This window comes from Drosophila yakuba, chromosome 2R, assembly GCF_016746365.2.
Source record: "Drosophila yakuba strain Tai18E2 chromosome 2R, Prin_Dyak_Tai18E2_2.1, whole genome shotgun sequence".
NCBI classification, from domain to species: domain Eukaryota; kingdom Metazoa; phylum Arthropoda; class Insecta; order Diptera; family Drosophilidae; genus Drosophila; species Drosophila yakuba.
Window position 1 is genome coordinate 434,437 of NC_052528.2, and position 72,089 is coordinate 506,525.

A 72,089-nucleotide genomic window follows, 5' to 3' on the forward strand; every position below is an offset into this window, starting at 1 on the left:
TTCGATATTGTTTTAAATTAAAAAAAAAATTACTTTTCAGCGGCGAGTATCCGCCTTGTTTTTGTTATGCACATTACACATGGCACTAGGCAATAATTAACTATTCAAAAAAATTATGTTAATTTTTAAACTACAACAAAAAGAGGAGGTAAACATTTCCAAAATGGGTGCTGAAGCGAGAAGCGGAGTAGCCCAAAAACGATGACATAACGTTTGACGGACACCCTTGACAACAGGGGATCGTATTGCGCGGTTTTTAAATAGGACCCATTGCGGCCTACAATACAAATAACTTTAAATCCAGAAAAGAATATTAACCAGAGTTGCATGCTTAACAAAGTCATTATAAATAACATCTGTTTAAAAATCATTATTATATTATCTTATTATTATTGTAAAATCCCAAATAAGAAGACTTTACTCGTTGAGTTTTTGTAAGAAACTGATTTTATTTGGAAATATCTTCGGTTTAAATAGGTGACATGAGAATCGCATCTTAAAGTAAATGGCCTACGCAGAGGCCTAAGTAAATAGTCCCCGCCTTATCGAGGTCCCACGCTTCGGCACATCTGCCTATCTTGAGCGGCGAGGACCTTATCTGTGGTCTCCCACTAAGGGACTATTTTAGGAGGCGGGGAACGATCTCAAGTGACTGACTCATGTAGTGTGCACTTAAATTACATGTTTTTGAGCACTGCACCCATGTCGCCTTAGATAACCAAATCCTAAATATAATTTATCGCTCTCGATTCATTTACATAGGATATGAACGGAGCCCAAAATTGTAAGTCTTTAAATATATTCGTGTTCATGTGTGAACAATTATAATTATTATTAAATATAAAAAGTCCTCTTTAACAAATAAGTAAGCTTTAAAAGGTTAGTTGTTGATCTGCTTTTACATCTCTGTCCGCATTTTAAGTTTTCGTCTTTGAGCTAGATATGTATATGTATATGTTAGCGGCTTGCAAACAAGGTAAGTACTATTCCAAAGTTTAAGACGTATATGTATTTATTGCAGTCACCCCGCGCTTCCAAAAATGGAATTTTCTTAAAACTGCTGTTATATTATTTGTTTTAATTGTGCCCACCACTTGCACACTCCGAGTGAAATATAGAAGAATGTTATAGTCGAGTTCATCGACTATCAGATACCCGTTATTCTAAATAGAAACTTACAAAAAAAATAATAATATTAAAATATTCTTTTAAGAGCTTAGGCGTTGTAGTGCTGTTCCGCTTGTGGTCGTTAGAGTGGTCAACTTTATAGAACAAACTTCTTTGAAAAGTGGATGTTAAATCCTAACATTCTAGCTTTTATAGTTCTCGAGATCTCGGCGCTCATACTGATGAACAGTCGGACATGGCTCGGCTAGTAATCGTATAAGGAGTATACGAGGACTGCTAGATATATTTCTGGCCTAATAATAAAAATACGAATATTTATCAACGAAAATGGTTTTATTGTTTTTCAAAATATTCTCCATCAAAATTTATACACTTTTGCATGCGCTCAAAGCAATTTTCGAAGCACCTTTACAACTTCGATTGAGACACCTTCAAAGCATGGTTTTTGAATGCTTCAAAAGCATCTTCTGGCGACGAAAATCGTTGACCACGCAATATTTTCTTGTTTTTTTTTTTTTACTTATTTTTCATGATTCGTCACCTGTAACGACCTTATAAACGTCTTTTGAAGCACCGCGATCGTATTTTTTCAGCACTTCTTTACACCAATCCACACAAGCCTTTTTTTGAGCGATTGTCAAATTGTGCGGGATCCAACGAGAACAAACCTTTTTTACGGTCAGGTGTTTATGCAAAATCGAATGTGTGCTGGTGGGAGTAATGCATAGGCATGCCTCTATCTGAAGATATGTTACATGACGGTCTAGCATTATCAGTTCACATATGGCATCGATGTTTTCTGGCACAACGGCTGTTTTTGAACGACCTTAACGGAATTCGCGAGCGATGCACTCTTGTCGTGATAACGTCGAGCTATATTTTTTAATTTACAGTAAATAAAACAATTCACGATTAAATGACAAAACGTTCTGAGTGATGTTATGCTAAAAAATGTCAAACAGAAATATATGTATATAGCAGCCCTCGTATATACTCTATTGAATCGGAAATCTTCCACTTTTTGCATAACGTTTAACGAATCTAGTATACCGAAATACTTAACAAGTATCGGTTATAATTAACCAGCAAACGGGCCTCATAAACATCCAAACTTTGCTTAACATCTTCCCAACATCACAATAGCCGATCTATTTGCCAAGTTTTTTCAAACCACATATTCTACGTTACCTCATTCCGAACGACCTTACTCTTACGCGGTATCAAAGTCAAATTTAATATTCTGTCCCACTTTAAACGAAAGCTCACTGCTTTATGATCTTCTGCGAGTTAAGCCTGTCTATTCGCCAGGTCCCGACGGAATTCCTGGCTGTGTGCTTAGATTCTGTGCGGAAGCCTTGTGCAAACCTCTACTAAAACTGTTTAACTTATCTCTAGAATCTACACAGTTTCCCCAAATATGGAAGGAGTCCTTTGTAATCCCTCTCCATAAAAAAGGTAGCAAATCGGATGCAAGCAATTACAGAGGAATCTCCAAATTGTCTGCTATCCCTAAGCTTTTTGAAAACGTTATCACTCCTCACTTGCAGCACCTTTGTAGGTCAATTATTTCACCATGTCAGCATGGTTTCATGAAACGCAGATCAACAACTACTAACCTTCTGGAGCTAACCTCCTTCGTAGTACAGGGTTTCAAAAATAATCTTCAAACAGATGTCATTTATACGGATTTTAGTAAAGCATTCGACTCTGTTAATCATTCACTTTTAATAAAAAAACTTGATTTATTAGGTTTCCCTGTTGATCTCCTAAATTGGATTCTAAGTTATCTGAATGGCAGGACGTAACGGGTCCTCTTTAAAAATTCTCTTTCTTGTATTCTCCGAGTCACATCCGGCGTCCCACAAGGGAGCCACCTAGGTCCGCTCCTTTTTACCTTATTTATTAACGACCTTCCCTTAATAATAAATCATTCGCGTGTACTAATGTACGCTGATGATGTAAAATTATGCTTGCAATATAAGGAAATTTCTCGCCATTTGGACTTACAATCCGATCTAGATTGCTTTCAAACATGGTGCCGTGATAACGTATTAAACTTAAATGGCTCTAAGTGTAAAGTTATGACCTTTTGTCGTGCCAACTCAATGCACGCAACTTACACTTTAAGTGGGTGCTCTTTGGACAGAATAACACATGTTGATGATCTTGTTGTGGACCCTGGACCCTAAACTTAAATTTTCAGACCATATTTCGTCTATTGTCAATAAGGCCAGGGGTGTGCTTGGTTTTATAAAACGGTGGTCAAAGGAATTTGATGATCCTTACATGACCAAAACCTTATTTATTTCTCTAGTCCGTCCGATCCTCGAGTATGGATCACCTGTTTGGAGTCCACAATATGAAGTTTACTCGGACCGCATTGAATCGGTTCAAAAGAACTTCTTACTTTTTGCTTTACGGCGCCTTAATTGGGATGCAAACCGTAGATTACCTCCTTATTCGAGTAGATTAATGTTAATTAACTTACCCTCCTTAGCTAACCGTAGAACGATGCTGAACAGATGAACAGTCTTTATTTTTAATCTTATTCGTGGTGAAGTAGATAGTCCCGACTTGGTTAGTCGGCTAAACTTCACTGTTCCAAGCAGATTTACTAGAAATTACGTACCTTTAATTTTAAATCAGTGTATCTAACTATGAGTTGCATGATCCCTACAGAGTATTATGTTCTGACTATAATAGATTCTATCCTATTATCTCTAATTCTGACTCTCTGCCGTTTTTAAAGCGATCAATACTAACATACTTAACGAATTCTTAGATATTACTACTAGCATACATATATTTCCTCGTCCTTTACTGTCTTCTATATCGCGTCTATCTTCCCGCGATTCGAGCCGTACGATACACGGCAGCGCCCCTCGGTCGGTTGGGCGGGAGGTGTGGCCGTGGGACACGCGCGGAAAAAAAAAAAAAAAAAAAAAAAAAATGGTTACCAATGCTTGCTCTCCCGTACGGCATCCCGAAAAAACAATATTGGGCAGCGCACAAAAATAACACGGCTAGCCGCGGCTCTTTATTAATAGAAATAGTAATTGTTTTTCCGGTACTTAAAGATAGAATGTATATTTGAAAACCCTGTTGCTGCTTCTTGTGTGTTTTTTAGAATCGACCATCGCTGTCATGTGTGTATGCCCAGAGAAGGTGGCGTTATATCAATAAAAAAAGGACAAAGACAAAACGAGCGTGTTTCTTTGCAATTGGAAAAAAACTAAAGCAACGGTTTCTACATTAGAATTGGTCTCTGAGAAAACTTCTGGGACTTTGGGACCCTCTACTCTAAGTCCTGCATCACAATGGTTGATGCAGTTGAAAGCTATTCAATAAAATGATCATGCTGGTTTGCTCCCAAGGTGCGGAACCTTCCGTCCAATCGGCGGAGAGTTGCTACCGCGTGTTTCACTCGACCATTAACTTCACCACAAATAAAACAGCTTTAAGATCGTTCTACGGTTGGCTAGGGACGGTAAATTAATTAATATTAGTCTACTCGAACAAAGAGGTAATATAGGTTGTGCATCCGAATGTAGGCAAACAGTAAAAAGTTTTTATTTTGAGTGCGATCGAAATGATCTCCATATTGCAGACTCCATACAGGTGTTCCATACTCAGGAATCGGATGGACAAGCGAAACGTAAAAGGAATATTACGAAATTCTTTGACCACCTTTTTATGAATCCAAGCATTTATTGACTATGAAGGAAATATTTTTTTTTCAAGCTTATGGCGTTATTTATTTTATCTTTTTTTATTGTGAGGCTAACAATAATTCTAATCTAATTCTCTAAGTTAGATTAATGACAATTTGAAGTAATTGTATTAGTTAGATACGGTCCTATGATTTCTTTGCTGGTCTGGAGAATCATTGCGCTACGCGAGACGAGTTTCGTATGCGGCGAGCTTTCACTCTTTCTCATCTGGATTTCCTCGCTGAGTAGATTTATGTGGAGGTCTCAATGGATGCTTTCACTGCGTAGGTATCATGGTGCCCCAGTGATAGTTCGTAGAATCGTTGACTGAGCTCCCTGTATTATTTCAATGTTGTTTTTTGAAGTGTTTCCCCATGGTTCAAAGCCGTATGTCACGATGGGTTTTTATCCATAAGGAGCTCGGGATTCCATGGGTGGTAGACGAGATCTATCGTCACAGCAAAGATACGCAAGAAGACTGGACAACCATCCCAACCACCTGACCCACAACCACCAACAGCCATTTCCGTAGACGTCTGCTGAGAACGCACCCACTTGTCCTCACCCAACATTAAAATATACATTTAACCTCTACACAAGTACATCTTGAGTACTCCCTTATTTTAATGTCCCCCTCAACACATTTAATTATTATTTCTTATTATTATTTATTTATTATTATATATTTCAGACTAAGGAAGAGTTGCAATTAATAAGCTAGTGAAGCTTCATACGAGTTCTTTTAGGTTCTATATGTCGACGCCAGGGGATGCGTTTATCTAGGTGAACGCCAAGATATGTTACTACGTCTGATTTTCGAATAAATGTATGGTTTATGGTACAGGCACGTTTGTCTATTCAGTGTGAATGTTATATGTCTGGTTTTGATCTCGCTTATCTTAATGCGCCAGTCCGCAAACCATCTTTCCATTGTTTTAAGATCACACGCAAGTTTTCTGTTGCTTTTGCTATGAATCAGGATCGACTGAGTATGGCGGTATCCTCGGTAAACCTAGAGATTGTAAGCTCATAGTTTGTAAACATGTCTGCTGTGTATAGGGTGTAAAGCATGGGGCCCACCACACTGCCATATTGATACCGCGGTCGAGGAAGTCGAACTGTTAGACCTGATGGAGAACACTCTTTTAAAGAGATAAGATTTGAACACCTTGTTTGTATTCTGGGAAAACAGTTTTGTTACCGTGTACATTAGTCGTTCCAGACAGACTCGGTCAAATGCTTGTGCGACATCTAGGAATATAGCTGAGCAGTATTCCCGGTGCTCAAAAGCAGTACGAAATTCGTTTCTGATGCTATTGACCTGTTCGATCAATTCATGATTTTTGCGAAAGCCAAATTGATGTCTTCTTAGGTAGGGAACTAGGGGTTTTAAAAATGCATTTTCAAACAGCTTCGAGAGACACGTTAGGAGACTGATTGGTCTGTAGGATGAAGGTTGCTTTTTTATCTGGCTTGGGAATCATCACTATGACCGCCTTTTTCCACCTTTGGGGTTAATATCCAAGTTTCATAATAGCGTGGAAGAGATGGCATGAGTTCTGAATCGCACTCGGTGGGAGTTCTTTTATAATTTTTGCCGTCCCCAATTCATGTCCAGGTCCTTTTTTGGGTCTAAGATCTTTTTGCTTCGTTTGGTCGTTCAAAGTAGTTATTTTCTGTTCTTCTCACATAGTAGTCAACTTTTGTGTTATCGGATTCACAAATTTAGTTCCCGATTTTAAAGCACCAGCGCGGAATGTGTACATCGTACCAGTCCTAGTGTTTCCTCGCTAGTGCCTTAAAATCCGGAACTACAGAGGGGGTACCATGTAAAACAGGCCCGGTTGGCCTTAGCGCGTGTTGATTCTCCACGTTTGTTAAGGTAGCTCTTTAGTTCTTGTATACAACACAGCCACGCCAACTCTAACACCCACAAACTGCCCAAAGCAATCGCGCCTTCACTTTTGAAAAAGGTTCCGATATTTTTCATTTTTTATACCCGTTACTCGTAGAGTAAAAGGGTATACTAGATTCGTTGAAAAGTATGTAACAGGCAGAAGGAAGGGTTTCCGACCATATAAAGTATATATATTCTTGATCAGGACCAATAGCCGAGTCGATATGACCATGTCTGTCTGTCGGTCTGTCTGTCCGTCCGTATGAACGCTGTGATCTTTGCCACGCCCACTCTAACGCCCACAAACCGCCCAAAGCAGCTACGCTCCGAGTCGATATGGCCATGTCCGTCTGTCCGTCCGTCTGTCTGTCCGTCTGTCCGTCTGTCCGTATGAACGTCGAGAACTCAGGAACTACTAAAGCTAGAAAGTTGAGATTAAGTATATAAACTCCAGGGACATAGACGCAGCTTTGGGCGGTTTGTGGGCGTTAGAGTGGGCGTGGCCAAAAGTTTTTTGGCAAATCGATAAAAATTTACAAGACCAATACAAAAATGAAAAAATATGAAAACATTTTTCAAAAGTGTGGGCGTGGCAGCTTTGGGCGGTTTGTGGGCGTTAGAGTGGGCGTGGCAAAGATCACAGCGTTCATACAGACGGACAGACAGACCGAGTTAGAGTGGGCGTGGCAAAAAGTTTTTTTTGCAAATCGATAGATATTTACAAGACCAATGCAAAAATGAAAAAATATTAAAACATTTTTCAAAAATATGGGCGTGGCAGTTTTGGGCGGTTTGTGGGCGTTAGAGTGGGCGTGGCAACATGAATCGACAAACTTGCGCTGCGTCTATGTCCCTGGAGTCTGTATACTTAATCTCAACTTTCTAGCTTTTGTAGTTCCTGAGATCTCGACGTTCATACGGACGGACAGACGGACAGACGGACGGACAGACGGATATGGCCAGATCGACTCGGCTACTGATCCTGATCAAGAATATATATACTTTATATGGTCGGAAACGCTTCCTTCTGCCTGTTACATACTTTTCAACGAATCTAGTATACCCTTTTACTCTACGAGTAACGGGTATAATGATTTGATACTTTTTCATATTTTTGTTAGTCTTGTAAGTTTCTCTCGATTTGGCAAAAAACTTTTCCCACGCCACTCTAACGCCCACAAACCGCCAAAAACTGTCAGTATGTAGGTCTCTCCTTCGCACTTCCAATAGCTGAGTAACGGGTATCAGATAGTGAAACTCGACTATAGCGTTAACTCTTATTTTTGACTTGTTTTCTATTTATTAATTTTTGTTATTTTGAGGGCTATTGCCACGCCCACCCTAACGCCCACAAATCGCCCAAATTTTTTTTGGCAAATTAATAGAAATTTACAAAACCAAAACAAAAATGAAAAAACATCAAAACATTTTTTAAAAGTGTGGGCGTGGCAGCTTTGGGCGGTTTGTGGGCGTTAGAGTAGGCGTGGCAAAAAGTTTTTGGCAAATCGATAGAAATTTACAAGACCAATACAAAAATGGAAAAATATCAAAACATTTTTCAAAAGTGTGGGCGTGGCGATTTGTGGGCGTTAGAGTGGGCGTGGCAACAAGAAACTAGCGCTGCTTCTATGTCTCTGGAGTCTGTATGCTTAATCTCAACTTTATAGTTTTTGTAGTTCCTGAGATCTCGACGTTCATACGGACGGACAGACGGACATGGCCAGATCGACTCGGCTATAGATCCTGATCAAGAATATATATACTTTATATGGTCGGAAACGCTTCCTTCTGCCTGTTACATACTTTTCAACGAATCTAGTATACCCTTTTACTCTACGAGTAACGAGTATAATAAAGAGAGAGAATAAGTAACCAATCAAATATTAAACGAATGTATGAATCTTAATATAAATATTAGCAACGCAATCTCAAAATTAGATCCACCAATTTTTAAACATATAGATATCCCTATAATGTTAGATCATAATTCTTAAATTGCGGATTGCACCGCCAATGTAATAAATACAGTCGTGGTATCACAGCCCGAACTAAAAACTATTACAATTATCCTAATAATAATAATAGTATTATTACGTGCAGGTCTTTTAACAAAACTTTATAAGTTGCACAATAGGTGCCTGAAGAAAAAACACTTGAGTAGGGCAAATTATTTATAGAAGATCTAAATCTATTTACTTAAAGCTAAGCAAACGCAAAAAGGGATAAGATCAATAAAGGCACCATAAACTATGGAAAATTTCCTTTTTGAAAAAACATAAGATAAAAGCAAGAAAGAAACTAAGTTCGACTCGCGTCGGGGTAAGACGTATTTTCATCGAGCTCTGTATAAAATAAATTTATTTAAATGAAGTGAATAAATAAAACAAAATAAATTACAAATATCAGCGAAAAGACGCTATTAGCAATGTTAAATTGCAAATTTATAATATTTGTTGTGTGTGGAAACATTAAATTAAAACAAAAGCTAATTTAAATAGACAACAAACAAATCGACAGTTCCAAAATGAGCCAACGCGATTTGCGCGCTCAGCGGCAAAAAGAGCAAGACGAGCGCCGGCTCTCTCTCTAACGAAACAATGCATACTTCACCGTCGTGTCTGACGCCCGCGAGTGCCAAACAATCCATCGGGCCAATGACCTAGCACCTGCAGAAAGCAAACGAACGCGGTCTTGCTCACCAATGCTTATGACTGCACGATGTGAAGAGCGTCTCTCTCGCGCTCTCCTCATTGCAAACGGTGTCAAGCACAGTAACTTCGATATCTACTGCAACTGCACCTATAGCAACAACAACAACAACAACAACACTATGCTCAGTACCGAGAGCTGTGTACATTTCTGCTGAATCAACAACAACCAAAGCAAGTGCACTCTCTCCGACTCTAGAAAACAAAAGCGGACAAGAACCAAAACAAAACAAAAAACTGTTTCAAACAGGGCTGGATTGCTACATTCAAATAAAGCGAAAGCTAAGCCCACAACACAAACAGGCTGGCAATCAGCCGAAAATAAATCGCACCAACGTTGACAACTCAACTTCAAATAGGTTTGCACTACTGGATGACTGCAAAGTGCATCCAATCAAAGAACAGGAGCAGAAGAAGCTTAATCTTCTTCTCCACTGCCACCAATATTTATACGAGGGAAAACCTCAAGTGCACTGGTTAACAAACTAGCTACGATCATCGGAGAAAACAAGTTCCACGTTATACCTCTTACCAAGGGAAACATACATGAAACGAAAGTGCAGACTCCGGATGAGTCTAGTGATCCAATTACCTGGATGAAGCTGGAAAAAGTTACTATACCTACCAGCTTAAAAGTGCCAAAGGATTGCAGGTTGTCATTAAAGGAATTGAATCATCAGTGACCCCATCCGAAATTATCGAGGCACTAAAGGAGAAAAACTTTAAGGCAAAAACGGTGATCAACATTTCACATTTTTGCTCGTCTTGTAAAATTAACTCTATTTGCCAAAAATCTTTTTGCTGCGCGCACTCTAACACCACCAAAAACTGTTAGTGTTAAAGAGTAACGGCTATCAGATAGTCGGGGAACTCGACTATAGCGTTCTCTATTGTTTTTTTTTTATTACGATAAACGATTGTCACCATAAAGGTAGGATGTTCAGGTTGAGTTAGAGGTGCTAATCTATGCAGAAACACAATTTCAGCGCTTATTACCAAATATAGGTCCAGTAATCAAGCAAACGACTTTTTTATATGGTTAACATGCGATTATGATATATCGAGCAAGCTGACAGTAAAGTCATGTTTTGCTATAGGGAGACAGATATTTGATTTTTTTTCTGTGGGCCACGTAGTACGATGTAATTTAAAATCTGGGAAAATATATAATATAAATTAATTAAATGTATAAGTGCAGCAGGAGAAAGTCCCTCGCTGCAGTCGCGTGGTTTGAGGCCAGCTGGCCGGGGCGGGTGTCACCGAATAACGGCCGGTTGACCGTCGCTTGTGGTAACGAAAGATATAGTCGAGTTCCCCGACTATCTGATACCCGTTACTCAGCTAGTGGAAGTGCGAAGGAGAGTCTTCAACAGTTATTGGCTATTTGTGCGCGTTAGAGTGGGCGTGGCAAATTTTTTTTGGCAAATTAATAGAAATTTACAAAACCAAAACAAAAATGAAAAAACATCAAAACATTTTTTAAAAGTGTGGGCGTGGCAGCTTTGGGCGGTTTGTGGGCGTTAGAGTAGGCGTGGCAAAAAGTTTTTGGCAAATCGATAGAAATTTACAAGACCAATACAAAAATGGAAAAATATCAAAACATTTTTCAAAAGTGTGGGCGTGGCGATTTGTGGGCGTTAGAGTGGGCGTGGCAACAAGAAACTAGCGCTGCTTCTATGTCTCTGGAGTCTGTATGCTTAATCTCAACTTTATAGTTTTTGTAGTTCCTGAGATCTCGACGTTCATACGGACGGACAGACGGACATGGCCAGATCGACTCGGCTATAGATCCTGATCAAGAATATATATACTTTATATGGTCGGAAACGCTTCCTTCTGCCTGTTACATATTTTTCAACGAATCTAGTATACCCTTTTATTCTACGAGTAACGAGTATAATAAAGAGAGAGAATAAGTAACCAATCAAATATTAAACGAATGTATGAATCTTAATATAAATATTAGCAACGCAATCTCAAAATTAGATCCACCAATTTTTAAACATATAGATATCCCTATAATGTTAGATCATAATTCTTAAATTGCGGATTGCACCGCCAATGTAATAAATACAGTCGTGGTATCACAGCCCGAACTAAAAACTATTACAATTATCCTAGTAATAATAATAGTATTATTACGTGCAGGTCTTTTAACAAAACTTTATAAGTTGCACAATAGGTGCCTGAAGAAAAAACACTTGAGTAGGGCAAATGATTTATAGAAGATCTAAATCTATTTACTTAAAGCTAAGCAAACGCAAAAAGGGATAAGATCAATAAAGGCACCATAAACTATGGAAAATTTCCTTTTTGAAAAAACATAAGATAAAAGCAAGAGCTCTTTCATCGAGCTCTGTATAAAATAAATTTATTTAAATGAAGTGAATAAATAAAACAAAATAAATTACAAATATCAGCGAAAAGACGCTATTAGCAATGTTAAATTGCAAATCTATAATATTTGTTGTGTGTGGAAACATTAAATTAAAACAAAAGCTATTTTAAATAGACAACAAACAAATCGACAGTTCCAAAATGAGCCAACGCGATTTGCGCGCTCAGCGGCAAAAAGAGCAAGACGAGCGCCGGCTCTCTCTCTAACGAAACAATGCATACTTCACCGTCGTGTCTGACGTCCGCGAGTGCCAAACAATCCATCGGGCCAATGACCTAGCACCTGCAGAAAGCAAACGAACGCGGTCTTGCTCACCAATGCTTATGACTGCACGATGTGAAGAGCGTCTCTCTCGCGCTCTCCTCATTGCAAACGGTGTCAAGCACAGTAACTTCGATATCTACTGCAACTGCACCTATAGCAACAACAACAACAACAACAACACTATGCTCAGTACCGAGAGCTGTGTACATTTCTGCTGAATCAACAACAACCAAAGCAAGTGCACTCTCTCCGACTCTAGAAAACAAAAGCGGACAAGAACCAAAACAAAACACAAAACTGTTTCAAACAGGGCTGGATTGCTACATTCAAATAAAGCGAAAGCTAAGCCCACAACACAAACAGGCTGGCAATCAGCCGAAAATAAATCGCACCAACGTTGACAACTCAACTTCAAATAGGTTTGCACTACTGGATGACTGCAAAGTGCATCCAATCAAAGAACAGGAGCAGAAGAAGCTTAATCTTCTTCTCCACCGCCACCAATATTTATACGAGGGAAAACCTCAAGTCCACTGGTTAACAAACTAGCTATGATCATCGGAGAAAACAAGTTCCACGTTATACCTCTTACCAAGGGAAACATACATGAAACGAAAGTGCAGACTCCGGATGAGTCTAGTGACCAAGTACCTGGATGAAGCTGGAAAAAGTTACTATACCTACCAGCTTAAAAGTGCCAAAGGATTGCAGGTTGTCATTGAAGGAATTGAATCATCAGTGACCCCATCCGAAATTATCGAGGCACTAAAGGAGAAAAACTTTAAGGCAAAAACGGTGATCAACATTTCACATTTTTGCTCGTCTTGTAAAATTAACTCTATTTGCCAAAAATCTTTTTGCTGCGCGCACTCTAACACCACCAAAAACTGTTAGTGTTAAAGAGTAACGGCTATCAGATAGTCGGGGAACTCGACTATAGCGTTCTCTATTGTTTTTTTTTTATTACGATAAACGATTGTCACCATAAAGGTAGGATGTTCAGGTTGAGTTAGAGGTGCTAATCTATGCAGAAACACAATTTCAGCGCTTATTACCAAATATAGGTCCAGTAATCAAGCAAACGACTTTTTTATATGGTTAACATGCGATTATGATATATCGAGCAAGCTGACAGTAAAGTCATGTTTTGCTATAGGGAGACAGATATTTGATTTTTTTTCTGTGGGCCACGTAGTACGATGTAATTTAAAATCTGGGAAAATATATAATATAAATTAATTAAATGTATAAGTGCAGCAGGAGAAAGTCCCTCGCTGCAGTCGCGTGGTTTGAGGCCAGCTGGCCGGGGCGGGTGTCACCGAATAACGGCCGGTTGGCCGTCGCTTGTGGTTACGAAAGATATAGTCGAGTTCCCCGACTATCTGATACCCGTTACTCAGCTAGTGGAAGTGCGAAGGAGAGTCTTCAACAGTTATTGGCTATTTGTGCGCGTTAGAGTGGGCGTGGCAAATTTTTTTTGGCAAATTAATAGAAATTTACAAAACCAAAACAAAAATGAAAAAACATCAAAACATTTTTTAAAAGTGTGGGCGTGGCAGCTTTGGGCGGTTTGTGGGCGTTAGAGTAGGCGTGGCAAAAAGTTTTTGGCAAATCGATAGAAATTTACAAGACCAATACAAAGTGTGGGCGTGGCGATTTGTGGGCGTTAGAGTGGGCGTGGCAACAAGAAACAAGCGCTGCTTCTATGTCTCTGGAGTCTGTATGCTTAATCTCAACTTTATAGTTTTTGTAGTTCCTGAGATCTCGACGTTCATACGGACGGACAGACGGACATGGCCAGATCGACTCGGCTATAGATCCTGATCAAGAATATATATACTTTATATGGTCGGAAACGCTTCCTTCTGCCTGTTACATACTTTTCAACGAATCTAGTATACCCTTTTATTCTACGAGTAACGAGTATAATAAAGAGAGAGAATAAGTAACCAATCAAATATTAAACGAATGTATGAATCTTAATATAAATATTAGCAACGCAATCTCAAAATTAGATCCACCAATTTTTAAACATATAGATATCCCTATAATGTTAGATCATAATTCTTAAATTGCGGATTGCACCGCCAATGTAATAAATACAGTCGTGGTATCACAGCCCGAACTAAAAACTATTACAATTATCCTAGTAATAATAATAGTATTATTACGTGCAGGTCTTTTAACAAAACTTTATAAGTTGCACAATAGGTGCCTGAAGAAAAAACACTTGAGTAGGGCAAATGATTTATAGAAGATCTAAATCTATTTACTTAAAGCTAAGCAAACGCAAAAAGGGATAAGATCAATAAAGGCACCATAAACTATGGAAAATTTCCTTTTTGAAAAAACATAAGATAAAAGCAAGAGCTCTTTCATCGAGCTCTGTATAAAATAAATTTATTTAAATGAAGTGAATAAATAAAACAAAATAAATTACAAATATCAGCGAAAAGACGCTATTAGCAATGTTAAATTGCAAATCTATAATATTTGTTGTGTGTGGAAACATTAAATTAAAACAAAAGCTATTTTAAATAGACAACAAACAAATCGACAGTTCCAAAATGAGCCAACGCGATTTGCGCGCTCAGCGGCAAAAAGAGCAAGACGAGCGCCGGCTCTCTCTCTAACGAAACAATGCATACTTCACCGTCGTGTCTGACGCCCGCGAGTGCCAAACAATCCATCGGGCCAATGACCTAGCACCTGCAGAAAGCAAACGAACGCGGTCTTGCTCACCAATGCTTATGACTGCACGATGTGAAGAGCGTCTCTCTCGCGCTCTCCTCATTGCAAACGGTGTCAAGCACAGTAACTTCGATATCTACTGCAACTGCACCTATAGCAACAACACTATGCTCAGTACCGAGAGCTGTGTACATTTCTGCTGAATCAACAACAACCAAAGCAAGTGCACTCTCACCGACTCTAGAAAACAAAAGCGGACAAGAACCAAAACAAAACACAAAACTGTTTCAAACAGGGCTGGAATGCTACATTCAAATAAAGCGAAAGCTAAGCCCACAACACAAACAGGCTGGCAATCAGCCGAAAATAAATCGCACCAACGTTGACAACTCAACTTCAAACAGGTTTGCACTACTGGATGACTGCAAAGTGCATCCTATCAAAGAACAGGAGCAGAAGAAGCTTAATCTTCTTCTCCACCGCCACCAATATTTATACGAGGGAAAACCTCAAGTGCACTGGTTAACAAACTAGCTACGATCATCGGAGAAAACAAGTTCCACGTTATACCTCTTACCAAGGGAAACATACATGAAACGAAAGTGCAGACTCCGGATGAGTCTAGTGACCAAGTACCTGGATGAAGCTGGAAAAAGTTACTATACCTACCAGCTTAAAAGTGCCAAAGGATTGCAGGTTGTCATTAAAGGAATTGAATCATCAGTGACCCCATCCGAAATTATCGAGGCACTAAAGGAGAAAAACTTTAAGGCAAAAACGGTGATCAACATTCTTAACAGGATGAAAGAGCCGCAGCCACTCTTCAAAGTCGAACAGAGCCATCGAGTCAAAAAATCTGCAAAAATGAAGTACATCCTATTTATAAACTACACCGGAGAATACCGTCGAAGAGCCACACAAGCGCAAGCAGCCTTTGCAGTGCACTAACTGCCAAGAATATGGCCACACCAAAGCGTACTGCACCCTAAAATCTATCTGCGTCGTTTGCAGCGATGCTCACAGTACCGCAAACTGTCCTAAGAACAAGGACGACAGCTCAATTAAATTATGCAGCAACTGTGGCGAAAACCACACAGCCAACTGGCGAGGATGCATTGTTTAAAAGGAACTTAAGAGTCGCCTAAACAAATGAGTGACTTCAGTTCGTGATCGTACCACACCAACAATTCACAAAGCAATGGAACCGGGTACAACTAACATCCCTTTGTCTACCAGCTACCGAATAGCGCCAAATATTTCCTTTGCAAGTGCACTAAAATCAGGGATCCAAACACCAGCAGCGGACACCCCCATTCATCAAACAAACACTCACGATAACATGCAACAGCAGCCAATTGGCGTTGAAGCGATTATGCTTTCGATGCAGCAAAGCATGAAAGACTTTATGGCCTTCATGCAAAGAACTATGCAAGAGCTTATGTGGAACCAAAACATCCTTATTCAAATGCTCGTTTCTTCTAAAACAGTATAATGACTTCCCTAATAATAGCAACCTGGAACGCTAATGGCGTTTCGCGGCACAAGCTAGAACTTGGTCAGTTCTTAGCCGACAGAAACATTGATGTTATGCTACTCTCAGAGACTCACCTTACTGAAAAGTACAATTTTCAAATACCAGGATACAAATTTTACTTTACGAATCACCCGGATGGCAAGACCCATGGAGGCACTGGCATACTAATACGATCGCGAATTAAACACCACTTTGTTAGTAATTGGCAAGAAGACTGCCTACAATCTACCTCTATAAGCCTCCAATGCTATAACGGTGCTCTCACTCTGGCTGCTGTCTATTGCCCACCTCGCTTCACAATATCAGAGTGTCCTCTGACAAGAGTGTTCACAACACTCTTCGACTAGCTCGGTGAAAGGTTTGTTGCAGCTGGTGATTGGAATGCCAAGCACATGTACTGGGGATCTCGGATGGCGACCCCTAAAGGAGAACAGCTATACAACGCAATTATTAAACCGCAAAACAAGCTTAATTATGTTTCTCCGGGTACGCCTACTGGCCAGCAGATCCTAAAAAGCTTCCAGACTTGATTGACTTTGCCATCACCAAAAGGATATCCCAATCAATGATTACAGCTGAGGCACTTTCAGAACTTTCATCTGATCACTGCCCGGTGCTCTTTAATCTTTTGTTCCAACTGCAACACATCGAGCGGCCGTATAGACTCACAAGCAACAGGACCAACTGGGAGAGGTACAGAAAATATGTTTGTTTACATTGTGGGAGTCGAGCCAAAATGCCAACCTTATATGTGCTATCGCACTAATTTGGTAACGAACCATTATGGCCAAGTTCAAATCCTGGCAAAATTGAATACTGCCCTATAAAATACCACAAAAAGCCCGAGTAGGATTGTGGCAAGCTACGGTCACACTTGATTTTCATACTTCCGTTCTCTTTCCTGGAAGGCGTGATCGAAGGCAGTTTAACTTTGTGCAAAGTCCCTGATTATAAATCCACGAGCATCGTGTAGACCGGTTAATTGTTTATTTTTCAAGACAAATACTGCCAAGTGATAGTGACAATTCGTGAGCTAATTTGAACTGGTAAGATTTCGAGTGCGTTCGATCTAAAAATTTATTTCTCTCCACATTTGACTCCACATTTGGAGTCAGAAGTCTTATTGGCCGCGTCGCCAAGGCGGCTTGCATTGTTTTTCGCCCTCAACTTTTGACCACGTGTGAAATTTACTGTGGCTTCACCGATCGCAGAAATATTCACAACTGCTTGCATCATGAGCACCCGCCGCGTGCAGCGGAAAGTTGGGCTTGTCCCTTTCTGCTGCCGATCAAGTGCAGATCGCAAGACACCCCGAGTTGGCGTTCTTTTTCTACTCTTCATCGCCGCAAGCGAGGAGCAGATCGCCGTGCACCCATTTTATGCACACATCGGCTTGGTGTGCATCTTTTCTTCGTTTTCATCGCACACATTGAATTGCGGTGCCGTCCTTGTCGCACACATCGGATCAGCGTCACTTCTTCTTCATCCGTGCGCATTCCGAGAATTTGCGCACAACACGAGCCCCAGGCTGCTGGTTTTGCCGCTGCGTATGCTGCGAACCTGAAGCACCCACGACACGAATGATCGTGTCCAATCTTGAGTATCTTTAGAATAGTTTTTCATATATGTGTTAATTTTGCCTAAAAATATTTACTTATAAACCTCTACGATTCTAATTTAGCTTAACTTGTGGGAGATCTGACAAATATATATATATGTGATTTTCCCAATTTATATTAATACATACAGCAAATCATCAACAGTCATCAGGCCTGCTGACATCGATGGAAAGTGCGTAAGTACGGCATAGCCGTGAACAAACAAAAATAATAAAAACACACATGCATATATAAAGCCAGATATTCCTAAATAATGTGCTAAAAATACCTTGCCTTAATCGTATATCTAGATCACTTAATTTAAAGAAGTTTAAAGTTTAAATATCAATTAATTATACATAATTCTAATGTGAAGAAAGCCAAAGAAACAAAAGTATTAATGTAAACTTAAATACCAATATTTGCATTCCTATCTTAATTATTTTTACTTTCTTTTCTCGAAAATAAGCAAAATTACTCAATAAGAGATTTCATTAACGTAAATAACGTAATTTTTAGTTTAAGGATTAGTTTAGGAAAATGTATCGAAATATTATCTTTATCTTCAATTATATGGGGTCGAAAATGAACTAATCTGATGTCTTGTTGGGCACCAAAGGGTATGTAAAGCAGCGGTTGTAAAAGGGTGGAGTCCGAATGGATTTCACAGGTAGGGTGGGTATAGAATGAGGCCAATAACATCTGGGCCTCATCTTCAATAGGTACACTTTCTTGTCTGGTTCTTAACCGTTTGGTTATCGTTTTGCATCTATCGTATCTCTGTCTACAGTATTATAGCTGTGACACTCTTGTTCATCTTAACACAAAACCCACGCCCATTTTCCCTGAGCATGCCGGTAAAAATAGTAGACAGATTGTGTTGAGGTGGACAACGCTTTATGAGTGTGTTCGTTACAGTTATAATTGGCGCCCAACGTAAGGGCCAGCCCGATGCCTGATTAGGCACTTGTCGTTTGACAGCCGAGCTTCCCGTCAATAAACAATCCATCCACTTTTAGTTTCAGTTAGGTATTTCAGATTCCGTCCTGGAATTTTTGGTCTCTGGAGAGTTTCGGAGCCATACCGAAGGAAATGTTATGCTTCTATATGTTTTTTTTCTATCAGTTCGGTAATAATCGAACATTATAGTTAAAAAACAACATTCTAATTTGAGTAATTGATTCTTAGGAATTATAGTTCTGATTTAAAGTCAGTTCTATACCAGGATTTCACTATTCAAAAATTACTTTCTTATCATTTAGGATCGAGATTTTTCTAGCTGGATAGATTCGGCTAGTTACTCTTCTAATTGGTAAGAGTTCATAAATAAATGAATGACATCTATTTTACAACTCTGTATTCACACCCCGTTAGCTTTCCGTACCTATTGAATTATACAACCTACTGCTTTACTACTCAGGGTAAGACCTGCATTTACCTTTTTTTTGGTCGCTTAACTTTTATCTTTTTGTCGCTTAGCGTTGATCGTTGGATCTTAGCGCTTACTCATTATCTTTTTTCGCTTACCTTTGATTGTTAGATCTTGCCGTTTTTGCCTACTATTGATCGTTTGATCTTAACGCCTATCTTTCTTGTTCTAACGAGAGGAATTGTTAGACTTTATATATTCACCAGTTTGTATTCTAAAAAGCTTCGGAAATGATGATGCGAAGTAATGAAAATTTAGTTGACTTAGAGACTGATGCTTCGGTGACATGCACCATCTGCAACGGGCCAGTACGTAATCTGGATTTGGTTGAAACCCGTTGTAAACATTCTTTTCACAAACATTGCCTTGACAATTACCTTAAGAACCATGACAAATGCCCCATATGTGGCCAGCCATGTTCTCAATCCGAGTTAGGATCTCATATGCCTCTGTCAACTAAATCTCAAGGGAACAAGATGATGACCCGTTCAGGTTCTCGGAATACAGCCAAACAGAATGAGAAGTCTGATCCAAATTCCCAACAGGAAATTTGTAGCGGGGATAGCTCAGATTCCAGAGTTGTGACAGAAGACCGTGTTGAGCAAATAGTTCAAAGTTCAATGCAGGCCTTTCAAGCAAGAATGCTACAATCAGTGACAGAACAAATCACTATGGCGTTCACTCAACTGAATAGATCCACATTGGTAAATAATGGACAGAGTGAGCGGCAGCAAGACATACAAAATAAATTCGGTCGAGACGTTCCCGAAATAAACTCAGAAAGAAATAACAATTCACATGTTAGGACTTCACCAGACTTTCGTAGTGATCGAAGTGATCTTTCTTTGGATAGACCTGATAGGACTTCCAACATTATATCAAATTGGCGTATTAAATTCAGCGGTTCAGGCAACGACATTGCCATTGAGGATTTTATTTACCGCGTAAATTATCTCACTTCGCAAAGCCTGAACGGAAACTCGAACTTCTTTCCCAATTCGCTAATTTACTGTTTGCAGGACCGGCCTTAGCATTTTATTGGCGTGTTCATAGATCGGTGGATAACATGAATTGGAACGTGTTATGCAGGCGTTTAAAGGAAAGATATCAAGATCAGAGATCTGATCGTGAAATTAAAATTGCTATGCGTCGCCGCAAACAGGGTAGCACAGAAAATTTGATGACTTTTTGGATGCATTGCTTTCCATTGCAGATTCCCTTCGTGAACCAATGCAGGACAGTGAGATTACCGTAGAAGTTCGTCATAATCTCAAACCGGAGATCAAGCACGAATTACTGCACATAGACACCCCAAACTTAGCAACATTGCGTAAGGAATGTCATCGTCACGAAGATTTCTTTCGTAGCACCCGGACAAAGCCAATCCAACGTCCGAACACAAGCAAGCGTTTTGTTAACGCAATTCTGCATGAAGATCAGTCTGAGGAAGAACAGGATGTCGAGGACGAGATTTGTGTCGTTAGGACTTCTGAGAAAATTAAGTGCTGGAACTGCGATGAATCAGGTCACGGTTACCAGAATTGTCTTAAAACACGTCGTATTTTTTGTTATGGTTGCGGAACACCGGAGGTGTATAAGCCCAACTGCGCAAAATGTAAATCGGCATCGGAAAACTCCCAGCAGGGCATTCGTTGTGCGAACAAAACGGATGTCCGCCGTTAGCCTCGAAAATACAAACAGAACCAGATTCTGTGGCAAATGATGTTCATTCCATTCTGCCTTCAACTCAACCTGACGTAACATTAACCCAAACATTTAATCCATATCATTTGCGATTGCTGGAGTATGCAAATCGTAAATTGCAAATATTTAGGGGCAATTTACTTCATCATCGAAAACATCGATCATCACGGCGAATTCGCAAATTTTGGATTCGTAAACGATCATTCAACCGTTTTACGATTTCATCAATCGTTCACAATAAGAACGATATTCGACCTTTCACAAACATTCACATATTTGGTCAATCGCATTTAGCTCTCCTAGACAGTGGCGCCAACAAAAGTGTTATAGGTGGTGAGCTAGCACAACAATTAATATCAGCTAAGCCATTTAATAAATTTAAATTGGTTGTACGAACTGCTGATGGCCAAACGCAAAATGTTGCAGGCACTATACAAATTCCCTTGACTTACAACTCAGTTGATAATAACTTCGAATTCTTAATAGTTCCTTCCATAAAGCAAAGCGTAATATGCGGAATGGATTTCTGGTATACGTTTGGAATTTCTATTAAGCAAACAGTTTCGATCAACGAAATCAACTTTAAACCCGAAGAAGACTCTACTCGCGTACGATTGTCTGATTCACAAAAATCAAAATTGCAGAAAGTAATAGACTTTTTCCCATCGTTCGAGAACGAGGGCTTAGGATTGACTAACCTGATAGAGCACAACATCGATACGTCCAATGCGAAACCAATCAAACAACGATTTTATCCACTTTCGCCTGCTTGTGTATAGAAATCGATCGCATGATTAAGATGGATGTCATTGAAGAGGCACCTTCATCGCCTTGGTCATTTCTAGTTACCTTGCATATCAAACAAGGCAAGGTGCGATTTTGTCTCGATGCAAGAAAATTAAATGCAGTCACAGTAAAGGACGCATACCCAATCCCAATTATGGATGGACTGCTAAGTCGTCTTCCACCGGTACATTGCATTTCCAAAATTGACCTCAAAGATGCCTTTTGGCAGATCTGTTTAGATCAAGAATCCCGTGCCAAGACTGCTTTTACCGTTCCAAATAGGCCCCTTTATCAGTTCAAGAGAATGCCTTTTGGATTGTCAAACGCTCCACAAACCATGTGCCGTTTAATGGACCTCGTTATACCCTATCAATTAAAATCGCATGTATTAGTCTACCTCGACGATTTGCTTGTTTTGTCAAACAATTTCGAAGACCATCTTTTGCATTTGTCCGAAGTAGCCACCCAATTGCGAAAAGCTGGATTGACAATTAATGTCCAAAAAAGTCAGTTCTGCCTGAAAACAGTAGACTATCTCGGTTACCTGGTTGGCGAAGGCACACTACAAGTAAATCCAAACAAATTCGCTGCTGTGAGCGAATTTCCGGTTCCAAAGACACAAAAACAACTAAGACGATTTCTGGGTATGACTGGTTGGTACCAGCGATTCATATCTAACTATTCCACAGTCATTTTCAATCTTACAGAACTGTTGCGTGGCAAATCCTTCAGTTGGAACGATCATGCTCAAGAAGCTTTTGACAATATCAAAGACAAGTTATGCTCTGCTCCTTGTCTCATTCACCCCAATTATGACAAACCATTTATCCTGCAGTGTGATGCTTGACTACATGGAGTGGGCGCAGTTCTAGCTCAATCAGATGATTCCGGTTGTGAACGTCCAATAGCATTCATGTGTAAGAAGCTGAATAAAGCCCAACGTAACTATACAGTTACAGAACTTGAATGCATGGCTGTAGTTCTGGCAACTAAGAAGTTCAGAATGTACATTGACGGTCATAGGTTCAAAGTAGTCACCGACCATTCAAGTCTTCGATGGCTAATGAACCAATCAGATCTAAGCGGGAGATTGGCAAGATGGGCTATCAAACTTCAGGGTTATTCCTTCGAAATCGAGCATCGCAAGGGAACAGAAAATGTGGTTGCGGACGCCTTGTCTCGATCGTTCGAGGATGTTGACGATATTGCTGCAATAGACCTTGAAATCCATCCCGAAATTGATTTATCTTCCAGTGCATTTCAATCGGAAGAGTACTCTGCTCTCAGAGATAAATTAGTGTCTCTAAAATTACCTGATTTTCAAGTCATTGATGATTATATTTATCATCGTGTAACATTCCCCAATTGTACTGACGCTCCACCAGACGATTGCTGGAAATTGCTTGTACCTGAGTCGTTGCGTCATAGCGTAATGAGTTCGGCTCATGATCAACCAACATCTGCACATTGCGGCTAAATGCTTAGAGCGTATTAGACGACGTTTCTACTGGCCAAAAATGGTTATCAACGTTCGTGATTACATTCGAAATTGCGAGACGTGTCAGACCACTAAATATGCGTATGCTGCGAACCTGAAGCACCCACGACACGAATGATCGTGTCCAATCTTGAGTATCTTTAGAATAGTTTTTCATATATGTGTTAATTTTGCCTAAAAATATTTACTTATAAACCTCTACGATTCTAATTTAGCTTAACTTGTGGGAGATCTGACAAATATATATATATGTGATTTTCCCAATTTATATTAATACATACAGCAAATCATCAACAGTCATCAGGCCTGCTGACATCGATGGAAAGTGCGTAAGTACGGCATAGCCGTGAACAAACAAAAATAATAAAAATACACATGCATATATAAAGCCAGATATTCCTAAATAATGTGCTAAAAATACCTTGCCTTAATCGTATATCTAGATCACTTAATTTAAAGAAGTTTAAAGTTTAAATATCAATTAATTATACATAATTCTAATGTGAAGTAAGCCAAACAAACAAAAGTATTAATGTAAACTTAAATACCAATATTTGCATTCCTATCTTAATTATTTTTACTTTCTTTTCTCGAAAATAAGCAAAATTACTCAATAAGAGATTTCATTAACGTAAATAACGTAATTTTTAGTTTAAGGATTAGTTTAGGAAAATGTATCGAAATATTATCTTTATCTTCAATTATATGGGGTCGAAAATGAACTAATCTGATGTCTTGTTGGGCACCAAAGGGTATGTAAAGCAGCGGTTGTAAAAGGGTGGAGTCCGAATGGATTTCACAGGTAGGGTGGGTATAAAATGAGGCCAATAACATCTGGGCCTCATCTTCAATAGGTACACTTTCTTGTCTGGTTCTTAACCGTTTGGTTATCATTTTGCATCTATCGTATCTCTGTCTACAGTATTATAGCTGTGACACTCTTGTTCATCTTAACACAAAACCCACGCCCATTTTCCCTGAGCATGCCGGTCAAAATAGTAGACAGAGTGTGTTGAGGTGGACAACGCTTTATGAGTGTGTTCGTTACAGTTATAACATACCGACTTCTCTAGCTCATTGGAAACCGAGCAAGACATCGATCAGTTTGCTGGTAGCCTAGAAACAACACTAGAGCAGCAGCAAAAGCGTCAACTCCACAAGATACCCACGGATGCAGTAAAAAGTTCATCATGACAAGTCGAGATACCGAACTCCTTGTGCTTGAAAAACGACGACTTCGAAGGGAGTGGCAGGAGCACAGATCACCTGGCGCAAAGAGTAGACTAAAAGCAGCCTCTCGCTGACTTACTAAAGCGCTTAAGAAAAAAGAAGCGGACGCACAACTGCGTTACATCGAGAATCTCACGCCCACCAGCAAAAAAAACTCATTGTGGAAAGCCCACAGGCACCAGCAGAAACTGCTGTACCCCTCCGTAACTCTACCGGAAACTGGTCTCGTAGTGACATGGACAGAGCAAGAGTCTTCGCTGATCATCTCAAAAAGGTTTTCCAACCAAACCCAGCCACTAACTCATTTACTCTCCCTTCCTTAAATGCATCTGACTTAGCACCACAAGATCCCATAGAATTCCGGCCAAGCGAAATAACGAAAGTCATTAGAGAGCAACTGAAGACTGGAAAATCGGCTGGCTTCGATTTAATAACACCGAAAATGATCATCGAGCTTCCAATGTGTGCAGTTCTACAAATCTGCCTACTCTTCAACGCTATTACCAAAATTGGATACTTTCCTCAAAAGTGGAAGAAATCAGTTATAGTTATGATCCCTAAGCCTGGGAAAGACAAAACACAGCCATCATCATACAGGCCAATAAGCCTACTTACTTGTCTCTCCAAGTTATTTGAAAAAGTACTGCTGCTACGAATCAGTCCCCACCTTAAAACACACGACACACTCCCATCGCACCAATTTGGTTTTCGGGCAAAACATGGAACTATTGAGCAGGTTAACCGCATCACAACGGAAATTCGCACTGCTTTTGAGCATCGGGAATATTGTACAGCTTTATTCTTAGACGTTGCACAAGCATTCGATAGAGTATGGTTGGATGGACTTATGTTTAAAATAATCAAACTGCTGCCTCAAAACTTACATAAGCTTCTAAAGTCTTACTTATACAAAAGAGTGTTCGCGGTTAGATGTAGTTCAAGCACTTCAAGCGATTGTACTATAGAAGCTGGAGTGCCCCAAGGAAGTGTATTAGGTCCAATTCTATACACCCTATACACAGCGGACATCCCAACAGACTACCAGCTAACAATATCCACATTCGCTGGTGACACTGCAATACTGAGTCGATCCAGATGCCCAGTAAAAGCTACGATGCAACTAGCACGCTATTTAACATGTGTAGAGAATTGGCTTGCAGATTGGCGCATACGAGTAAACGAACAAAAATGCAAACAAGTTACGTTTACCCTTAACAAACAAAGCTGCCCGCCTTTGGTTATGAACCACACGCGCATCCCACAAGCCGATGACGTAACATACTTAGGTATTCATCTGGACAAGCGGCTCACCTGGCGGAAACACAAAGAGGCCAAGACGACGCATCTGAGACTAAAAGCAAAGGATCTCGACTGGCTTATAAACGTTCGGTCTCCCCTAAGCCTGAAGTACAAAGTCCTTTTGTATAACTCCGTTCTTAAACCCATATGGACCTATGGCTCCGAGCTATGGGGCAATGCATCGAGAAGCAACATCGACATCATGCAGCGAGCACAGTCTAGGATTCTGAGAATCATAACTGGAGCTCCATGGTATTTTCGGAACGAGAATATACACAAAGACCCAGAAATAAAACTTGTCATTGAGACAATAACAGAAAGAAAAGTAAAATACAAGGAAAAACTAGGCTCACATCCCAATCCCCTTGCAAGAAAACTTCTTCGAGTATGCAGCCAAAGTCGACTGCACCGCAACGATCAACCAGCCCAGCGTTAAATTTGTTAGGCCACATAGCACAAATCATCTCATAAAATGATAATTAGCTAGCTTAGAATAAGATTAGAAAACTTATTGTTAGTCTCTTAAGTAAAAGAGAAGATTTAATAAATAAGAAGATTTAAAAAAAAATAAAAAAAACAAAAAAAAAAGCAATGTCCGCGATTATCAGGGAAACTATAGAAAGATACCCCCTGTTTATCTTGAGATCGATGCAGGTACTCAGCCAGTTTCGCGCGTGTATAAGCGTAAAAGAATTTGAAGAAGCTTAAAGCGAGAAGTTCGAAACGCCGACAAGCCCTTTGAACCATTGTAGGAGGAAAAAGCTGTAGTCTTAACCATATTACCTTACGTGATTATTAAAAAAGTCACTGAGGATAATATATATCTCGGTGAGACAAATATATATAGGTTCGTTAGAATGTTTTAATGAAGCACGAATGCTAATACATGACAATAAGAGAAACCTAAAAACTAAGAACTGGTCAGAGGTATCAAAAGTATTAACCAGATCGCGATTTAACTTAATATTAATCTTAATAAAGGGAAAATACAATTTAAAAATTGAGATCCCAACAATATTGATCACCTCTTTAAAAATCGAGACAGTTGAAAAACCTTAATCGATAGACCAGCAAGAGACCGACTTGGAAAACAATTCAGATACCGAAATCGAGGAAAAGGATCTAAACGATTTAACCATTCCCGCGGTCTAAAGAATACCACCAACACATGAAGAGGCATTAGAGTCAGACAAATCTGCTTCGTTAATAGGTTTACTAGATACAATAGAAACCATCATAACAGAGAAAAAACCAAGCAACAATAGCACAAACAAATATTGACTTTATTAACACCGCATCTAAGCTTATACCAGTTTTAGATGGTAATCCCGAAAATTTAAGAAGTTTCATAGATGCATTGGAAGTAATTCTGTCAATAAAAGGCGAAAACGAACAATGTAGCCAGAAATTTAATCGGAAATAAAACCTCTATTACTGACTTTATTTATCGATTAAAGAACAATGTCAAGGGCGAAACTGTTGAAGTATTGTCAGCCAAACTGATGAATATACAGCAACGTAGCAAAACTGCCAACCAATACACAAACAAAGGTTGAGCAGCTGACACAAGTTTTGGAGTGTGCATATATAATAAATGTTTTACCCATGGAATTAGCCAAACTCATCACGCAGTTAAGGCAATGACTAAAAACTGCGCTATAGATAAGGTTAACCTTATCATGCAAGCTGGTACCTTCCATACAATGAATGATGCCATATCAAAATTCGTAAATAGTTGCACAGAAGCAACTGGACAGTCAAGTTATAGTAGATCCACATTTCTTAATCCCATGTGATGGAATATTAGGCATTGATTTCATAAGAAAAGTTCAATTGCCAATTAGATTTTAATCAAAAAGTAGTTTGGCTCAAGATAAGTCCAAATAAGTTGAATTTCCCAATTTATATTGCAATAACATACAGTTCTGGTTCTACCAGCAAGATCATAGGTTGTCCGAAAAATACAAATACCCTCTGATGAAGATATTGTTTTATTACCTAACCAGAAAAATTTAAAACGGCATTTATGTTGCAAACACAGTTGCAACAACCAAAAATGAATTTGTCCGATTACTAAATACAAATGGTAAAGATCAGATAGTAAATATAAAAGATTTAAAATATGAATCACTTTCGAACTATGAAATAGTCCAAACCAATTCTTAAGCGAGAGAAAAAACTGTCATATCTCAATTATCAAAAAAATGTCCACCACAATTCAAATACTAATAGATTTATGCACAAAATTTAATGAGTCCTAATACGACTTGAAAGCGAATCAATTACAATAAATAATTTCTACAAACAATTTCCCAAGCACTCCTGTATATGGATGATTTAATAGTTATTGGTTATTCCGAAAAACATATGCTTAAAAACATAACTGGTGTTTTTGAGAAATGTAGGAAATATAACCTAAAGCTATTCAATTTTCATGCATGAAGTCTCATTTTTGGGACACAAATGCACAGATCAAGGAATCTAGCCAGATGACAAAAAATATGACGTCATCAGAAATTATCCAGTCCAACATGATGCGGACAGTGCTAGACGATTTGTTGCATTTTGCAATTACTGTAGACGTTTTATACAACATTTTGCCGAATATTCTCGTCACATAACAAGATTATGTAAAAAATATGTACAATTCGAATGGACAGCTGAATGCCAACATGCCTTCGAACATCTGAAATCGGCACTAGGTAATCCCAATTTATTACCATACCCAAATTTCAGCAAAGAATTTTGCATAATAACGGATGCACGCAGTGTTAACTCAACACAAAAATGGACTTCAACTGCCAGTTGCCTACGCATCAAGAGCGTTTACAAAAGTGAAAGTAACAAAAGCACAACAGAACAAGAATTAACAGCAATTCATTGGACAATAACTTTTCAGACCATATATTTATGGTAGACATTTCACTATCAAAACAGACCACAGACCACTTACCTACCTGTTCTCTATGATAAATCCGAGATCTAAACTAACTCGTATGAGACTTGAATTAGAGGAGTATAATTTTACAGTTGAGTATCTAAAGGGGAAAGTTAACTATGTAGCTGATGAGTTATCAAGAATAGCCATCAAAGAACTACAAAAAATGACAAGAAACATAAAGAAAGTCACTACAAGATATCTAAGAAGACAAAAATCCTGCGCAGGAGATGACGAAATAGAATTGCCTAAGCAATCTATAGAAAAAGCTTCAAAGCCCAACGTATTTGAAAGTCATTAAAAATGACGAAGTATCCGTGGGATCACCGTGGGAAAATATCTTTGAACATGTTACAATTGATAATTTCAAAATAATGAGCATTATTTCATTGAGAGTAGCGCTACTCAACCCGGTGACCCTAATAGAAAAATTAAAAGAAAAAGAAGCAATATTGTCTACATTTCATGACGATCCAATTCAAGGAGGTCACACAGGCATCACAAAAACCTTGGCCAAGGTCAAAAGATAATATAACTGGAAAGTTATGTCTAAAGATACAACTGACTACATTAGAAAATGTCAGAAATGCCAGAGAGTGACAAAGAAATACAACAACTCCCTTAACATTAACAGAAACTCCAATAAAAGCTTTCGACAGGGTGATAGTGGACACTATTGGTCAGCTACCAAAATCATAAAATGGTAATGAATATGCAATCACACTAATATGTGATTTAACTAAATATATAGTTGCCATACCAGTCGCAAACAAAAGCGGAAATGCTGTCGCTAAAGCTATTTATGAATCTTTTATTCTAAAGTACGGTCCAATGAAGACGTTCATTACGGCCATGGGAACCGAATATAAGAATTCAGTTATAAATGACTTGTGCAAATACTTTAAAATAAACACGAGAGAACGCTATAGTCGAGTTCCCCGACTATCTGATACCCGTTACTCAGCTAGTGAAAGTGCGAAGGAGGTCTTCAACACTGACAGTTTTTGGCGGTTTGTGGGCGTTAGAGTGGGCGTGGCAAAAAGTTTTTTGGCAAATCTATAGAAATTTACAAGACTAATACAAAAATGAAAAAATATCAAAACATTTTTCAAAAGTTTGGGCGTGGCAGCTTTGGGCGGTTTGTGGGCGTTAGAGTGACGGGTATAAAAATATAACATCAACTACACACCATCACCAGATAGTTGAAACAGTGGAAAGAAGTCAATGAACGTTCATACATATCGGTAAGCAAGAAACTATATCAGTAGGAAATAAGGTTTTATTAAAAAACGAAAAAGGTCATAAGCTAGAATCTAAATATACAGGTCCGTATAAAGTAACGGAAATAGGAGAAAATGATAACAACTCCACAAGATACCCACGGATGCAGTAAAAAGTTCATCATGACAAGTCGAGATACCGAACTCCTTGTGCTTGAAAAACGACGACTTCGAAGGGAGTGGCAGGAGCACAGATCACCTGGCGCAAAGAGTAGACTAAAAGCAGCCTCTTGCTGACTTACTAAAGCGCTTAAGAAAAAAGAAGCGGACGCACAACTGCGTTACATCGAGAATCTCACGCCCACCAGCAAAAAAAACTCATTGTGGAAAGCCCACAGGCACCAGCAGAAACTGTTGTACCCCTCCGTAACTCTACCGGAAACTGGTCTCGTAGTGACATGGACAGAGCAAGAGTCTTCGCTGATCATCTCAAAAAGGTTTTCCAACCAAACCCAGCCACTAACTCATTTACTCTCCCTTCCTTAAATGCATCTGACTTAGCACCACAAGATCCCATAGAATTCCGGCCAAGCGAAATAACGAAAGTCATTAGAGAGCAACTGAAGACTGGAAAATCGGCTGGCTTCGATTTAATAACACCGAAAATGATCATCGAGCTTCCAATGTGTGCAGTTCTACAAATCTGCCTACTCTTCAACGCTATTACCAAAATTGGATACTTTCCTCAAAAGTGGAAGAAATCAGTTATAGTTATGATCCCTAAGCCTGGGAAAGACAAAACACAGCCATCATCATACAGGCCAATAAGCCTACTTACTTGTCTCTCCAAGTTATTTGAAAAAGTACTGCTGCTACGAATCAGTCCCCACCTTAAAACACACGACACACTCCCATCGCACCAATTTGGTTTTCGGGCAAAACATGGAACTATTGAGCAGGTTAACCGCATCACAACGGAAATTCGCACTGCTTTTGAGCATCGGGAATATTGTACAGCTTTATTCTTAGACGTTGCACAAGCATTCGATAGAGTATGGTTGGATGGACTTATGTTTAAAATAATCAAACTGCTGCCTCAAAACTTACATAAGCTTCTAAAGTCTTACTTATACAAAAGAGTGTTCGCGGTTAGATGTAGTTCAAGCACTTCAAGCGATTGTACTATAGAAGCTGGAGTGCGCCAAGGAAGTGTATTAGGTCCAATTCTATACACCCTATACACAGCGGACATCCCAACAGACTACCAGCTAACAATATCCACATTCGCTGGTGACACTGCAATACTGAGTCGATCCAGATGCCCAGTAAAAGCTACGATGCAACTAGCACGCTATTTAACATGTGTAGAGAATTGGCTTGCAGATTGGCGCATACGAGTAAACGAACAAAAATGCAAACAAGTTACGTTTACCCTTAACAAACAAAGCTGCCCGCCTTTGGTTATGAACCACACGCGCATCCCACAAGCCGATGACGTAACATACTTAGGTATTCATCTGGACAAGCGGCTCACCTGGCGGAAACACAAAGAGGCCAAGACGACGCATCTGAGACTAAAAGCAAAGGATCTCGACTGGCTTATAAACGTTCGGTCTCCCCTAAGCCTGAAGTACAAAGTCCTTTTGTATAACTCCGTTCTTAAACCCATATGGACCTATGGCTCCGAGCTATGGGGCAATGCATCGAGAAGCAACATCGACATCATGCAGCTAGCACAGTCTAGGATTCTGAGAATCATAACAAGAGCTCCATGGTATTTTCGGAACGAGAATATACACAAAGACCCAGAAATAAAACTTGTCATTGAGACAATAACAGAGAGAAAAGTAAAATACAAGGAAAAACTAGGCTCACATCCCAATCCCCTTGCAAGAAAACTTCTTCGAGTATGCAGCCAAAGTCGACTGCACCGCAACGATCAACCAGCCCAGCGTTAAATTTGTTAGGCCACATAGCACAAATCATCTCATAAAATGATAATTAGCTAGCTTAGAATAAGATTAGAAAACTTATTGTTAGTCTCTTAAGTAAAAGAGAAGATTTAATAAATAAGAAGATTTAAAAAAAAATAAAAAAAACAAAAAAAAAAAGCAAGAAATATTTGTACAAAATAAAATAATACAATGTCCGCGATAATCAGGGAAACTATAGAAAGATACCCCCTGTTTATCTTGAGATCGATGCAGGTACTCAGCCAGTTTCGCGCGTGTATAAGCGTAAAAGAATTTGAAGAAGCTTAAAGCGAGAAGTTCGAAACGCCGACAAGCCCTTTGAACCATTGTAGGAGGAAAAAGCTGTAGTCTTAACCATATTACCTTACGTGATTATTAAAAAAGTCACTGAGGATAATATATATCTCGGTGAGACAAATATATATAGGTTCGTTAGAATGTTTTAATGAAGCACGAATGCTAATACATGACAATAAGAGAAACCTAAAAACTAAGAACTGGTCAGAGGTATCAAAAGTATTAACCAGATCGCGATTTAACTTAATATTAATCTTAATAAAGGGAAAATACAATTTAAAAATTGAGATCCCAACAATATTGATCACCTCTTTAAAAATCGAGACAGTTGAAAAACCTTAATCGATAGACCAGCAAGAGACCGACTTGGAAAACAATTCAGATACCGAAATCGAGGAAAAGGATCTAAACGATTTAACCATTCCCGCGGTCTAAAGAATACCACCAACACATGAAGAGGCATTAGAGTCAGACAAATCTGCTTCGTTAATAGGTTTACTAGATACAATAGAAACCATCATAACAGAGAAAAAACCAAGCAACAATAGCACAAACAAATATTGACTTTATTAACACCGCATCTAAGCTTATACCAGTTTTAGATGGTAATCCCGAAAATTTAAGAAGTTTCATAGATGCATTGGAAGTAATTCTGTCAATAAAAGGCGAAAACGAACAATGTAGCCAGAAATTTAATCGGAAATAAAACCTCTATTACTGACTTTATTTATCGATTAAAGAACAATGTCAAGGGCGAAACTGTTGAAGTATTGTCAGCCAAACTGATGAATATACAGCAACGTAGCAAAACTGCCAACCAATACACAAACAAAGGTTGAGCAGCTGACACAAGTTTTGGAGTGTGCATATATAATAAATGTTTTACCCATGGAATTAGCCAAACTCATCACGCAGTTAAGGCAATGACTAAAAACTGCGCTATAGATAAGGTTAACCTTATCATGCAAGCTGGTACCTTCCATACAATGAATGATGCCATATCAAAATTCGTAAATAGTTGCACAGAAGCAACTGGACAGTCAAGTTATAGTAGATCCACATTTCTTAATCCCATGTGATGGAATATTAGGCATTGATTTCATAAGAAAAGTTCAATTGCCAATTAGATTTTAATCAAAAAGTAGTTTGGCTCAAGATAAGTCCAAATAAGTTGAATTTCCCAATTTATATTGCAATAACATACAGTTCTGGTTCTACCAGCAAGATCATAGGTTGTCCGAAAAATACAAATACCCTCTGATGAAGATATTGTTTTATTACCTAACCAGAAAAATTTAAAACGGCATTTATGTTGCAAACACAGTTGCAACAACCAAAAATGAATTTGTCCGATTACTAAATACAAATGGTAAAGATCAGATAGTAAATATAAAAGATTTAAAATATGAATCACTTTCGAACTATGAAATAGTCCAAACCAATTCTTAAGCGAGAGAAAAAACTGTCATATCTCAATTATCAAAAAATGTCCACCACAATTCAAATACTAATAGATTTATGCACAAAATTTAATGAGTCCTAATACGACTTGAAAGCGAATCAATTACAATAAATAATTTCTACAAACAATTTCCCAAGCACTCCTGTATATGGATGATTTAATAGTTATTGGTTATTCCGAAAAACATATGCTTAAAAACATAACTGGTGTTTTTGAGAAATGTAGGAAATATAACCTAAAGCTATTCAATTTTCATGCATGAAGTCTCATTTTTGGGACACAAATGCACAGATCAAGGAATCTAGCCAGATGACAAAAAATATGACGTCATCAGAAATTATCCAGTCCAACATGATGCGGACAGTGCTAGACGATTTGTTGCATTTTGCAATTACTGTAGACGTTTTATACAACATTTTGCCGAATATTCTCGTCACATAACAAGATTATGTAAAAAATATGTACAATTCGAATGGACAGCTGAATGCCAACATGCCTTCGAACATCTGAAATCGGCACTAGGTAATCCCAATTTATTACCATACCCAAATTTCAGCAAAGAATTTTGCATAATAACGGATGCACGCAGTGTTAACTCAACACAAAAATGGACTTCAACTGCCAGTTGCCTACGCATCAAGAGCGTTTACAAAAGTGAAAGTAACAAAAGCACAACAGAACAAGAATTAACAGCAATTCATTGGACAATAACTTTTCAGACCATATATTTATGGTAGACATTTCACTATCAAAACAGACCACAGACCACTTACCTACCTGTTCTCTATGATAAATCCGAGATCTAAACTAACTCGTATGAGACTTGAATTAGAGGAGTATAATTTTACAGTTGAGTATCTAAAGGGGAAAGTTAACTATGTAGCTGATGAGTTATCAAGAATAGCCATCAAAGAACTACAAAAAATGACAAGAAACATAAAGAAAGTCACTACAAGATATCTAAGTAGACAAAAATCCTGCGCAGGAGATGACGAAATAGAATTGCCTAAGCAATCTATAGAAAAAGCTTCAAAGCCCAACGTATATGAAAGTCATTAAAAATGACGAAGTATCCGTGGGATCACCGTGGGAAAATATCTTTGAACATGTTACAATTGATAATTTCAAAATAATGAGCATTATTTCATTGAGAGTAGCGCTACTCAACCCGGTGACCCTAATAGAAAAATTAAAAGAAAAAGAAGCTATATTGTCTACATTTCATGACGATCCAATTCAAGGAGGTCACACAGGCATCACAAAAACCTTGGCCAAGGTCAAAAGATATTATAACTGGAAAGTTATGTCTAAAGATACAACTGACTACATTAGAAAATGTCAGAAATGCCAGAGAGTGACAAAGAAATACAACAACTCCCTTAACATTAACAGAAACTCCAATAAAAGCTTTCGACAGGGTGATAGTGGACACTATTGGTCAGCTACCAAAATCATAAAATGGTAATGAATATGCAATCACACTAATATGTGATTTAACTAAATATATAGTTGCCATACCAGTCGCAAACAAAAGCGGAAATGCTGTCGCTAAAGCTATTTATGAATCTTTTATTCTAAAGTACGGTCCAATGAAGACGTTCATTACGGCCATGGGAACCGAATATAAGAATTCAGTTATAAATGACTTGTGCAAATACTTTAAAATAAACACGAGAGAACGCTATAGTCGAGTTCCCCGACTATCTGATACCCGTTACTCAGCTAGTGAAAGTGCGAAGGAGGTCTTCAACACTGACAGTTTTTGGCGGTTTGTGGGCGTTAGAGTGGGCGTGGCAAAAAGTTTTTTGGCAAATCTATAGAAATTTACAAGACTAATACAAAAATGAAAAAATATCAAAACATTTTTCAAAAGTTTGGGCGTGGCAGCTTTGGGCGGTTTGTGGGCGTTAGAGTGACGGGTATAAAAATATAACATCAACTACACACCATCACCAGACAGTTGAAACAGTGGAAAGAAGTCAATGAACGTTCATACATATCGGTAAGCAAGAAACTATATCAGTAGGAAATAAGGTTTTATTAAAAAACGAAAAAGGTCATAAGCTAGAATCTAAATATACAGGTCCGTATAAAGTAACGAAAATAGGAGAAAATGATAAAGGTTAATATCTAATAACAAAAATAAAAAGCAAACTGTTCATAAAGACAGATTAAAAATTTTCATTTCATAAATATTTTTACTCATAGTATAATCATACATAGGCATAAAAATATTAAAAAAAAAAATTTCTATAAAAAAAAACACATTTGTATAATTTATAAGCTCTTACTTAAAAATTTTTATTTCATAATTGTAATTAGTATGGCCATGCTAAGACAAAAATACTTTTTCACATAAAATGACATTATTTTTCAAAAGGAGGAAGATGTAGTATGTACATATAGCGATGTACCACTCTAATAACACACAAACACATTGTATCACTCGGTTGCAAAGTGTACATAAACAGTCCAGCCCAAGTGCACGCGTAACACGAGCGTCCACTTGTAAGCCAACATGCATAATTGCATAGTCAGCATTCTCACGCTGGCCAAACGCCGATCGCCGCATATGTGTACCTACAGCACTCCCCCTCCTCCAGCGCCGTCGCTTGGCGACAATTCATATATATACATAAGATATGCATATAGGCGTCGCGGCAGGGCTACGCCGGCTAAGAAACCTTTGTATGGAGAACTACAAAATATTCACAAATTTACTTTGAGCGAGACCTTCCCTTCTCCAGAAATAAATAATTAGGCGTATTCTTCTCGCATAATACAGTTCTCTTAGAACTGTCATTATAAATCTTGTGAGCATCGCTGGTGAGTTTGATATGCCGAAGGGCACGTACAAAAACTCGTAATATCCTATCTGTGTAACATATGATGTTTACTTTTCGCAGTTGGCCTCTACTAGAAAATGGAAATAACCGTTGGTTGGGTTGATTAGGCTGAAACTCCGGTGTTTCGTCTGTAAGAAAAATCTTCACCTCAACCTGAAAATAACCGTTCCTTTTTGGCTTGTACTCTCCTATTATACATTTTACAACCTCTCGTGCCGAATGTTGCAAATGCGACAACTCTTGGGCAAGCTTGCTCTGTGGATACCATGCACAAACTCTGAAACTCGTTCAACAATTCAATGTTTTCCCTGTTTTTTGAGTCCTGTCACAACCTGCCTGTCTGATTTTGATATGAACTTGGTGCCATTCTTTGTGATTTGCATGTAAAAGAGTTCTACCTAATATCGCATTAAATTTTATGTCTTCATCAGCTATTACGTGGAGTTCTACGTTGAGATTTATGCCATCTAATTGAACAGGGATTATCAGAATTCCAAAAGTTACGATTTGACTTTCTCAAATTCCAATCAAACATTTTTCACCCCCTGTCAAGTTTTCTTCTCTTCAAATAGATACTTCGTTCCAACCGAAGATCTGTTCCAGTATCCACTTATCCCTTGAAAATTACCTTTCCAAACGCAATGTACTTCAACTCCAGACCTGAAGACGTAAACACGCTTGGTAGCTGGGTCTCGCCTTCCATCTGTGCTACATTTAAGTTCTCTCTGCAACGAATTCTACCTTGCATTGAGCCGCTCTATATCCGGCATCTTAAACATTTGTTGTCTCATTTTAGACAATTTCTAATGTATGACTCGTCCTCACAGCTAAAACATTTCCTAACCTTCTCAATAGTTTTAAGTACATCTTGCTCACCTTTATGAATGAATGAAGGAAGGGTCATACTTGACTCGCTTTACAGACGATTGTATTTTCTGATACGCTTCCATTTAAATATTCAACTGCCTCATAGTTATACCCGTTACTCGTAGAGTAAAATGGTATACTAGATTCGTTGAAAAGTATGTAACAGGCAGAAGGAAGCGTTTCCGACCATATAAAGTATATATATTCTTGATCAGGAACAATAGCCGAGTCGATCTGGCCATGTCCGTCTGTCCGTCCGTCTGTCTGTCCGTCTGTCCGTCCGTATGAACGTCGAGATATCAGGAACTACAAAAGCTAGAAAGTTGAGATAAAGCATACAGACTCCAGGGACATAGAAGCAGCGCAAGTTTGTCGATTCATGTTGCCACGCCTACTCTAACGCCCACAAACCGCCCAAAACTGCCACGACCACACTTTTGAAAAATGTTTTAATATTTTGTCATTTTAATATTGGTCTTGTAAATTTCTATCGATTTGCAAAAAAACTTTCTGCCACGCCCACTATAACGCCTACAAACCGCCAAAAACTGCGTTTAAGGCTCTCCTTCTCTCTTCCACTAGCTGAGTAACGGGTATCAGATAGTCGGGGAACTCGACTATAGCGTTCTCTCTTGTTTTATCTTGGTATAATAACGCCGTGTCACCCCTGTCGTCTATCAAGTCAACGATTAACCACTGCTGATGACACCCTCACACCAAATCCACTGAACAATGTCTGGTGAACTAATTCCTGAAATCTGTGACACACTTCCTTCCACATTCTTTAACGTAAACCATTACCTTCCCGAACTAGAAATTTCGACCTGGCAATGCCCACCTATACCTGTACACTCAACATTCCGAACTGCCTGCACATCATTAGATGTTACGGATGCAAACGATTTATCTACGTCTTGATCATCATCCACTTCGATTTAATCATTATCCGAATTCAAGCCATAGCGAGCAGACTGTTTGCTGTTCATGTTTCCTTATACCTCCGCTTAGTCCAAATTCTGTTAATTTTTCTAATAAATTTGCAACTAGCAGTGCCAAAATCTCTTTCCTGTTCATTTTTAAACTTCAAAATAGTAATAAAAAATAATAAAAAAAAAACAGAAAATAGTATAATAGTATAGTACATAAAGGTAATGCTTATCAAATATAACAGATTAAATCCAAAATCTGCAACTAGGCCCAAGAATACAGCTTAACTCTACCACGAAAAGCTAATTTAAAAAATGTTAAACTTAACACTAAATTCCTTTTAATTCAACAGCACAATTACGTAATATTAATACGTTAGAAGAAAATAATCCAGTTACGTCTTCTCTTGCACCGTCTTTCGCTGCCGATCGCTTCCCGCCAAATCGAAAAATTTTCTGCCACTCACCAATGCTGTAACTTCAAGTTTGGTGTCGCTGCCTCTTTTTTCTAGATCTTTCTTTTTGTCCAACTACTCGCTACTGCTGAGCGTGCAATTTGCAGTTCAAGTGGTCAGACCATACATGACATATGCATGCCTTCTGCATACATATGTATATAATAATAAGTACTATATATACGGGTCAGCTCAGCCCAAGTTAAGCGCATAAGAAACATTCGAATAAAGTATCTCTAACTGAGCAGACGATCTGACTCTAAAAATACTGAACCTTCTTTGGGATCCTTGCGAACATCATATGGTGACCGTGACAGGAGGTCAGGACCTCAGGACTTTAGGACCTCAGGACGTCAGGACATCAGGACATGAGACTAAGTCTCGCCTCCGCCTGACAACCACCTTGCCTTGCCACCTTGTCAACCAAATCACCGATAAAATTTTTGCAAAAATAATAACAACACGCAACAATTGATGGCAGAGGAGGCACAATTTTTAAACGCGCAGCCCACGATACAAAGGGACTTGCCAACGTTAGAAGAAGCTCTGCAGCAAAACCGTGCAGATGGACCACGCCCACTCACAATAGCTGAGTACCGGGCAAGGCAGGAAAGGAAGGAACCAAAGAAGCACAAACGCTCCGGAAAAAGGGTAAAGCTACACAACAACGCCGACTGGTCAAGGAAATGACCCAGTTGGCCAGAGACGAGACATCCCGGCAATGCTACAAAGAGCGTCTGAAAAACATTGAACATTGAACAAGCTTTCGCAAGGTGCGAAACAACGCAAACGGGCTGGATAAATAAATGCCAATGACCCAATTTGCCTTAGTTTTAATTTCTAAATTCAAGCCGATGCGGGAAACCGCGGCTTGAAAAACACTAATATCTGTTAGGCTTTTTACTAACAATGCGGTTGGACAATTTTTTTTATTATTGTAAACAAATATGTGAGCCAACCACATATATTAACAACTAATATTTCCACGTCTGCAAAATTTTTTTAAAAATGACAAAATATAACAATTCTTAATTCCTAAACGTAAAAATTATTATTTTTGATTTTCTAGAAGAAGAAAATAATATAATAATCATGAGAAATACTTATTAATAGAAAATCTCACTTTTTCCTTCAAAAAACGTTTCATTGAATATAAACTAAAAAATGGGATGGTTTAGCGATTGAAGTGAGGGAAAAGACAATACTGCCAACGTAGTTAAAAACGAAAAAATTATTGATCACACAGACGATATAAATGCGTTGTGGATCTTATTACTGATCATTACAATAGTACTAATTCTACAATTTCTGCTTACAATTTACGTTAAGCATAACAAAATCATCAAAAAACCTTATATGAATAGGGCAAATCGTTTAGACCAGATAAAAAAAAACAAAAAAACAAGAAAGAACGCTATAGTCGAGTTCTCCGACTATCTGATACCCGTTACTCAGTGAAAGTGCAAAGGAGAGTCTTCAACACTGACAGTTTTTGGCGGTTTGTGGGCGTTAGAGTGGGCGTGGCAAAAAGTTGTTTGGCAAATCTATAGAAATTTACAAGACTAATACAAAAATGAAAAAATATCAAAACATTTTTCAAAAGTGTGGGCGTGGCAGCTTTGGGTGGTTTCTGGGCGTTAGAGGGGGGTGGCAAAAAGTTTTTTGACAAATCGATAGAAATTTATAAGACCAATACAAAAATGAAAAACTATAAAAACATTTTTCAAAAGTGTGGGCGTGGCAGTTTTGGGCGGTTTGTGGGCGTTAGAGTGGGCGTGGCAACATGAATCGACAAACTTGCGCTGTGTCTATGTCCCTGGAATCTGTATGCTTAATCTCAACTTTCTAGCTTTTGTAGTTCCTGAGATCTCGACGTTCATACGGACATGACCAAGTCGACTCGGCTATTGATCCTGATCAAGAATATATATACTTTACATGGTCGGAAACGCTTCCTTCTGCCTGTTACATACTTTTCAACGAATCTAGTAAACCCTTTTACTCTACGAGTAACGTGTATAAAAATATAACATCAACTACACACCATCACCAGACAGTTGAAACAGTGGAAAGAAGTCAATGAACGTTCATACATATTGGTAAGCAAGAAACTATATCAGTAGGAAATAAGGTTTTATTAAAAAACGAAAAAGGTCATAAGCTAGAATCTAAATGTACAGGTCCGTATAAAGTAACGGAAATAGGAGAAAATGATAAAGGTTAATATCTAATAACAAAAATAAAAAGCAGACTGTTCATAAAGACAGATTAAAAATTTTCATTTCATAAATATTTGTACTATAGTATAATCATACATAGGCATAAAAATATTAAAAAAAAAAATTTCTATAAAAAAAAACACATTTGTATAATTTATAAGCTCTTACTTAAAAATTTTTATTTCATAATTGTAATTAGTATGGCCATGCTAAGACAAAAATACTTTTACCCCGGCTAAGAAACCTTTGTATGGAGAACTACAAAATATTCACAAATTTACTTTGAGCGAGACCTTCCCTTCTCCAGAAATAAATAATTAGGCGTATTCTTCTCGCATAATACAGTTCTCTTAGAACTGTCATTATAAATCTTGTGAGCATCGCTGGTGAGTTTGATATGCCGAAGGGCACGTACAAAAACTCGTAATATCCTATCTGTGTAACATATGATGTTTACTTTTCGCAGTTGGCCTCTACTAGAAAATGGAAATAACCGTTGGTTGGGTTGATTAGGCTGAAACTCCGGTGTTTCGTCTGTAAGAAAAATCTTCACCTCAACCTGAAAATAACCGTTCCTTTTTGGCTTGTACTCTCCTATTATACATTTTACAACCTCTCGTGCCGAATGTTGCAAATGCGACAACTCTTGGGCAAGCTTGCTCTGTGGATACCATGCACAAACTCTGAAACTCGTTCAACAATTCAATGTTTTCCCTGTTTTTTGAGTCCTGTCACAACCTGCCTGTCTGATTTTGATATGAACTTGGTGCCATTCTTTGTGATTTGCATGTAAAAGAGTTCTACCTAATATCGCATTAAATTTTATGTCTTCATCAGCTATTACGTGGAGTTCTACGTTGAGATTTATGCCATCTAATTGAACAGGGATTATCAGAATTCCAAAAGTTACGATTTGACTTTCTCAAATTCCAATCAAACATTTTTCACCCCCTGTCAAGTTTTCTTCTCTTCAAATAGATACTTCGTTGCAACCGAAGATCTGTTCCAGTATCCACTTATCCGTTGAAAATTACCTTTCCAAACGCAATGTACTTCAACTCCAGACCTGAAGACGTAAACACGCTTGGTAGCTGGGTCTCGCCTTCCATCTGTGCTACATTTAAGTTCTCTCTGCGACGAATTCTACCTTGCATTGAGCCGCTCTATATCCGGCATCTTAAACATTTGTTGTCTCATTTTAGACAATTTCTTTTAATGTATGACTCGTCCTCACAGGTGAAACATTTCCTAACCTTCTCAATAGTTTTAAGTACATCTTGCTCACCTTTATGAATAAATGAAGGAAGGGTCATACTTGACTCGCTTTACAGACGATTGTATTTTCTGATACGCTTCCATTTAAATATTCAACTGCCTCATAGTTATACCCGTTACTCGTAGAGTATAATGGTATACTAGATTCGTTGAAAAGTATGTAACAGGCAGAAGGAAGCGTTTCCGACCATATAAAGTATATATATTCTTGATCAGGAACAATAGCCGAGTCGATCTGGCCATGTCCGTCTGTCCGTCCGTATGAACGTCGAGATCTCAGGAACTACAAAAGCTAGAAAGTTGAGATAAAGCATACAGACTCCAGGGACATAGAAGCAGCGCAAGTTTGTCGATTCATGTTACCACGCCTACTCTAACGCCCACAAACCGCCCAAAACTGCCACGCCCACACTTTTGAAAAATGTTTTGAAATTTTTCAACGAATCTAGTATACCATTATACTCTACGAGTAACGGGTATAACTATGAGGCAGTTGAATATTTCATTTTTATATTAGTCTTGTTATTTTCTATCGATTTACCAAAAAACTTTTTGCCACGCCCACTCTACGGACGGACAGACGGACGAACAGACGGACAGACGGACATGGGCAGATCGACTCGGCTATTGTTCCTGATGAAGAATATATATACTTTACATGGTCGGAAACGCTTTTCTTCTGCCTGTTACATACTTTTCAACGAATCTAGTCTACCAATTATGATTCGATGTATTTCAATATGTTTATTCGAGTAGTTGTACAAATTATGATAAGATTAGTGCGGTCTGCACGTAATGAGCCGAATTCGTATATTAGTGCGTGGCGATGACCGACGCTTGTTATCTCCAAATCTCGACTGCCCTCGTCTCTGTCCCCGGCAACGTCGTTGGCTTTGTCGCTGGCTACGTTCTTCAGCAAAGCTTAGCTTTCCTCTCGAAAACTCCAAAGTGTTTTCATTAAGCCGGGCATAAGCAAAAAGTAACTCCAGTTAACTCCTCCCTTACTAAGATGAATGCTGTCCTCAGTGTTTTCAAATTATATGGTTGATGATGAACGGGAATCCTAACGATCGGTGCTTTGTTTGACGTTGGCCCTGGTGGTCTTGTAGTGTCGTCACAATGCGCATGTTGGGTAGAGTAGTTGGTGGGGGAGAACTCAATGTATTTTGGTGATTGAAGTGTCGATTTGTTCTCTCCGGTTGCCGCAATCAAGTATGTTGTTTAGGCCGATACGATTTAAGAGCTTTCTTTAACATTTTGTTTAAATTTTTATAGAATACAAAAAATATAAATTGCAAGTACATTGATGGTTAATAATAGTGATAATAATAATAATGTACAACGCTCGTTGATTAAATTTGTTTTTTATCATGATGTAGGAATAGGATGAAGAAGGCCATTAATAACACTGGTGGGTTTTTGTTTTTTATTCTGAGTTATTGTTCTGTAAGCTGTGCTTTTTGATTTTAATGTCTATTGTTGTTTTGCTGCTTAATTTTTGGGTCGAAAGGTTTTAGTTGCGTGAATTTAAAGTTTTTGAAATCGTTAGAGAAGGTCGTTCAAGATTTACTTTTAGGCTGTACCTAAGGAGTTGACGATTTTTTATTTTGTACTGAAAGTTTGGGGTAGTTGTCTAAATTTTATAAATGTTTAGGTAAGTATACAAATTGACACTACTAAGATATAAATGACGGACTTAAACAAAAAAAATAATAATCCTAACGTAAATTATCTTTATGCACTACCCTCCCCTTTATTAAGACACTTGTCCCAATGTCTGCTTCAATTTTCTCTTCTCTGTAGCGTGGGGTAAGTTTATTTCCGAGTCGTTTGTTTTGCTTTACAAAGACAGTGTCCCCGACCTGGAAAGTTCTGTCACATCTTGATTTATTAATTCTTCTTAATTGTATTTCTTGTGCTCTGTCTATTTTTTCTGAGATTTCCTCTGCAAATTCTGAGGGCATTGCATGCATAATGTCGATCGGCTTTTTATTAGTGACCGAATGTACTGTTTTGTTGTATTCCACTGTAGCTTGAAGTATGAGATTTACCGTATCACCTATGCCTTTTTCTAGTTTTAGGCATCGTGCAATTTCTAACAGTGTACTGTGGAACCTTTCCACCTGTCCGTTTGAGGTACTATGATAGGGTGGTGAATTTTTCACTTGAACATTGAACCGGTTTGATAAAAGTGACCTGATTGACTCAGAGTTTATTGATGGTTCATTATCGCAAAATATTGTCTTTGAATTTGGGTAGAGATTCATTAATTGCATTATTGCGGGCTCTATGTCAGCTATATTTCTAGAACCTATGGGTTGAACAACTGCAAATTTGGAGAATTTATCTATACAGGTCAGGAAATATCTCCTGTCTGTAGAGAAAATATCAATGTGTAATGTCTCGCCGATTTGTGAAGGAATAGGCGTTGTCCCAAGGACTTGTTTCTGCGGATGACGTACGTACTTGGCTTTTCTACAAACCAGGCAGTTACCTACTATACTGGCTGCCAGTTGGGACATCTTTGGGAAAAAATAATCTTGCAGAATATGTTTAACGTTTTCCTGCGCTGCCCTGTGCGCCCTGCTGTGTTCAACTGCTACTATTTCTTTTTGTTCCTCTTTGCTATAGATGTCGATCACCAATTTTTTTGTATGCCGGAAAGTCGTTGCCGGGAACTCTTCTATAAGTCTGTTCTGGATGAATGCTAGTATGGGCAATCCGCAGAATATTGCATTTACGACGTCCTGTTTAACTATGTCGCGAATTCTGCCTATTAACGATTCCTTATTTACGAATTGTATAACGTGCCTTGACTTGCTACCAAATATAATAAAGCTGCGAGTATTATCCTCTGTGCTTTCTTCTATTAATATTTGGTTTCTAAAGCAGTTGACTGGCTTGTCAACTGTTTCAATAGTATATGAAAGCGAAAGTTCGCTATGTATAGTTGCCATATCTGACTGAAGGTCGCTTTCTAAAGCGTGGATTGCCTGCCTGGATAGTGCATCTGCGACATGGTTCTCCTTCCCTGGCTTATACAAAATTTTTGCGTTGTGCTCATCTACAAATGCCTTCCACCTTTTGATTTTAGCATTTGTGTTTTTATCTGACACGGCAAATGATAGTGGTTTATGGTCCGTGTAAATATTCAGATTTTTAGCGCCATACAGATAGTCCTTTAATGTTTTTAAAGCAAATACAATGGCTAGAAGCTCTCTTTCGTTTGTTGCGAAACCAAGCTCTCTACCTTTTAAGGATCTAGATATCATCGTAATAGGCTTGCCGTTTTGTGATAAAACTGCGCTCAGACCAAGAGCTGAAGCGTCCGTAGTTAAATCAAAAGGCTTTGTGTAGTCTGGGTAAGGTAACATTACATTTTCAGACACTAAGATATTTTTCAGCTTCTCAAATGCAGAGCGTTGCTTGTCATCAAAAATAATGGGTATCTTCTTAGAACGAGCGGCGGAAACTTTTCCGTTTTCTCCTTTGAGGATTTCATTCAAAGGTCGAGCTATTGAGGCAAAGTTCTTTATAAAACAGCGATAATAGCTTGCTAACCCTAAAAAGGATCTAACGTTGAACAAGTTAGTGGGTTCTTCATAGTTAAGGATAGCCTCTACTTTTTTAGGATTTGTTGTGATGCCGTCTTTAGATACTATGAATCCCAAATATGCGACACTTTCCTTAAAGAAGTTCGATTTCTCCTTAGACACCCTCATATTGGCTTTAAGTAGTCTATCTAGTACCCAACGGATATGATTCAGATGGTCCTCAAGTCGTTCGGAAAAGATAATAACGTCGCGACGTAAACGAAACAAGACTTTCCTATTTGGGGCCTAAGTACGTCATCTATGGCACGTTGGAACATACTGGGTGCATTTTTAAGGCCGAAGGGAAGTCTACAAAACTCATATTTTCCATGTGCAACTGAAAATGCGGTTTTTTCCCTATCATTTTCTGCAAGTAGGATTTGATGAAATCCAGACTTTAGATCTAGAGTGGTAAAAAATCTGGCTTTTCTCAAATTTGAAAGGATGAATACAACATTTGGCACCGGGTATTTGTCGTACACTGTCTTTGAGTTTAGCTTCCGAAAATCTATATCCATCCTTTTTTTCTTATTTCCCTTCTCATCTGTACCCTTCTTGTCGACTACCCAAACTGGATTGTTGTAGGGTGAGCGCGAAGGTCGTATAATTCCGTCTTTTAACAATGCCTTTGTTTCCTCATTTACAAAATCTGCTACGCCCATGGGGTATGGATAAAGTCTAGAGTATACCGGTTGGTCATCTTCCGTGCGTATGGTAGCAATAATATTGGTATTGAATGGCAGTGCCTCTTCTGGTTCTGCAAAGACACCCAATCGGTCTTTTAGCATGCTGTGGAATTTGTCGGCAATCTGGTTTGGTACTACGATGTCTTTTATGTCAGAGAAATTAACGCTATTACATTTTACAAATTTAATTGGTTCGACTGAGTTTTCGATTTTTAATATTTTCTTTTTTAAGTCCAATGTTGCATTTATTTGCGTAAGAGTGTCAAAACCTAATATAGCGTCAAAGCTTGAGAGATCCGGTAGAATGAAAAAGGGAATGGTCTTGCTGAAAAGTTCAACAATGCATTTATATTTCACCGTGTTGCAACCATGAAGAAACTTAACTGTAAATTCTTTTTGTACGGGCGTAATGTACTTAAGTTCAGTGAGAGGCTGTATGTAGTTTTTTGAAGAGCCGGTGTCGATTAAGATTTTTATGGTTTTCCCTGCTATTTTCCTCTCTATAAACGGTAGCAAGGACCTTTGGCTAAAAAATGCACATTGTCATAATCTGTAAGTTCGTGGTCAATATCTTCAACAGTTGCTGTTGCCCCCTGTTCATAATCATTTTCATCTGACTCCTCTAGATCTTCTTCTTCGGCTAAATGGTTCACTCGTTGATGTTTCGGTCCTGTAAACCTGGCAGTGCCACTATTTGGTCTCTTTGTTGTACGTTCATAGTCAATTTGTGCCTGAACAGGCCTTGAGTTATTTTGTTGTTGCTGTTGAGTTGGCCAAACATTTTGAAATTGTGGTAAGCTACCCTGGTTCGAGATTGGTGCTTGCCTAAGTTGGTCCGATCGAATGGTTCGCATAGAAACGTCAGTATCAAACAGCTGAGTCGGTGCCTGGACTGGTATTTGAACTGCTTGGCTTTCGAAACTAGGCACAAATTGACGCTTACTAAAATAGGGGTTCTTGCCTTGCATATTAGTACTTATATCCCTATTAAAATTTTTTTCCGGCTTTGAACCTTTGTCCTGCGAGCTTCTTGAGTAGTTCAGAGCGAATTGATAACGCTCGTGGTTTGACTCAACCTCCTGTGCTAGAGCAAGGGCTGTTGGTAAGTCCTTGGGTCCTTTGGCAAACAGGATATCGCTCAATGACTTTTTTGTACCTGTTATAAATACACGTAACGCATCAGCCCTATACTTTTCATTGAGTGACATCGACAAAGGTTTATCGCACGTCATTATAGTCTTATTTGTAAGCAGAGTCAATTTCTTTTCTACCTCATCATAGAATTCTGTTAGTGTCATATCGCCCTGTCTCAACGTCGACAACTCTTGCTCAATTAGGTAAATGGGCCTTTTGTCAGCGTATGTAAAGTCAAGGCGATTGATTATTGCCTTAAAATTCAACGGCGTGCTGAACGAAGATAGCACGTTGTTTGTAGCGTTTTTAATTTTATTACGGATAATTCCAAGGGCTTGATAATATTTTGAACTTCCCTCGTATGATTCATAAACTTTAAAAGCGACATGAGCCGCTTTTCGCCACGACACGTATGTCTCACTTTCGCCCTCAAAGTCTGGCAGCGACTTTACTATGTCTAAAGATTCATTACACTAACACCCGGTATAAGTTCAGCATCTGTGTAAGTTTCAACTTCTGGTGTGTTTACTGTAAGTTTCCCTATGCGTTCATTGATCGCTTGTAATTCTTTGTCAAATAATTCTTTTTGACTTGCAAGCGCACCACCGACGGCATTTTCTACTATTGCTTTTAGTTGATTTGCTGATAACTCCATTTCACTAGTTTTGTTTTCTGTTTTCGGGTTTCTTTCGATTGCTGTTTCCAATTGGCTAATCCCTTTTAATACTCTATTCCAACTTGATATTAAGTCGTCGATCTCTTTATCACTATCGCCCATCAATGTGTTATTTATAACCTTCAATAACCTTCACGACGTGGAGTTCACGTGTTTATGAAAAATTTTTTATTTTTTTTTTTAATAATTAATTAATATTTCAATACATCCTACAAGTTGTAAGTACAACGCCCAGTACTTACAACTTGTGGGATGTATTGAAATATTTAGTGTTTTTATTTTAATCGCCGCTTGAGTAGATCTGCTCCAGGTGTTGCGTTTCTCCTTTTGATATCGTGTGTTTAGATTAAGTTGCCTCCTTTTAATAACGTACGTTTTTGATTTAGTTGAGCGCCAATTATGATTCGATGTATTTCAATATGTTTATTCGAGTAGTTGTACAAATTATGATAAGACTAGTGCGGTCTGCACGTAATTAGTGCGTGGCGATGACCGACGCTTGTTATCTCCAAATCTCGACTGCCCTCGTCTCTGTCCCCGGCAACGTCGTTGGCTTTGTCGCTGGCTACGTTCTTCAGCAAAGCTTAGCTTTCCTCTCGAAAGCTCCAAAGTGTTTTTATTAAGCCGGACATAAGCAAAAAGTAACTCCAGTTAACTTACCCATTAACTCTACGAGTAACGGGTATAAATAGAGTAGAAGAAGACTTCATAAAAACTTTTTTTTACGACAAGAATGGAATGGAGCGAAATAGCGATACAAATATACGAATTTCGCTACAGGTTTGATAAGTCTTATAAATGTATCAATAGAGATGCAGAAATAAAATCCGAAACTTTGAAAAATCATATATAGATAGTTGTAGGAGAATATAATAATATAGTTACATTAGTAAATAAATATGCAAATAGACTCACATCTGAACATAATAACAAATGTTTGAGGGTTAAAAAATCCCTAAACACAAGATTAAATAATATCAGAAAAATAAGGCTTATAGATGTACCAGAAAGTCTAAGTCAATTGGTTGAATTCAACCCAGACCAGTTTAAAGAACTAGACGAATCTGTACAATCAGGCGGCGTTGAGTCCGATAGTGACATTGAAACACTAGAAGGAAGGGACCAAATTGAATTTAAATCCGAAACAATAACAATTTCTGAAATGGCACAGACAGTGACAGACTTTATCAGGCTAGCCACATCTCTGATACCAGAGTTTGATGGTAAACCAGAAAATCTACAAAGTTTATTGGATGCTCTAGGTCTACTAGACAGCTTAAAGAGCACACATGAAACGAATGCGATAAGCCTAATAAAAACTAAACTTAAAGGCCATGTAAGAAACCTTATAAGTAATGAGCAGACAATTGCTGCAATCATTACACAACTGTCAAGTGCAGTAAAAGGAGAATCGGTAGAAGTGATATCTGCCAAGCTTCTCAATCTACAACAGAGAAATAAAACGGCTAGCCAATACACCCAAGAGGTGGAGAAACTGACAAAGGCCCTTGAAGGTGCCTATATCAGTGAAGGTCTCAGCCAGTCTTTAGCGAATAAATACAGCACTACAACAGCTGTAAAAGCAATGACACAGAATTGATCCATTGATAAGGTAAAACTTATCATGCAAGCAGGCACATTCACAAACATGAATGATGCCATCTCCAAATTTGTAAACAGTTGCACAGAGATAACAGGTCAGAGTAACACTGTACTCTATTATCGACGAGGTGCTAATAATAATAATAGAGGAGGCCGAGGTTATAATCGTGGAAGAAAAATCTACCACAACAATTACAACCGAGGCAGCAATAACAACCACAATAATAACTTTAATAACCGTGGAGGTAGAAGAGGCCAAAACCAAGGGAGAGGCCGCGGAAACTACTTCCAGAGTAATAATAATAATAATAGCAATGTGAGAATCACGCAAAATACGTCGGAAAACTCACAGAACCCTTTAGGAAACCACCAATAAATGATAAAGTTCATTCCATCAATTATAGTCTTAATATATTCGTAACTTTCCATAATCATTCAACTGAAAATAAACTAACACTTCTCATTGATACTGGTGCAGATATCTCAGTTCTGAAGGTAAATTCTAATAACTTCCAAATTCAAACAGAAAAAATAATAAATATCGAAGACCAAGGTGTGATAAAGTCTCGAGGAACAACCTCAATAGAACTCCAATAGACAAAATATATTATTCCACATGAATTTCACTGGGTAGACCCAAATTTTGCAATACCATGTGATGGAATAATAGGCATTGATTTTATAAAGAAATTCAATTGTCAACTAGATTTCAAACCAAGTAAAGACTGGTTTATAATTAGACCCCAAAATTGAAATTATCCAATATATGTTCCGATAACATATAGCGCTGGCAACAATACAGTTCTTCTGCCAGCCAGATCACAAGTTATTCCGAAAATAGACATTAATGCTGTAAATATTTACATATTTGTGCCTAATCAGGAAATACACAATGGGATTTATGTTGCAAATACAATAGCAGCATCAAAACATTTATATATTCGACTTCTAAATACAACTAATTTCGACCAATTGGTCAAAGTAAACAAAATTCAATATGAAAATTTAAAAGATTATGACATTCATAATACCAACACTAAAAATAGAAGCGAACAAGTAGTTTCAAAACTAAAGAAAAATTTTCCAGACCAATTCAAAAATCAATTAACTGAATTATGCACACAGTATAGTGATGTGTTCGGACTGGAAACCGAATCAACCGAATATCAACAAACAACTTTTATAAACAAACATTAAGACTTAAAGATGATGAACCCATTTATATAAAAAACTATTATAAACTAACTACTAGCCATATTGAAGAAATTCAAAAACATGTAGGGAAATTAATTAGCGACAAAATCGTCGAACCGTCTGTATCCGAGTATAACAGCCCACTCTTGTTAATTCCGAAAAAATCATTACTAAATTCGCAAGAGAAGAAATGGCGATTAGTAATTGACTATCGTCAAATAAATAAAAAACTACTTTCTGACAAATTTCCACTCCCTAGAATTGATGAAATTTTAGATCAACTATGTCGAGCTAAATACTTTTCATGCCTTGACCTGATGTCAGGTTTCCACCAAATAGAACTTGAGGAAAACTCAAGGAATATAACATCTTTTTCAACGAGCAATGGCTCATACCGCTGCACGCGATTACCATTTGGTCTTAAAATAGTACCAAATTCATTTCAGAGGATGATGACTATATCATTCTCGGGTTTAGAACCCTCTCAGGCATTCCTTTATAAGGATGACTTAATGGTGATAGGATGTTCAGAAAAACACATGATTAAAAACTTAACTGACGTATGTAGGAAATATAACCTAAAGTTGCATCCAGAAAAATGTTCATTTTTCATGCACGAAGTGACATTCCTAGGTCACAAATGCACAGACAATGGAGTATTGCCAGATGACAAGAAATATGACGTCATCAAAAATTATCCTGTCCCTCATGATGCGGACAGCGCAAGACGATTTGTAGCATTCTGCAACTATTATCGTCGATTTATAAGGAACTTCGCCGACTATTCACGGCACATAACTGGATTATGTAAAAAGAATGTCTCTTTTGAATGGTCAAGCGAATGCCAGAACGCATTAGAATACCTTAAAGAAAATCTTATGCACCCCAGATTATTACAATATCATGATTTTCGCAAAGAATTTTGCATTGTAACAGATGCTAGTAAACAAGCTTGCGGAGCAGTTCTAAGGCAGAACCGTAACGGGATTCCGCTCCCAATACCTTATGCATCACGTTCTTTTACAAAAGGAGAAAGCAATAAGAGTACAACGGAACAAGAACTAGCGGCAATTCATTGGGCAATTACCCATTTTAGACCATATATTTATGGCAAACATTTCACCATTAAAACGGACCACAGACTTTTAACGTACCTATTTTCTATGAGTAATCCCAGTTCTAAATTAACTCGCATGCGGTTAGAGCTTGAAGAATACGACTTCACTGTAGAATACCTAAAGGGGAAAGATAATTTTGTAGCAGACGCACTCTCGCGTATAAATATAACAGAACTCAAAGACATGCAACATAAAGTCCTGAAAGTCCCTACCAGGCAACAAAGTAGACAAGATAAAAACTGTACAATAACAAATAAGGAACTATTGCCTAGGCAAAGTATCCAAAATGTATTGTAACGAACTGTTTTTCTTATTTCGGCTCGCTACGAAATGCAACGGCTAGCTCAGAGATTTTGTTTGTTCGTCCCACCAAATTTATGATTTGTGTGATTGCCCGACCAAAAAGAAGACAGATTCTCAGATTTAACCACTTTTATTTATCGTCACTGGTTGACCAGGATTCGGTGATCCTCGCCGCTGGATGCACGTCGTTGCTCCCTCGTCGTCCTTCCGTCGTACGCCTGCGTCGCTGCCGACGGGGATCCGCACCGGCTCGCCTGGGGCTTAGGATGTTATGGGGCAGGGTGTATCGTCCACGAGTTGAGCTAGCGCTCCCCTCCGAACCACCGTTGCGACCACTGACTCCACTGTCCCTTTCTGACTACGCTAGGTCCTCGCCGAAGGATAGCCTGCGGGCTCGACCGGGGCTTAGGATGTTATGGGGCAGGGTGTATCGTCCACGAGTTAAGCTAGCGCTTCCCTCCGAACCACCGTTGCGACCACTGACTCCACCGTCCCTTTCTGACCACGCTAGGTCCTTGTGTTCGCTCGCTGATCTTCACGTGCGGCGATCCACTCTGGATGACGCACTTGTGTTCCCGTCGTTTCACTGTCACTCGGTATCGACTCTTCGCGTACTTCTTCGCTTTCCGTATGGCTGTAAGGCCCTCGCGTACTTCTTCTTGACTCTCTGGCTGTAAGGCCCTCGCGTACTTCTTCTTGACTGTCCCGAGCTGCGCCGGCGCCGTCCCTTATATCGGCTGCGGGAATCCCGTTATTTTCCGTTTTGCACACGGCTCGCTTGGGTACAAGGTCCAAACATGTCCCGTTAGTTCACGGTGCGTCCTCTTTGTGCCTGTCCAAAGTCCGCACCGTTACCGTATGACCTCTACGCCCTTGGCGGGTTCGAGTCCAAGGTCCAGCGCGGTACCGTTAATTCACGGTCTCTCCGCTTTGCCGGGGTCCAAGGTCCATTATTTACCCTTCGACCTGACCGCCCTTGGCTCCTCTCGCATTCCAGCCGTCTTCGCTGTTGCTATGCCGATCTCCTACACCCGGATTTGTGGGGAGTTTTAAGACTCCTCACATCTCCCCCTTTCTTCGGAAGATTTCAAAAGAATGCTGCTTCCGGCGGTCCTCTGCTTCGGTGTCTCCTTGCATGGGCAACTTCCTCAATCACCTCTCGTCGACCCTGCGCCCTTTGTTCTCAGCCTGGCAGTCGCAGCTTATTAGACCCCGTCGTTTAGCGTCTTGACTTGGCATCTTGAACCTCCTTGCGCCTTCCTGATCGCAGCCTTACGTCTCAGCGTATTCGAGCATCTCGACGTGGCATCTTGATCCTCACCGTTCCATTCTCCTCACGTCGACCGGCGCCTCCTTGATGTCAGCCCGACAGCCTCAGCCTAGTAGACCCTGTCGTTCGACATCTTGACTCGGCATCTTGATCCTCGCGCCCTTCTCCAGCCTCCTGTATCTGTTGCCATCCGCTTCTCGTCACCAGCTCCGCATTTAAACTTGCCGCCTCTTCCTCGCTTCGCATCTCTGGCAACTCCACCGATACTCACCATGATCGACTTATCGATGTTGGCGACCGGCGTTGCCACCTCCGATTCCTACCGATATTGTCCCATCGCTGATTGCGCGATCGAGTTATCGATATTGGCGACCGGCGTTGCCACTTCCTATTCCGATGTTCCGATGTCGTGCCGATTGCTGCCAATAGTGTGGCAGCGTGTTGAAAATCAATTTAATATCCAGTATTTTTGTTCCCTATCGATCTCACTATCGATCGACCGCTATTATCGTAGCGCCCCCATCCCGATTTTCTCCAAGCACGTGGATTTCGGAGTTGCAGCTCAATGGAGGTAAGTTTACGGAATTTATTGTAAAAACCGCCATATTTACTCATCCTCTCTTTTTTGTTTTAGCTCCTCCCACACGATATGATGGCCCTTGATGCTCCAGGGTTGCTGGCCCTGGACACAGGCGCCCTGGAGGCCCCTTGGGCAGGGACCCCGATGATCGCCCCTCCATGCTCCGGGCGGCTGCCCCTGGACCCAAGCGCCTTGGAGGCCAGCATGCCGTCTCCGCGCCTGCGGAAGCCTCGCGTCGATTTGCCGGCCCGCGTGCCTGGCCCCGCGTCCGATTGCTGGCCCGCGTGCCTGGCCCCGCGTCCGATTGCTGGCCCGCGTGCCTGTTGGCTGCTGCAGATGACTCGCACCTATTTTTTTACTGTGAGCAACAAAGTGCCCTTACCCTCCCCTGACCCACAACTCTCATTCGTCGTTTTCGTTATTTTTTATTGGGGTACGTACACCCTGATATCGCGGCCGCGTCGCACCTTCAGGCGGAACCGCTGGCCGTCCAGCACGAACAGTTTTGCCCAGCGGTCCTTGTGCCGTCTGCCCGCCTGGGCCTCGGCCTCCTCGACCACCTTAGGTGGCCACTCCGCGCGCTCGACCTCTCGCCACGGCTTCTCACCCAGCGACTGCTGCCTGCGGAGGCAGGGTCGCTGCGGTGGATGTCTTGCCTCGGGGCATGACTCCTGCCGCGCGAGTTTCGGTGGTGGCGGTGCGGGCCACACCCACGGACCCTTCTCCGGGTTCTCCTCTGCGTCCTCCATCCGTGCGCGAACTCGCGGGTCGCGCGCTCGTGTCTCCATTGGCCTCCACCCGACCGCGCCTACCTCCTCCCACACGCGGGCCTCCGGCGTGTCCTCCGGCGGTGCGGGCCATGTCCACGTCACCGTTTGCTGATGCCACCGGCGGCCGCCCAGGCCGATCGTGCGCAGCGTCTGCGCGACGTGCGCCTGGTCCACTTCCCAGGACTGCTGCCGCTCGCACCGGGGCCCCTCCTCATCCTGGGGTGGCGGCGTCGGCGTGCGCGGCGGCGCCGGCGTCGGTGGTGCTGGCGGCGGTGTTGGCGTGCGTGGTGGCGGTGGTGGCTGCGGCTGCGCCGGTGGCGGCGTCGGCGGCAACGGCGGCTGCGGTTGCGGCGTCGGTGGCTGCGGCATCCCCGTGTGCTGCGGCTCCGGTGTCGGCGGCTGCGGCTGCTGCTGCGTCGGTGGCGGCGGTGACGGCTGTGACTGCGCCGGTGGCGGCGGTGGCGGCTGTGGCTGCGGCGTCGGTGGCTGCGGCATCTCCGGGTGCTGCGGCTCCGGCGTCGGCGGCTGCGGCTGCTCCTGCTGCTGCTGCGTTGTTGGTGGCGGTGGCGGCTGCGACGGCGGCGGTGGTGTCGGTGGCAACGGCGGCTGCCGTGGTGGCAACGACGGTGCGTGGGGCACCCACAATGCCTCCTCCTCCTCTTGCCACTCCGACAGGCGTTTTTCCCACGCGGCCTTGGCGGCGGCTGCCTTCCGCTCCACCACCATCCGCTCGAACCGCCGCAGCGTGGCGATCCGTGCCTCCGCGAACTCGCGCACCTCCCGCGGGTCCTTCGACGGCATCGCCTCTCCCAGCCGAATCCGACCGTGGCCCTGTGTCGCCCGCCGCACGCTGCGGTAGGCCATCCTCGCCTTCGCTCTCCGGCCTCCTTCGTCCTCCTCCGAGGATACCACCGGGGTGACGGTCTCACCCCCGTCGTCCTCCTCGCTCTCTGAGGAGAGGGACACGCAATCCACGGGCTCTTCGTGATTCGCCTCCATCGCCTCGTCCTCCGACAGCTCCGTGTCGGGCACCTCCTCCGTGTCCTCCGGAACCGGGGATGGGGATCGCGACACCAGGGGTGACGCCAGAAGCTGGAGATAGGACTCAACGTCCGCCCTCCATGTCGCTCCGGGCTGTTCCCCAGTGCCGGTCTCCCTCACCTCCCGGTTGTTCTGTGCGTTGCGTGTGGTCATCCTGCCGACTTGATTTCAAAAGACCGACTCTCGCTTTTTCCGCCGCGACGAAACCTCGGTTTTCGCTTTACTCCTTTCCGCCGTTATTCCGCGGGGCCTGTACCGGTAACGGGATTCTCCTCCGTGCACCTGCCTCCTACGGAATTCGCAATTGTGTGCGTTAGCCGTTAACGGTTTTCCGGCTGTGTACCCTCCCTGTCCCGCTCTCGCGCTCCAACGGGCCTTTTGTGTGTGTGTGTGTGTGTGTGAGTGATTAACTGCGACTTCCGACTTCTCGATACCCTGTATCGTCTTCCCCCCTTCTTCGCGAAAGGGTTTTATTGTGGTGTGTCGCTCTCGTTATCCTCTGGCCCGCCGGCGCCCGCGCTTCCCGGCTTCAAATCGCTAATATGAGCCGTTTTTGTCTTCTTCGTTGTGGCGTGTTCCAAAATACAAATCACCGGCGACGTGAATTTCTTTATTTTGAACGGCCCGTCGAACTTCGGTGCCAGTTTTGCCGCGAAGCCCTCAGCTGCTTTTGATAGGTGGTGCTCCTTGGCCCACACAGTTTCGCCCACCTTGGGTTTCCACGGCCTCCTCCGAAGATTATAGTGGCGCGCCTGATCCTGCGCTGCCTTTTCCATGTTCCTCCGCACCAGTTCGAAGATCTCCTTCAGTTTTCCCGCGTTTTCCGCCGGCGTCTGTGGACATCTGCCCGTTCCGGCCGTCTGTTCGTCGAACAACGCATTCGGCAGCCTCGGTTCTCTTCCCTGCGTTATAAATGCCGGCGAGTATCCAGTGGTTTCTGCCACGCTCGTGTTCACCGCCAACTGCAGCTCTGGCCAGTTCTCGTCCCATGTCCTCTGATCGGCCCCCGTGAACTGCGCGATCATCGTCTTCACGGTCCTGTTGGCCCTTTCGGTCGGATTTTCTTGTGGAGTGTATGGAGCCGTGAGCTGGTATTTTACACCCAGCTCCTCCAAAAACCTCTTGAATGCCCTGCTCGTGAACTGGACTCCGTTGTCCGTGATCATGACCTTTGGCCCTCCGTACCTGGCCACTATCCGCTCTCGCACGGCCTTTCGCAGCGTCTCGGTGGTCGCCCTACGCATCGGAACGATCTCGGTCCACTTGGAGAACCTGTCCACCAGGACCAGCAGCATCGAATTGCCGTGCTTTGACCTCGGCAATGGGCCCACAAAGTCCGCACATACGGTGGCCCACGGTTCTTCCGGCACCTGTGTCAGCATTTTCCCGGCTGCTTGCAGTTGGTTGGGCTTGTATTTCATGCAGCTCTCGCAGTTCCTTACGTATTTCCTGACGTCTCGGTGCATTCCTGGCCAGTGGTACCTGGCTGCCACCCTCGCCATAGTCTTCCGACTTCCCAGGTGTCCCGCCGTCGGCATGTCGTGGTTCTCGGCCATGACGCGCTGTCTCTCCCTGGTTGGTACACACAGCTTCCATGACACCACATCCTCGTGTCCTGCCCGGTGCGGAATGTGCCTATACAATTGTCCGGCCTCTTCCAGGTAGTCCGGGTACTTTTGGGGCTCCTGCTTCATTTTCCTCCGCATCCCATCTATCCACTTGCACTCCTGCTGTTCGTCCGGTTGCCCTTCTTCCGTTATCCTGCGGCTCGTTTCCTGCAGCGGCTGCCTCGATAGGGCGTCCGCGACGATGTTCAGCTGGCCCTTTCTGTACGAAATCTCGAAGTCGTATTGTTGGAGCTCCAACGCCCATCTCGCGATCCTTCCGGACGGACTCTCGATGCTGTTCAGCCACTTCAGGGCCATGTGATCCGTTATCACTTTGAAATGGTAGCCCTCCAGGTATGGTCTTAATTTCCTGCTAAACATTCCTTCTCTGTTGCAGAATAATTTTTCTCCGCTCCGTTCAGCGATCTGCTGGAGTAGGATATCACCCGCTCGCCTTGCTCGGAGTGCTGTGTGAGGATAGCGCCCAGCCCGTAGTCGCTGGCGTCCGTCTGTAGCACGAAAGTCCGTGTGAAGTCGGGGCATGCCAGGATCGGGTCGGCGACCAACCTAGTTTTGACGGCCTCGAATGCTTCTTGGTGGGCGTCAGTCCATTCCCATTTTGCTTGTTTCTTTAGGAGTGCGTTCAGTGGTTGTACCAACGTTGCAAAATCCGGTACAAAACGTCTGTACCACGACGCCACTCCTAGATACTGTCGCAGTTCCTTAACGTTTCCCGGGGGCTTTAGCTGAGCTATTGCCGCTACCTTCTCCAGATCCGTTCCGATGCCCTGATCCGTCACCCGGTGGCCCAGGTTTTGTAGCTCCTTTCGAAAGAACTTGCACTTATCTGCGTTAACTTTCAGGTTTGCCGCCCTCAGCCTCCGGAACACCTCCTTCAGGTTACGCTTGTGCTCTTGTAGTGTCCGTCCGATCACAATTATGTCGTCCTGGTACGCAAATGCGTGTGGCATCATCTCTGGTCCTATCACCTGGTCCAACGCCCGCTGGAACGTTGCCGATGCGGAGTGCAGTCCGAACGGCATTACTTTCCATTGGAACAGGCCCTTTCCCGGCACCGTAAATGCCGTATATTGCCGACTTGCTGCTGCCAACGGAATCTGCCAGTACCCGTCCTTCAAATCCAGACTGCTTATGTATTTCGCCTCCCTTAGTTGATCCAGAATGTAGTTGATCATTGGCATCGGGTACGCATCCTTCACGGACTTTGCGTTTATTTGGCGGAAATCCACACACAAGCGCCACTGACCCGTCTTCTTTTTCACCATCACTATGGGAGAGCTGTACGGGCTCCTAGACGGCTCGATGCACCCCTTTTGTAGCAACTCGTCGACCTTGGCGTTGATCTCCACCTGCATCTTCGGGTTCTTCGGGTAGTAGCGCTGTTTGACCGGTTGATCGTCTTTCATCGTGATTCTGTGCACCGCCACCGTTGACGTCCCTTGGACTCTTCCCAGATCTGCTAGCTCTGCCTTCAGGAAGCCGTCTATATCTTCCTCCGCAAAGTCGGTCGTCCTTTCCACTACTGCCACTGACAGCTTCTCGCGTGCATTGCTTCGCACCAGCTGTCCCGCCGGTATCGTTGCGCTCAGACCCGCGCATGCTATCCTGGCTCCAACTTTCGTTAGGAAATCCCATCCCAGTACTAGCGCGTCGATGATGTTGTGGAGGATTAGCAGTTGCATTCTTACGGTCCTCTCTCCCAGTCCTACGTCTACTTCGAGCAGCGATGTGACCTCCTCGAACCGTCCATCAGCCATTCGCACCTCTCTTCTCGTGGCTACGACCTCTCCCACTGCCCGCAACCTGTCCGCCAACTCTTCGCTAATAAAGCTTGCTGTGGCTCCGGTGTCCATCGTGGCCTTAACTTCCATTCCGTTTATGAGCACTGTGGCGGACAGTTGTCTTTCTTCCGCCTTCAGCTTGCCCATTAATTTTGAGGGGCAGCACCTTGCGAACCCTGGTTGCCCCTCTGAGGCTGGGGTCGCGTGGCGTTTCCCGATCTTGGGCAGCATTCTGCGGTCTTCCGGCCGATTCGCCCGCACGACCAGCAAAATGTGATCGGTCGGTTCCGACACTCCCGCATCCAGTGCTCCTGGCTTCCGCACCTATGGCAGGCTTGCGCTGGGCTTAGCACAAACCCCCGCCGCGCCGGGTCTGGTCCTCGCCCGTTCGTCTCGTGCCTCGACGGTCCTGTGGGCTCCTCTTGGCACCTTCTGCACACCGTGTGCTGTTCCCCTCTTTGGAAATTCCCCCTGGTGGCGGGCTCTTTGGGTCCGCTCTGATTCGAACCGCTCCCTCTGGGAGTCCAGTTCCTCGAATTCGTCGGCCAGGACCATCAGAGCATCCAGGTTTCGGCACTCGTATGGGCGGACAAACATCCGTAGAGCCGGAGTGCTGTTCTCCCTTATCCTCTCCAGGATCTCTTTGTGGGACATCCCCAAGGGCCGCATTAGGGTCTGCATGTCCACCATGTAATCTTTGAAGCATTCGCCATGCCGCTGCTTCCTCTGCCTGACCTGGTCTGCCAACTTCGCCATGAAGCCTCTGGGCAGGAAGAATTCCTGGAAGCTATGGATGAACTCTGCCCATGTCTCCCAGAACCTGTTATTGGCGATGAACCACTTTAGGGCCCTGCCCTTCAGCAGTTCCGGCATCGCTCGTGGGATCTGGTTGATATCCAGGCCGTACGTCATTGCTGACCACTCCACCTGTTCCAGGAACTCCAATGGCTTGTCGTGGCCGTCGTACCGGAAGCTCCACTCCCGCACCTGTTTCGCCACCTTTGCGTAATCCGGAGGGGCTACCCTTGCGATGTCTCGCCGATCGCGGCTGGGCTCCCGCCTCTCCCTTCTCTCGCGGCTGCTTTCCCGCCGTTCACTCCCGGTTTCCTGCCTTTCGGGTCTGCTCCCGCTGGCCTCCATCATGCTGTGGACATCGAGGCTCCCCACCAGGCCTTCCACACCGGTGACTTTGATCTCCGGGGCCGGTCTTCTTGCGTACTCCCTCTCCAACGCCTCGAGTATGGCGACTGTTTCGGGCTCGTCTGTGGTCTGCTGGATAAATTCGGACAGCGTCCTCCGCATATCCTCGACCAACCCTTCGAGCTTAATGCCTAGGGCGCTTGCTTTTGCGGGAAAGTCATCCCTCTTCAGGCTGTATAGCCACGATTTCCCCATCTTCTCCTCTGTTCTTTTTGATCAGGACAATCACGGTTGGGCGCCAGATGTAACGAACTGTTTTTCTTATTTCGGCTCGCTACGAAATGCAACGGCTAGCTCAGAGATTTTGTTTGTTCGTCCCACCAAATTTATGATTTGTGTGATTGCCCGACCAAAAAGAAGACAGATTCTCAGATTTAACCACTTTTATTTATCGTCACTGGTTGACCAGGATTCGGTGATCCTCGCCGCTGGATGCACGTCGTTGCTCCCTCGTCGTCCTTCCGTCGTACGCCTGCGTCGCTGCCGACGGGGATCCGCACCGGCTCGCCTGGGGCTTAGGATGTTATGGGGCAGGGTGTATCGTCCACGAGTTGAGCTAGCGCTCCCCTCCGAACCACCGTTGCGACCACTGACTCCACTGTCCCTTTCTGACTACGCTAGGTCCTCGCCGAAGGATAGCCTGCGGGCTCGACCGGGGCTTAGGATGTTATGGGGCAGGGTGTATCGTCCACGAGTTAAGCTAGCGCTTCCCTCCGAACCACCGTTGCGACCACTGACTCCACCGTCCCTTTCTGACCACGCTAGGTCCTTGTGTTCGCTCGCTGATCTTCACGTGCGGCGATCCACTCTGGATGACGCACTTGTGTTCCCGTCGTTTCACTGTCACTCGGTATCGACTCTTCGCGTACTTCTTCGCTTTCCGTATGGCTGTAAGGCCCTCGCGTACTTCTTCTTGACTCTCTGGCTGTAAGGCCCTCGCGTACTTCTTCTTGACTGTCCCGAGCTGCGCCGGCGCCGTCCCTTATATCGGCTGCGGGAATCCCGTTATTTCCCGTTTTGCACACGGCTCGCTCGGGTACAAGGTCCAAACATGTCCCGTTAGTTCACGGTGCGTCCTCTTTGTGCCTGTCCAAAGTCCGCACCGTTACCGTATGACCTCTACGCCCTTGGCGGGTTCGAGTCCAAGGTCCAGCGCGGTACCGTTAATTCACGGTCTCTCCGCTTTGCCGGGGTCCAAGGTCCATTATTTACCGTTCGACCTGACCGCCCTTGGCTCCTCTCGCATTCCAGCCGTCTTCGCTGTTGCTATGCCGATCTCCTACACCCGGATTTGTGGGGAGTTTTAAGACTCCTCACAGTATCTAAGCCCAACGTACACGAAGTCATAACAAATGATGAAGTACGAAAAGTAGTGACCTTGCGAATAACTGAATCTATTTGTTTACTAAAACGAGGAAATAAAGTTATTGCAAGAATTGATGTTGACGATTTATATACCAATGGAATTTTTGATTTAGGTCATTTCTTCCAAAGGCTTGAAATGCAAGCCGGTATACTAAAAATAAGCCAACTCAAATTCGCACCGAGTGAAAAAATCTTTGAAACCATTTCAATAGATATTTTCAAAAATACGGGCAATATAAAATTAAAATCATTAAGAGTAGCGCTACTCCAGCCGGTGACCATTATAAAAACAGAAAAAGAGATACAATCAATTTAATACTGTCTACATATCATGACGATCCAATTCAAGGAGGTCATGCAGGCATTAATAGAACATTCAATGAATACATTCGCTCATACATCTCTGCAGATAAAACTGATTGGGACGTTTGGATACAATATTTTACATATTGTTTCAACACAACACCATCAGTCACGCATGATTACTGTCCATATGAACTAGTCTTTGGAAGATTACCAAGACAGTTCGCAAATTTTAATAAATCAGATAGAATAGAACCACTGTATAATGTAGAAGATTACTCTAAGGAAATAAAATTTAGATTAGAAATAGCATATAAAAGAGCTAGACTTATGTTAGAAAAAGAGAAGTTTTATATAAAACAACTTTATGATAAGAAAACTTCAGATATTCAATTAAAAATAGGAGATAAAGTTATACTAAGGAACGAAACGGGTCATAAGTTAGATCCAGTATATTTGGGTCCTTATATTGTAGAAACCATAAAAGACAGAGATAACATAGTAATTAGAGATACAAAGCAAAAGAAACAAAAAGTACCTAAGAATAGACTAAAAATTTATAATCAATGAAACGTTTCATTTCACTTAAGAAAAGGTCTGATCAACCACAAAAAAAAAATTCTCTTTCCTTCTAAGAAAGTTTAACATAAAACAAAAAAATAACGTATTTCAACATAAATTTTTTTTATTATTCTGTCATTACACAAAACTGCTTTGAGACAAAACATTGCTAATAATTAATAAAAAAAAAATCAATATCATTTAAAAAAAAATTTGTAATTAATTTTTAAAAATATTAATATTGAGAACTACATGTATCTATATACATGTATATCTACCCTATAAATATACTAAATTAATGGGTACAACCAACACCACCAACAATTACACAAGTGTTCCAGCGCTCAAGTAATATGATCTAACGCTTATACATAAGACGATCGCGGAGCGTGGGAATGCTGAGCATGCACTTTGCAGCTCAAGTGGTCAGACCATACATGACATATGCATGCCTTCTGCATACATATGTATATGTATATGGAACTATATGTATATAATAATAAGTACTATTTATACGGGTTAGCTCAGCCCAAGTTGAGCGCATAAGAAACATTCGAATAAAGTAACTCTAACTGAGCGGACGCTCTGACTCTAAAAATACTGAGCCTTCTTTGGGATTTTTTAATCGGCCTCTACAACTCTTCTCTCAAATAGCAGACCTAATCGGCATCTAAACTGTTCTCTCAAATAGCAGACCTATTCGGCCTCTAAACTGTTCTCACCGTTGGCAGACCTAACCGGCCTTTAAACTGTTAACTGGCAGACCGGAGCGGTCTCTTCCAACTATCTCTCGTGCACAAGCAGTGGGGAAACTAACGGCGACGTGACTCGACGACCGAGTAAGCAGCAAACTCGGGAGTCCGGAGGCAGAGGAGCAAAAGTAGGAAATGGAGGAGGGAAAGGACAAGAAGGTGGAGCGGAGGGAAGAAACAGAAATCGTGGATCGAGTACGAAGCTGGGGTATCCGGCTCCAAGTGTCAAGCAACCCATTGCAATTCATCAGAAAGATGGAACAGTGGGCGACCGGGTATGGAATTCACATGGACCAGCTCGTCCAGACGATGGCCTTTATATTGGAAGGAGCTGCAAGCGATTGGTGGAATACCACACCGACCAGGATAAGCAGCTGGGCAGGGCTGACGACGGAACTCCTGGAGTACTTCTTACCACCGAGATATGAGGAACAGGTGGAAATGCAGATCACACAGCTGCCGCAGCATGAGTCGAACCGGTACGAGAGTATGCGCTATCGGAGGAACAGAAACTCGATCGGATCTACCAGAACTGTAGAAGCAAGATAAAGCTATACACGCGCAGTACAGGGTTCGAGACGCTAGCACAGTTCTTCAAGTTGGCAGAAGAAGTGGAGGAGATAGAAGCCTCCGAAGGCCAAACATGGGTCGAGCAACCTAGGCAGCAGCGAGTACAGTCGGAAATCTGCATGCGGTGTGGCGGAACAGGACACGCGGCAAGAACCTGTAACAATCCTCCGAGGCTGTTCTGCTGGGTCTGCGGAAGAAACGGGGTCAGAACAACGGAGAGCTGCAGAGCGGGCCGGGAAACTCCGGAGGCCTGAGCAGGTCAAGCTGGCAGCTCAGGCGGCGACACAAGAGCCAGCAGTGGGAGCCCAGTTGAGCTGCGACGAATTCCAGATAGTGGCCAAGATAAGGATAGGGAGCAAGATGTCGAAAGGAGTCGTGGACACGGGAGCGTCACGGAGTGCGATAAGTATGGGTACAGAGACCTGAGGAAAGAAGGCAAATGGAGCGGAGAACGGTCCGAGATAACGCTGGCCAATGGAGGGAAGCAAAACACGGTGGGAATGTTTATAGCCGGAATCAATTTCGGAGAGAGATCTTTCCAAATATCATTCATGGTACTGGCACACGTATCAGGAGGGGTACTTCTCGGGATAGACTCCCTGGCAGGAGCCGGTAGTGTGTGACGGTGTGGCGAACTGGAGCTGGATATAACGGCACCTGGAGACCCGAAGAGCAGTCCGACCGAAACGCAGTACAAGCGTTTCTTTAAACACACAGGCAAGTATTCGAAGGGATGAAGGGTGTGAGTAACATTACAAAACACAAGATATACTTAAAAGACGAGAAACCGATCAAACAACAGTATTACCCGATGAACCCAAAGCAACAGGCGATCAACAACGACCAGGTGGATGAGCTGCTAGCGTTACGGCTGATAGAACCGTCCCGAAGTCCGTATAGTGGTACCGGTGGTGCTGGTGAGGAAGAAGAACAACGAGTGGAGGATGTGCATAGACTACCGCTTGTTGAACGATATAACGGAAAAGGACGCCTATACAGTGCCCAGTATAAACTATATCCAGGACCAGCTAAGAGAGGCGAAATTCATAAGCACGATCGACCTGATGTCAGGGTATTGCCAGATTCCCATGGAAGAGGACAGTCGGCAATACACAGCCTTCTCGGTACCCGGACGGGGTCTCTTTCAGTGGAAGATGATGACATTTGGGCTAGCCACAGCACCGGCCACATTCCAAAGAGCGCTGGATACCATCATCGGACCCGAAATGGTACCGTTCGCGTTCGCATACTTGGACGATATCGTTGAGATTGGGCGGAGTAAGAAGGAGCACTTGGAAAAACTGCAGGAAGTGTTCAAAAGGTTGCAACGGGCCAACTTACGGATCAACCCGGATAAATGCCACTTTTTCCAAAAGGAACTTAAATACCTTGGGCACCTGGTAAGCAACCGGGGAATTATAACAGACCCAGAGAAGATATCGGCGATCCAGGATATACCGACTCCGACTACGACAAAGGAGGTGCACAGCTTTCTGGGGATGGCGTCGTGGTATCGACGATTCATACCCAACTTTACGGAAAAGGCCGTGACACTTCAGAACCTGACTAGGAAAGGGCAAAAGTTCGAGTGGAATCCGGAACACCAAGCATCCTTCACCATCCTGAAGCAGAGTCTGACGAGCGCACCTGTGCTGGCATGTCCAGACTTTTCATGTCAGTTTAAACCCCAGACAGATGCCAGCGACCTGGGAATAGGAGCCGTTCTGACACACGACGGGTCAGACGGGGAACACGTCATATCCTACGCAAGCAGAAAGCTGAGCCCGGTGGAACGAAACTACAGCGCAACAGAAATGGAGTGTCTTGCCATATATTGGGGGATAAAAAAGTACAAGATGTATTTGGAAGTCTATCGGTTCATAGCAGTGACAGACCACATGGCTCTAAAGTGGTTGAACTCGATAGAAAGTCCCTCAGGAAGAGTGGCACGATGCGCACTCGGACTGCAGCCTTTCCAATTTGAGGTGCAGTATAGTAAAGGAAAGTTAAACGCAGTAGGGGATGCGCTGTCCACGATACCCAATCCCCATTTAAAAAAAATTGAGACGAAGAGCTGGTGGGAACAAAAGTTCAGGGAAGTGGACAATAAGCAGGACAACGAGGAGTTCCGGATAGAAGAGGGGAGGCTAAATAATCTAAACGCGGACCGAGGAGACCAGCAGCCTTGGAAGCTGTGCGTGAAGGAGAACGAGGTACAACAGGTGCTCGCGGAGAACCATAACACGGCGGAAGCAGGACACCTAGGAACCTTTAAGACGTTGAAAAGTGTGAGAGACCGATACTTCTGGCCACGGCTCGCGAGAGACGTCAAGAAATTCGTAAAAGGGTGCCTGTGCTGCCAAAGATACAAAGTTTTACAACAGAAAGGATTGGAGCACCAAAGATTCTGATTCCGGACAACGGGGTACAGTTCACGGGGCGGAAAACCAGGTCGGCCATGGAAAAACAACAACAATTTACGTCGCCATACACACCCCAGAAAAACCCAATGGAACGGACAAACAGAACGATAAAAACGATGATCGCAAAGCTTTCGGGAGAAGAGCAAATGACATGGGACGAGCAGGTACCAGAGCTAAAGTTGGCATATAATAGCAGCACTTCAGAATCTACGAAACACAAACATCCAAGTACGCTTTTCGATACGGTTAAACGTGGCTCGGGAATAAGGAGGTGGAAAAGGCTAAAAGAGGTGTGAAGACAAGCAACGATACACACGAAGGACGCCGCAGAACAAGAAAAGCGCCACTATAACTTGCGGAAAAGAAAGTGGAAACCGGCCGTCGGGGATCTTATCTGGTGCAAGACTCATCTCTTGTCGAAGGCAGTGGACAAATTCAACGCGATATTGGCACCGAAATACGATGAAGCATGGAAAGTGGATAAATTTGTGTCACCAGTAATCATCCAGGCAAAATATCCGAAAACACGGAAAACGAAACGGGCATATATCGGGGATACGAAACCATATATCGATAGCCAGAACGCATTACAACACTACGACACGCAGTAGACAACCCTACGGCTTCAATACAAAACCAACACTAATTCATGCACACCTTCACACTACCAATGTACATCACAGTATACAATACACAACACTAATACGTTGCACACACTACACAACAAGAAGAATAACGACGCAATTAAATACATTTACAGCCCACACTCAAGCATGATGCAGCGATTCGAAGAAAGCTTAAGGAAGTTTCGGGAAACGCACCGGAAAATTTAAGCCGCTTCGGGCAAAACCCAGCTGGTGGAGACAACAACAATACCAGGCGGGGCCCGGAAGAAGACAGCGCCGGCCAAAATGGGTGAACCAAAACCAAATGGGGACGCGCCGGGACCACCCGCTCAGACCACAACGGCGAGACCGGCCAGAGGAAGACAACGAGTGGCGCAGCGGACAACCACGAGTCCCAAGATGCCCCAGCTAGACAACCGGGTGGCAGTCACACCCCAGCCGCAGTCGAAACCCAAATCACAGGATCTAACGAAACCACCGCAGCCAGCTCCGATCACGCCGACCCCACGCCACGACAACCGGGTGGCAGCCACATCCCAACGGCAGTCGAGATCGCAGATCCCAACAAAGCCACCGCAGCTTTGAAATAAAACGCACAACCCGCATTCGAATTCAAACACAATGCGCGCGCGCGCCAAGATCACGTCAAGGGTCACACTGGCGACATAGATCGGCCACACTAATACAGCATTAAATCAGTTGGTATATGCGGGCACACTATCCGCTGCCAAACCGCTAGAATTCATTCAGTTCGGCCGGCGATCGGCGACAAGACCTCCAGGAGGAGGAGCTACCAGCAGCAGGATCAGAGGTAAGGAATCGACAGACACACAGGAGGCGGGCAAGGAGGTGGTAACTAACTAACCATAGTAGTCTTTGCATATTACGTCTCATTCTCCGGCTCGGTTCACCGATTCGCGAGTACCAGTAGCAGACCTCATCGGCCTCTAAGCTCTTCTCATACATAGCAGACCTTATCAACCTCTAAAATCTTCCCATCCTTAGCAGACCTCATCGGCCTCTAAACACTCCTGATCCTTAGCAGACCTCATCGGCCTCTAAACTCTCCTTATCCTTAACAGACCTAATCGGCCTCTAAACTGTTCTCTCAAATAGCAGACCTAATCGGACTCTAAACTGTTCTCATCAATACCAGACCTGATCGGCCTCTAAACCATTCTCACCATTAGCAGACCTAATCGGTCTAAAACTGTTCTCACCGTTGGCAGATCTAACCGGCCTCTAAACTGTTAACTGGCAGACCGTAGCGGTCTCTTCCAACTATCTCTCGTGCACAGGCAGTAAGGAAACTAACGGCGACGTGACTCGACGACCGAGTTAGCGGCCATCTCGGGAGTCCGGCACCCCCCGTATCCATCGCAGAGCTGTACCACCCTCGGGACGAGACCAACGCCACCTGAATCAAATAAATATCTGAGACGACTCCTGGCCATCCTTGAGCCATCTGAGCACTGAAAGATCGTCACAACTATTTTAGGAGGGACGAAATAGAATTCCTCGGACTTTGCCGTCCACCGAATACCGAGCGTCTTGGCCAGGCTTTCGGCATCGATGTCGAGGAACTCACTGTGAAGGAGGTGCTCGGCCGGGACTTCTTTCAGTTCGCCCTTGTGGTTTGATGTCTACTTGTTGACCCCGAAGGTAACTGTTTACAATTCTCCGATATCTACTTCCTTGTTTCGGAATAGAATTCTTTGAAAGGGGGTATGCTTTGAATCGACCCGGATATGACGATACATATTTGTAATTTCCGCACTGAAGACCTATGAGGTCTGCGATTATGCAACGTATAGTGCCTCCCCTTACAGGTAAAACAACTGTGTGTGCTCGTGCAGTCGCGTAGCTGATGGCTTCTCGCGAAACAATTTAGACATAGCTGCTTCTTTTTCTCTTTGGAGCATAAGTCACACTCATTCTGTTTAGTACTGACCTGTGTCACGAAGGATTAGAATCCTTTTGCCTAAGTCGGTTTCATATCTTCGATGGCCTCCAATGTCCGATACCTTTCTCTTAGGAAGGTTTTCATTTCTTTCCAACCTGGGATTTCGGATTGGGACGCTAAGGACTGTTCCCGAAAGGAGAGAGTCAGCTTCGGCTGTTTGCTCGCGCTGAGGAAAACCAACTGACAATCCCAGTTGTCAGTGGATATGTAGAGTGAGCTAGCGCTAGCGCACCCCTGACTCGTGGACTGCAGCTTTTTCAGAGAATGACCAGGAGCTTGACTTGGGTGTTGGCTAAAAGTCGTTTGTTTTGGAACCGATCTTGAAGCGCTTTCCACGCCGAAGCAAACCTCTCATTCGTCAGAGACAGTCGCGATCGAACACTCAACAAGTGCAGACGTGCCTACGGACCGCAAAGAACGCATAGACAAAAATCATGATCAATAAGCAAACCCAATAAGCAAAAGCAAAAAGTTAAACACAAAAACAACTTGCACTGAAGCATCTATAAATAGAACAAACAACTGATAAGAGACTGCAGCTTAGCTGCTATTAAGCAGCAAAACTATGACTTCAAACGGATCTGGTGACAGCAATAATTTTGCGTGGCAAAAGGTGCCAACTAATCCACACTCAATTAAGCGAAAAAACGAGAACTCCCCAACTGTGACGAGAAAAATTCCAGCCATAGATTTTGGACCCGGTACATCCAGAAATGCTAACCATTTTGCCCTATTGGCAGACATGGATGATGAAGCTCCTAACCCTGCAACAACGAACCCAACACTGGATGAGGAAATGGATAAAGATTTGCCGTCTGAAAAACCACCACCAATTTTCGTATCCAATGTGAGTGATATAAACGGATTTCTCCAATACCTCAAGCCATATATAAGCACTAGTCAGTTCACTTATAAATCACAACGAGACGGACATATTCGAATTATGGTGAAGAGTGTCGAAAAATTCAGGGACGCAGTAAAAGTTCTGAAGATAGATAAGATAAGCTACCATACATTTCAGCTCAAACAGGATAGGGCATTTAGGGTTGTAGCCAAAAACATTCATCACTCTACAAAAGTTGAAACTATAAAGGAAGCTCTAGAATCTGAAGGCCATGCAGTTAGGGGGATTCATAACATTCAAAGCCGTATTACCAAGGAACCACTACCGATGTTCTTTATAGATTTGGAGCCACAAAACAATAACACGGAAATCTACAAAATCAGGCACATTAATAATGCAATTGTAACTATAGAACCACCAAGGAAAGTGAGTGACATGGTGCAATGTTTTCGATGCCAAGAATTCGGGCACACAAAGACATACTGCAATAAAACATTCAAGTGCGTTAAATGTGCTCAGAATCACCCAAGCGTAAACTGTCCAAAGGAAAAGAATGCACCAGCCACATGCGCCAACTGCAATGAAAATCATGCTGCTTTGTAACTAGGTTGCATAATCTACCAAGACATCGCCAAACACCAGACTAATGCATCCAAAACCAGGCAAGCACCAACTGTAGCTCGTGATCGACAGAATCTGACAACAAATATTCCGGCAAGGCCAAACCAAGAAAACGTTTACTCTAACCAACTAAATTATGCGCAAGTGTTACGAGGTGAGACTTTACCACAAGAAACATCAGCACTAGATAGAATTGAGCAATTATTAATAAAACAATCAGAGCTTACAACCAATCTGCTCAACATGATAATGCTGCTTGTAAATAAATTATGCAAGTAGATCTTCGTATAGCCATATGGAATGCCAATGGGCTTTCCAATCATCGAGATGAAATAACTCTATTTATTATTTTAAACTTAAAATATAATATACTAGACAGCATCAGCACAAACAATATGCAAGTTGCAGCGATCCAAATTCAATGTATGCATGCAAATATTTCTGTAGCTGCAGTGTACCTACCACCAAGATATCCTTGCAAGCTTGACAACTTCAATTCTCTCTTGGCAGATGCTTTATTGCCGGGGGCGACTATAATGCCAAACACCCATGGTGGGGTCATGATTAGTAAATCCAAAAGGTGCTGAACTGTACAAATGCATAACCAACAATTAGTTCTCAACCTTATCTACGGGCAAGCCAACGTACTGGCCAACTGACCCCCGCAAAATTCCTGATTTGCTGGTCTTTATTGTCGACTCTGGTCTACCACAAACCAGGTTCAAAGTAGAAGAGAATTTTGATCTTAGCTCCGATCACTCGCCGATTATTGTGACCTATGGTCAAACAGTTTGTTTCAAGCAGAAGCCTTATAGAATAATAAATGCAAAAACGAACATAAGTGCTTTTAAAAACTGGCTTGAAGACCGAACTTGTCTAGACATATCGCTTAAATCAGGTGACGAAGTTGATCTTGCAATTAAGGCATTTACCAACTCAATCCCCATGGACACATGTTCACACCACCACCAAACGAAAATCGAATCAGACACACATTTCTACCTCTAGACCTGAGAGCACAAGATGCTGAAAAAAGGAATCTTCGAAAAATTTGGCAATCTACGCGAAGTCCAGTTGACAAAAGAAAGTTCAACAGGGCAGCAAAGGAATTAAAAAGCAAACTTTGGGAAATT

General features: G+C 41.9%; 1 long non-coding RNA gene across 1 annotated transcript; it reads right to left on the reverse strand.

Moving 5' to 3' along the window:
- Positions 1–43,070: 43,070 nt before the first annotated feature.
- On the reverse strand, positions 43,071–48,590 carry LOC120321104. The gene is made up of 2 exons (XR_005560661.2): positions 48,244–48,590; positions 43,071–43,839 (listed from the first exon to the last, which is right to left on the reverse strand). It is a non-coding gene; the product is annotated as an uncharacterized LOC120321104 (long non-coding RNA).
- Between the last annotated feature and the right edge of the window lie 23,499 nt (positions 48,591–72,089).